This window comes from Cricetulus griseus, chromosome 7, assembly GCF_003668045.3.
Source record: "Cricetulus griseus strain 17A/GY chromosome 7, alternate assembly CriGri-PICRH-1.0, whole genome shotgun sequence".
In the NCBI taxonomy this organism is placed as follows: domain Eukaryota; kingdom Metazoa; phylum Chordata; class Mammalia; order Rodentia; family Cricetidae; genus Cricetulus; species Cricetulus griseus.
The window spans coordinates 96,977,759-97,049,435 of NC_048600.1; the positions used below are offsets into that span (position 1 = coordinate 96,977,759).

At 45.0% G+C, this 71,677-nt stretch overlaps 2 protein-coding genes across 2 annotated transcripts; both read left to right on the top strand.

Moving 5' to 3' along the window:
• The first annotated feature begins 15,148 nt into the window (after positions 1-15,148).
• LOC100771328 (protein Wfdc21) lies at positions 15,149-17,637 on the top strand. The gene is made up of 2 exons (XM_035448337.1): positions 15,149-15,245; positions 17,543-17,637. The coding sequence occupies exons 1-2, from the start codon at positions 15,149-15,151 to the stop codon at positions 17,635-17,637; spliced, it is 192 nt and encodes a 63-aa protein (XP_035304228.1).
• Positions 17,638-20,414: 2,777 nt separating this feature from the next.
• Heatr6 (HEAT repeat containing 6) lies at positions 20,415-49,092 on the top strand. Its single transcript, XM_027426446.2, has 20 exons — positions 20,415-20,630; positions 22,195-22,302; positions 23,757-23,897; positions 24,713-24,828; positions 25,691-25,805; positions 26,863-26,964; positions 28,154-28,291; positions 30,560-30,852; positions 31,582-31,759; positions 33,494-33,700; positions 34,255-34,354; positions 37,265-37,620; positions 39,148-39,270; positions 39,728-39,814; positions 42,642-42,776; positions 43,516-43,638; positions 44,212-44,336; positions 44,885-44,981; positions 45,429-45,633; positions 47,193-49,092. Exons 1-20 carry the CDS (start codon positions 20,415-20,417, stop codon positions 47,762-47,764), a joined length of 3,537 nt encoding a protein of 1,178 aa, XP_027282247.1. The 3' UTR covers positions 47,765-49,092.
• The last annotated feature ends 22,585 nt before the right edge of the window (positions 49,093-71,677 follow it).

A 71,677-nucleotide genomic window follows, 5' to 3' on the forward strand; every position in this document is an offset into this window, starting at 1 on the left:
ACCTAGGGCAGTATATAATCGCCTGTAACTCCAGGTCCAGGGGATCTGATGCCCCCTGCCCGTCTCTGTGAGTACATGCACTCACATGCACATACCCACACAGAGACACAGCACAATTTAAAATTTTGAAAAACAATATATTTTTTTATAAAACATATTCTCATTTCATAGGGATCTCATGACAAATGAAAGAACCTCGATGTGAAACATTTATCTGGAAATGGCACGATAATGTTTGGAAAATGATAAGGAAACCCACAGGAAAATGAAAGTGAGAGTTGCCTGTCTCCATCAAGAGGAGTATTACTCATGTGTGAAGAGAACCCTCCATGTCTTGTGTTCTGTATATCAAGTGAAATCCCAGCAAGCCCACAGCCCTCTCCTCTTGCTACAGGCTTAGATAGCATCTCTTCCCCACCCCCCAAAGACACATATGATTCTTAGTACCCGGTGTGATAGTATTGGCATGGGAAAGGGAATTCATGGACTTTAGCTAGGCCATTAGAGTACCATCCTCATCACATCTGTCTCTTACAGGGGTGGGTTGACTCTTGCAGGGGAGGGTTGACTCTGACTCTTGCAGGGGTGGGCTGACTCTTGCAGGGGAGGGTTGACTCTTGCAGGGGTAGGTTAGAATCATCTAGAATGGGTTCTTATACGTATGTGTGCCTGAGTTTTCCTGAGCTCCCCCTTCCTGAATTACCATGTGATCTTTCCCTTCTACTGCCACCAGTGCCACCCACTGTTTTGATAATGAGAAGGTGCTCACCAGTAGCTGATTAGACAAGCTCACACCTAATCTTGAGCTTCTGCTTCTAAAATTATAGCCATTTAAAGAAAGAGAGTCACCCAGCTTCAGGTATTTTGCTTTAGCAACAGAAAACAGACTAATACAAGGCTCATTGACAATCCTCCATGCAAATCAATGGCACCATGACCCTGTACACATTTGTGAGTTTTAATACATTTTAAAACTCATAGGACCTTTTATAATGTGAGAAGTGTTAGGAAACCCACACAGTACACTATCCCAATGACCCAGTGATACTGTTCAAATGCAAATAATTTTACTGTCTACAACAGGTTTGAGCAACAGTAGTGTGAAGTTGCTCTGTTCTATTTGGTGTTTATAAGGGATACACAACCTCATGCAATAAACTATTTTCCCTGGAAGACAGGGGTCATCATAGGAAGACTCAGCAAGATTGTTTGTTTGTTTGAAACAGGGTCTCATTCTGTAGCTCAGGCTGGCCCAGAACTCACTAAGCAGCCCCAGCTAGTCTCAAAATTGAAACAATCCCCCTTCCTTCACTTCCCAGGTGCTGGGATTATTGGCATGAGCCACCACACTTGGCTCACCATTGAGCCAAGTGTGGTGGCTCACATCTTAGACCATTGAGGTCTAAGATTATAGTGCTAGGTGTTTTCTGATTATTGCTTTTAAACCTCAGTGTTTCTCTACAATGTCTCCAATGCAATTATTTATTTATTTATGTTTTGGATTTTGTTGTTTTGTTTTTTCAAGAAAGGGTTTCTCTGTGTAACAGCCCTGGCTGTCCTGGAGCTTTGTAAATCACACTGGCCTCAAACTCACAAAGATCTACCTGCTTCGGACTCCCAAGTGCTGGCATTAAAAGTGTGCACCATCATACCCTATGCTGATGCCATTATTTTACAAGTGAAGGAACAGAGACAATAGATAATGAATAAGAAAGACAAGCCCTCCACTGTTGTCTTCACTCGCATAAATTAATGCGAACTCTGTAGTCTACTATATCCTATCATGTGTAACATTTTATAGCCAAGATATTTCTGTGTCAACATTAAGTAAGTTGTTTTTTGTTGTTGTTGTTGTTGTTTTGTTTTGTGTTCTTGAGAAATGGTTTCTCTGTGTAGACCTGGCTGTACCAGAACTCACTCTATAGAACAGGTTTGCCTGGAACTCAGAGATCTGCCTGCCTCTGCCTCCCAAGTGCTGGGATCAAAGGAGTGAGCATTTCAGTAGCTTGACATGCATTTCTCTTTTTTATTTATTTTTATATATTTGAATTACAAACAAGATTGAATTACATAACTATCCCAGTTCCCTTCTCTCCCCTCTTCCTCCTCTACCACCCCCTCAACTAAAATCCTACCTGTCATATGTCCTTTCTTCTAATCTACACCTGACTCAAAATTTCTGCTTCCTCATGACCTCTGCATCCTTCCTTTTCTTCCCTTCTCACTCCCTCTCCCTCTTCCCATGTTCTCAATTTGCTCAGGGGATGGTGACCATCTCCCCTTCTCCAGGGGACAAAGTTTGTCTGTTTCAGGGTCTTCCTTGTTTGCTAGTATCTCTGGCAGTGGGGATTGTAGGATGGTAATCCCTTACTCTATGTCTAAAATCCACATATGAGTGCGTACATATCATGTTTGTCTTTTTGTGATTGGGTTACCTCACTCAGAATGGTTTCTTCGAGTTCCATCCATTTTCCTGTAAATTTCTTTGGGAAAGAGCATTATAGGCTGGTAATCCTTTGCTCTATGTCTAAAATTCATATATCAGTGAGTACATACCATGTTTGTCTTTTTGTGACTGGGTTACCTTACTCAGGATGGTTTCCTCTAGTTCCATCCATTTGCCTGCGAATTTCAAGATTCCATTGCTTTTTTCTGCTGAGTAGTACTCCATTGTATAAATGTATCACATTTTCTCAATCCATTCTTCAGTTGAGGGGCATCTAGGTTGCTTCCAGGTTCTGGCTATTACAAACAATGCTGCTATGAACATGGCTGAACATATGTCCTTGTTGTATGAACATGCACTATTTGGGTATATACCCAAGAGAGGAATGGCTGGATCTTGAGGTAGACTGATTCCCATTTTTCTGAGCAACCGCCATACTGATTTCCAGAGTGGTCTTACAAGTTTGCACTCCCACCAGCAATGGAGGAGTGTTCCTTTTTCTCCACATCCTCTCCAGCATAGATTGTCATTGGTATTTTTTATTTTAGCCATTCTGACAGGCGTGAGGTGGTATCTCAGAGTTGTTTTGAGTTGCATTTCTCTGATGGCCAATGATTTTGAGCACTTTCTTAAGTGTCTTTCAGCCATTTCAGATTCCTCTGTTGAGAATTCTCTATTTAGTTCTGCACCCCACTTTTTAATTTCATTGCTTGGTGTTTTGGTGGCTAGCTTCTTGAGCTCCTTATATATTTTGGAAATCAGTCCTCTGAAAAACACAATCTTAAACAAATGCCACCATCAAAAGAGAGCCACCCTTATCTTGTTGGGCCATGTGCTTCTTATTTTCTTTCCTGTTGCACAGAATAATCACGTGTTACAGGATGTGATCTTCCTAGATTATTTTTTAACTAGTATATAGTGAACCATTTTCTCAGACCTACAATGTACGCTGACATTATTTCCAAATAGTATATTAGTAAATGTAGGTGCGTGCACACACGCACACACTTGCAGACATGTTCACTGTTATAGTACTGTGTTTTACTTTCCACCACGGAAATTTTAAGTTTTTCTAGTATTCTCTATTTATACCAAGACTCAGTACAGAGAACGTTTCCACGAAGAGTCAGAGTTGAGACGTTAAATTGTGTAAGCCATACATTTCTTCTGCAACCGCTCAGGCTCGTGGCAGGGGATGTCAGAGGATTTATAAATGAAACTTTCAGGTGACTCTGTTCCAGTAGCTCAATAGCTCCACCCTCTTCCTTGCTAGCTGGAAGTTCTTCCGCTTTCCCTGGAATGAAAGCTCTATCACATCCTGTATCCTCTCTGTGCTTTGACTCAGAAAACTCTTGTGCTTCCCAAGTTTTAAAAATCCTTTCTTTCTCAATAAGGCCTGCTGATGTCTGACTCAACCAAGACTAATCTGAAATTCCCTGCTGAGCCCTAGACCCCTTTATTCCAGGCTATGGCATACCCTTAGTAGCTGCCACTGAGTAGAGGAACCAGAGTAAGAACAAAAAGCCCATTGGACTTCAACCTCAGAATATTCTCCCCAGTGAAAATATTCTGTGCATTGTGAATGTGTTACCAAACTGGGCTTGCTTTGTCCCCACTACACAAACCACTGAAATGAAGGGATTTACAAAAGAGAAAGGAGGAGATGGCCAAGGATGGAAACAGGTAAGAGAGCATCTTGTCAGTCTAGAGGATAAGTGTGTGCAGGGTGAAACCATCATTTAGCCACAGGCCTGAATTCAGAAAACTTGGGCCTCATCCCTTTAGACACAGAAGCCTCATAACCAGGCCACTGGGTGGGGTGGGGGAACTGTGTGCACTATGGCCTGGTTTCCCAACACCATGAGGATGCCAGTCTCTCTACTGATAGACTAAGTGCTCTCTACTCCTGCAGGCCACCAGGATAATATTTCTTGGCTCACCCTCTGATGCTGGGGCACAAAAGCATTGTCTACTCTGCACTTGATTCCATCCCCCTAGTCTCTCCTGCTTCCATCTCCCTAGCAACTTTTCTCCTTCATTCTCTGGACAGCTGGATCACAAAAATATCTGGGACATCTTATAAGCTACAGCCCCAAATTGTCACTCTCTATTGTCCACCAGCAATTCCTTAGATTTTCTTTCCTGCCCTATGTAGTTTCTTCATATCTAAATTGTTGTCAAAGTCTTTATCTTTTTTGGTGTTTTGTCATTGTTGTTTTGTTTTGTTTTGTTTTGTCTTGTTTTGAGACAGGGTTTCTCTGTGTAGCCTTGGCTGTCCTGAACTCACTCTGTAGACCAGGCTGGCCTCGAACTCAGAGATCTGCCTGCCTCTGCCCCCCAAGTGCTGGGATTAAAGGTGTGTACCACCAGTGCTTGGCTTTTTTTTTTTTGCAGGGGAGGGCATCTACTGACTATCTAGGTGGGTAATGAAAGGCTTGGTCCTGACATTTGACCCTCTTAAGTATTAGTAACAGAATCAGCCAAATACTAAAGCAAGGAAAGCTATTTCTTCAGGAAGATGTATGTGTGGCACAAAGGCCACTCCTTGGTCCCCTACCCTTGTTTCTCAAATGTCGCCCTTGGCACCCACTGTCAAGAAGAAAATCAGGCACTTCTACTGTTGTGATGATTAGGGACAGAGGCCTTGACCCTGTGACTTAAGTGTCTTCGCCCGACTCAGGTTTACAACTGTAGTGACACAAAGCAGCTTTTTCCCTTGTAAAGAACTGACAGGCACAAGAAAAAGCAATGCTCAGAGTCAACAGTCATCACAGAAATGCAAACCAAAACCATGAAAGACATCATCTCATCCCAGTTAGAATAGCTATTATACAAAACCCCAAAATAGCAAAGACTATTGAGACTGTGGAGAAAGGGGAACTCCCATTGGGGGAAATCTCAGTAGGAATGTAAATTAGTACAGCTATTACAGAAAACAGCACAAGAGTTCCTTAAAATGTGAAACAAGACTACCATCTGATTCAGCAATCCTACCGCTGGGTATGTACACAAAGGAAATGAAATCATTATAACAAAGGCATACCTACATTCCCTGATACAGCATATCTACAATGGCCAAGATATGGAATCAACCAAGGTGTCCATGGACGGATGAACAGATAAGTAAAATGGTGCATATATTGATGGTAGCATAGTATTTGGTCATGAAAAGAATGAGGTACTATTATCTGCAACAATATGGATGAAAGTCAAAAGACACTGTGTTAAGTGGCATAACCCAGGCTTAGGAAGGTAAATACTATGTGTTCTCACTCATTTATATAAATGAAAATGTTGTCACAGAATTAGAGAGTAGAACAATGCTTATCAGAGGATATATAGGAAAACTATAGAAGAGAAAGAGCTTGGATAGTGGCACCAAAAGTCAGTGGAGGAAGTGAGTCCTTGGTTCCATAGCATACCAGCTCATTCTGCAGCTTACATCAATTTCATATCCATTTCAGATACCTAGAAAAGATGGACAGTTCCCAAAACATAGAGCAGCCAATGTTTTAGGAGACACGAATGGTGATTATCCTGATTTGATCACTACATTTTGTATATGTAAACTGAACTTTCACACAGTACTCATAAGCATGTACACATGACACATGTTGATCTATAAATGTTATGCAAAGGCTAAAGAGTTAAAGAAATATAAGTCAAAAAACTGGCTCTGTCTATAAGTTCATCTCTTTGAAATAATCACCATTTATAGTTTGGTAGACATTGTACACATTTCTTCTATAGTACACCAGCAATTATGTTCCTTTATATACATCCTATTTCATACTCCATCGCAATATATAATACATACTGTCTACGAGTAGCCCCATTGCCCAATTGCCACCATGCTTCCAGAAACATGTCTCTGAGGTTTATCTGTGTTCATGGAGGCTTTTCTGTCTTGAGGAATCTATTCAGGCTGCTGCCAAGGGACCTGGGACTGTGGAATCATATATCAAGAAGGGACATGGTCCTGTCTGCTCTCCAGCCTGGAAATTGGGTAGAAGCATGAAGCCCCGCCCAGGTCCCCACCCCCACACAACCCAGTGAGACTGGCTGTGTCTGGCTCTGCCCTGACTTTCCTTACTTCAGTGATTAATGCCCAGGATCTCTGTTCTCAAGCCTGGCCACCTGGGGTGAAGAGAAGACCACAGATGCTTCTCCCAGCCTTTTTGAGCACAGAACACTCTGCTCTTACATTGTTATACAAGACATATGTGTTCACCGTGGAAAATTCATAAAGGCTATTATCCAGTCTTCTCATACAGAAAGCCACATTGACATCCTAAAGGAAAGCTTACACACACACACACACACACACACACACACACACACACACACACCCTATACCGTGTGTCCATGATTGGACACAGCCCTACCTGCTTGATGTCAAAACCAATGTCATAACCGTAAGCCCTGTCTGGACACTGGATGCAAAGAGAAAGAAGACAGCTACGGTCTCTGAGAATTAGGAAACATCATTTCTCAATGGTCAGAAGGCCATGAAGACACAGATGGATAATATCTTGCTTAGAAGTCTTTATAAACTTGAAAAAGCTGGGAATATTCTTAGTAAAAACAAATAGCGTTCTGCTATCAACTTATTCTCAACAAGAGCTGGAGGTTAGGGCAAACCTTGTTCCCTGACCCCCGTGTGAAACATGCAGGCTTTTCATTCATTCCGCCAACATTCCAGCACTCACACTGCCACCTGGTGGGTGCAGCTGTGTCACTGTACCTCTGTACCCCTCGCTTTCTTTACTGAAAGCCTAGGATTGATTGTTGCCACTGTAAATCTAGAAGGCACATCAGTATGGCCTGGGAGCTGAGCCGGGAGAGCAGAGACTGAATGTGTAACCCAAGACCAGCTTGCAAACACACATTTATTATCGCAAGATACGTGGGCGATGGGGACGGTATGCAAGGGATTCCTACTGCTGAAGGTGGTATCTCACAGCACCTACTAGATCCACCCAATGCTTTCACTTAATTATGTAAGTGTAATATCCAGCATGCGTCTTCCACACTGCTAACTTGATAGTAAGATGACTTTTAAGGGGTTGTTGTGCAGCAAAGGCATGCATAAGAATCATTGCTGGGGCAGGAGGGGAGGGTCTCATTAAACTCTGGGACTGCACCCCAAACCCAGGGTTTCTGCTTCAGTAGGTCTGGTGTGGAATCCAATCCTTGCATTTCTTCCAAGGGATCTGTGCAACGGGGGCCCACCACTCTGCTCTTATTGCAGGCTAACTGCAAAGCGTTTGTCAACCCTTCCCTTCTCTCTGGACTTCACAGTCTTGTTCTTATGCTGAAATCCTGGAGAATTATAATGCTATAACCCTCTTTTCCACCCACCATCCCACCCCTGCCTCACTAGCCTGAAAGTGCTATGGTTTTTGATAAATGTCCACCCAAAGACCCATATGATAAGGGCACGGCCTTAGCCTCTGGCACTATTCAGAGATGGTGGAGCCTTTTGGGGGTGCGATACCATTGGAGGAAGTTAGGGTATTGGAGGCATGAACTTGAAGCAGATATCGGGACCACTCGTGCTGCTCCCTGTCTTTCTGCCGGCTGCCTGCTCTGAGGTAGACAGTTTCCTCTGACATATGGTCCGTTGTGAAGTGCAGTTTTGCTCCAGGCCCCATAAGCAATGGAGCTCACTAACTATGGTTGAAAACTTGCAAAACCATGAGCCAGAATAAACCTTGCCTCTTTGTAAGTTGTTTACCTTAGATATGTGCCATCACAATCTCAGAAAATGATCTAACAGGCAGGCACGAAATTACAACAGAATTACAGTATAGGTTGGTGCTATTTAAACAGAGTAAGAATGTGGTATTCTCCAATGGCTGCCCCACCACTGTTACTTGGAAATAAAAATCTCTAAACCATCTGTTCCCCCCTAGGAGTGCAGTGTGGGGCACTGTTAGCATCTCATGTAGTTTAACCAAGTGAGGAATTCTAGGTGCATTGGACATGGAAACAAAGAGGACTCCAGTCCCTATCCCTAGGCTAAACTCTGTGCACTACCTTACTAAGATTTGGATCTAAAGCCAGGTGAATGCAAGGGGGAGCTATTCAAGTTACACAGAGGTCAGGTTTGTATATGCAGGTTCACAGAGGAGAGGTGTGCAGGAGAGAGCTTAGGGGCAGAAAGACAGGCAATTAGGAAGCGGAATTGGGCTAAAAAATGACTCAGTGGGAAAAAGCTCTTGCTGAACAAATATAAGTTCAAATCCCTCATCTACACTAAAAGGTGTGGCCATCCTTTGTGCCTATAAATTTAGGGCACTATATGTGGTGGAGACAGGAGGATCATGGGGATTTGCTGGCTGCCAGTATAGCCCTACTTCAGTGAGAAACCCTGTCTCGAGGGAGTAAGCCAGAGAGTGACAGAATGGGACATCTGCTGTCCTCTTTTGGCCTGATTACATGAGCACATAGGTGTGTGCACCTGCATATACACACATGCATACACAAATACATGCACAGCCCACAAACATGACGAGGGGGAGAAGGAAAAGGGAGAGGCAGAAACTGCAAAAACTGGGCTAGGTATGGCCATGTGTGAAATGGAGCTAGCCCGTGAGAATTTTTAATAACAAGGATAATGACATTATTAACATTAATAACATAACAACATTAATTATAGGGATAGAGCTGGGAGATACACACACACATCGTGTGTGTGTGTGTGTGTGTGTGTGTGTGTGTGTGTGTGTGTGTGTGTGTAAAATGTAGCATGTACAAGTGCCCAATATGTGTCAATTCCCTTTCTCCCCACCCCATTTCTCTCTGTCACTCAAAGTGGTTTCCATTCTTTAGTAGTGTCAATTATGAGGCTGAGAGGCTAGTTTCCTCCACTTGGCATGCTGGTATGAAAGTATGTCATTACTCAACACTAAGAAAAGATCTTTCATTCAGAAACATCAGATACCTATCAGGGTTAGGCTTCAAATGCCTGTCTTGAGCCAGGTTGCCCCTGCCAACCTGGCTCAGTGGGAGGGAGTGTGTCATCCTCTCTCTGTCTTGGACCATCTATCTATACTGTAACAAAGGAGACTTCACTCAGTAACATGATTCTGGAGTTCAAGAACATGTCCTCAATTGCACAGGTGTCTGCTAGGCTGGAGCTGGGGTCAAGTGCAGACCGTATGGTCTGGTTCTGAAGCCAGCAGACTCTTACACTACCTAGATCTGGTTCCAGATGAGAAGGTGTAGGCTGGAGAAAACACATGCTTCTCATTCTACTGGGGCGTGGACCTTTCACTGTGGTCCCCACCAGGTCTCACGCTCTAGTTTCCGAGCTCAGGGGGCAGGAGAGCTGGTATTTGGAACAGTTCAGTTCTCACTAATCAATAGTTAACAACAACTCCTTTGTCATGCAAGCTTCTTATTGAGAACAGAGGCACTTTGGGTGGTGACAGTCCCCTCTAGACAATGCTGTACTCTTTATTGTCTGTAACTTTTTTGACCTTTTTTATCATTTTTATTTGAATTAGAAACAAGATTGATTTGTCCCGAGGAATGACTCTTTATCAGAAATTGTACACATGCTACGATTCTTGACCGCCATATAGGAAGCATGAATCTATGTGTGATCACAGAGTTAATAACAATGCTAGATTAAGCCCTGGAGTCTCTTCATGGCTTAATTATAATGCCCAGGGGAATAAAACACGAATAGGTTCTGACCCCTTTTTATTTATTTACTTTGTAGTATTTCCTTAGTACCTGCATAAGTTGCCCACAAGTGACCTGTTCCAGAGACCAGAAAGACAAAACAATAATCCCTTTTTAGATGTTTATAGTACTGATAGCTGACAATTTAAAGGATGTTGTGCCAAGAGTATGAATACATAAATACAATATATATAATATGTATATATATACATATATATATATATGTATATATATATTCTCATCTCATATACCCAATAAAGCAGCAGGAAAAGCAGCCCAGAAATCACATCAGCAAGTTCCCTTCCCACTTAGAGACTTCCATTCAAGTAAAGCCAGATCTTTGACTCTATAGGAAAGAACTTCTGGATAAGCCAGAAGAGGGCAATATTAGTGAGTTTAAGTATTTAGACAGGAAGATGGACTGGGAAAGGAACGTACAATACAAAGACATGAGTGTGGGTTTCTCAAGGTAAGAGTCACACTTAGGTGTCTTTGCAACATCTATTGATATGGTTTTGTGATTTCTAAATTACATTATTCAAAGAATGTCATTTATAAAAGGGGTAAAAGATTAAGTAATGTTTTTAAACCAAGCAATTTTTTAAAAAAGTATTTTATGTGTGTGGATGTTTGGCCTGTTTGGTCTGTGTACCACATGTGTGCCTGGTACCCACAGAGACCAGAAAGGGGCATTAGAAGATCCCTTGGGAACTGGAGTTACAGACAGATGTGAGCCACCATGGTGGTGCTGGGACTCGAACCCAGGTCCTCTAAATCATCTCTCCAGCTCCCAACATTACAGTAAAACTATGTGTAAATGAAAAGATGTTTTGTGGAGTGTGTTGTTTAGATTTAGAGATGAAAAGGGAAGGCCACAAACACCGGCCCCCAATAAGCAGAATTTGTTCTTTTAAACATCCTTGACAATAGGAGATGCAAACTAGCTCCCGGGGTAATCAGCTCCTTTCCCTTCCTATGATGCTTTCATCTTTCTCCTCTTTCTAGCCTGCTTCATCCCACTACACAGATGAGACCACTGAGGCTTGGCAACTTTACCTCTACTATTGCTTGGAAAGATGTCTGACTAAAACTACACTGATCAAACTCTCACCTTCTGTATCCTGGTGATCACTCTCCCTCGAATGGTTCAAGGCAGAGGAAGGGGTTAGTGGAGGGTTGAAGTGACAGTGAAGCAGACATGGCTCTGACACATCCTCACACAAATTCTCCCTTCGGGCAATCAACACTGTAACTGACAAACCACCTTATTGCCTGTTGGAGCATTAAACACAGGAATGTCTGCAAGGATGTTGGTGAAGAGCTGGGTGGTGGTGGCGCACGCCTTTAATGCCAGCACTCAGGAGGCAGAGGCAGAGGCAGGCAGATCTCTGTGAGTTCGAGGCCAGGACAGCCAGAGAAGTTACACAGAGAAACCCTGTCTCAAAAAAATAAATAAATAAATAAACAAAAACAAACAAACAAACAAAAAATGTTGGAGAGACTTAGCCTGGAATGATGCAAGTGTTCAGCAAAATGCAGGTGAATAGTGACTCCTTTGGCTCAGGTCCAGGTCTTGTTGACTTCTTGGTCTCCACAAGAGAAAATGAAATTTCTTGAGGCACTATAGACTCAGAAAGTTTAAGTATATATTTAATTGGCAGCCTAAAATGATTTAGCACAAGTTAAATATAGCAAGGGCACTTGTGTACCGAGAGCTGGTGGAGAACCAAGCCAATTTTTGCAGGTGGCAAGCCCAGTTACTCATGCAAAATGCAAATAGAGTCACCCTTGGTAGTCCTGAGAAAGCAAAGGGACTTTTGGTTTCTACTTTTTATTTCTGTAAATAAAATACTCTCTGTCTTAGCTGGGTTTTCATGACCATAAACAACTCATGGAGGAAGGGTTATTTCAGCTTACAACTCTCAAGTTATGCTCAAGGAAGTTAGGGTAGGAAGTCAAACAGGGCAGGCACCTGGAGGCAGGAGCTGATGCAGAGGAATTACTGGCTTGCTCCTTTCGCAAGCTTACTCATCTTGCTTTCTTAAAGTACCCAGGACCACCAGCCCAGGGGTGGCACGCCCCACAGTGAGTTGGGCCTTCCCCCATGAATCACTAATTTTTAAAATGTCCTACAGACTTGTCTACAGGCAAATCTAGTTGGGGTGTTTTCTCAATTGTGGTTTTTCAATTGAGAGCTCCTCTTCCGAAATGACTCAAGCCTGTGTCAAGTTGACACTTGTCTTTGTTCTCAGTCAGCAGGGTTTCTCTAAATTTGCTTTCACCACAGGCTGTTTGCTGGTCTCTAACTCCCTCCCTTAAAGTGGAAGCTTCCTTAAGAATAAGCCCCATATCTTTTGCCTCTATAGCCCCTGCACTGAACACTGGCCGTGTTGCCCAGTAACAGACTCATAAGCAGTGTTCAAAATTAATATAGCTCTTTGTCACTAACATGGATTCTTATCTACGCTCAACTTTTCCTGCACAACATGATGGGATTGGAATGGGGTTTATTGAGCTCCAGTGCTGTCACTTCAGATGGAGCACCTTTCTGGAATTACCCAGTTTGACAAATTCAAGATCCCAGTATGGGTCCTACGTAGGCCCACTTTCAACTTCTTGTCCTCCTCCAAACTCTGCCATTCTCATTTTTCTCTCTAACTTTATCATTTGGTTAGAAAAATAAAATAAAATAATCACCCCACCCCCCAAAATCACTAAGGGCAATAAACACCTGTCATGGAGCACTGAAAACAAGCCCCCTCCTAGCTGTCAAGATCCTCCCAGGAGAGAAATGTAAGGCAGTGACAGTAGTAATTATGCATTATGTATTAACAGGGCTCAATAAGAACCAAGTCCAGAGACCCAGTTACTCCCCCAGGGGTTGGGCTTAGGAAAGTTCTGGAGGTGACACTTGAGCTAGGATGATTGGTAGATAAGGACTTGACTTTTGACAGACAAGAATGCCCACATTCTGAGAAGAAAGGGAAAGGAATTCCCTGTTCTAGGCACAGCCAAGCTGGGCAAGTTAAAAGTGGCTGTCCTCACCCATGTGCATGGAGCAGAGCAAGCAGGAGTGCCTGGATGGCAGAGACAAGTGGGGCCCAAGAGAAGAGATGAGGGGGCAGGATAGAACACATCATTCAAACTCGAAGTCCCCACTCAGCTCTGAGTGTCCCTCTGGACCCAATAATAAGCACATGTGTAGGCCACCAAAAATAAAATCAAAATGAGGCTATATGGAAAGAAATGAGAATGATTTTAACATACCTTTGACTTTTGTGCACTATTAGAAAATACTTTTATTTCGGGCCTCAGGATTGTGAGAATTATGGAACCATGTGGAAACAAGCTGTGTAACGTTTCCAGTGCTTAGGATCTCTAAAATCTTCCCTGGGTGTCACGGATCGAGCATGAAATGATCCCACCATGGGCTTAGGTTTGAACCACTTGATTCTGTAACTGGTGGTGCTGCCTGGGGAGGACTCGGAAACTTGAGAAGCTAGAATTTACGGGGGGGAAGTAGGGTACTGGGGGTGGGGTTTAGGTGGTGTGTGTGTGTATGTGTCTGTCTGTCTGTCTCTCTCTCTCTCCCCTCATCTGAAAATCTGTGACAAATCCCAGTCGTACATCTCCATCATGATCACAATACCCTCAAACAGTGAACCAGAGTAAATCCTTCTTCCTTCCAGTTGCGTTAGCCAGGTATTTTATCACAGTGACGAGAAGTCAGTGGTGTGCCAGGCTTTAGACCTGCTGCAGAAATTGTATACCCCAGATCTGCCTTTGGGCTAGGCAGAGTGGGGGTTAAAGCAGCTTGCAAAAATGCTTTCTGCGTGGCCCATCCCTCTACCTTTTAACCCCCTTGGGAGAGCTAGCAGTGTTTATCCAAAGGGCCTCCAACTTGTGGCATTTAAGAGTGTGACAAGTGAAATGAAGAGACAATTCCTGCAACCCCAGAATTAGGAACCAGAGTCCTTGTGAAACATCAGGTTTCTCTCCCTCCCACTGTCTCCCCCAACCCCTCTCTCTGTGCTCTTAGGAATTGAACTTAGGGCCTCATGCCCTCTACCATTAAGCTATAGTCCCAGCCCAAGTACTTGACTCACTAAAGTGAAATTAGCCATCTTCCCAGGGACCTACCAAAGGACAACAAACTGACCCTGATACCCCTCAATCCCAATTGTGCCACCTGCTTCCACCTCATCTCATGATAAGTATTTTATGAGACTCGGTGTTCATAACCAAACATTAAGTTCGCCCCTCCCCCACACCAGGGGAAAAAGAGGGTATATCGCCTGGCACTCAAACCAAGGGTAGTCTGAGGTCCACAATCGCTCATCTATATTGGTAGGCATGTCCACAAGGAGGAGGAAATGAAAGCTCCCACGGCAGTGACGCAGCCAGGGAGGCAGCCTGGGAGGGTTTAACATGGTATTGCTGGCTAGCGCTCCCCAAAACGAAGGCTCCAAGCAGCAGAGAGAATCACATCAAGGCAGAGGAAAGCTACAGTGGCAGTACTGTCTCATCATCACACCCCACTAGCTCTCCCACTGCCTCTCCTTGTCCTCAGTCACAAGAACGGTTGTCCTCGAGCAGGGAGGGCCGAAGTGGAAAAGCGGATGATGTCCTTCCTACCGACACCCAGCTCTTGGATTGTAATTCCCTGAGGACACATTCCTTATCCCAGCATGGTCCTGGCCCAGAGCTGGCCTCTAATACTTTGTTGAAGATGACAGCCCCTCAGGCACCCCAGCTTCCCAGCTTTAGGTGTCCGGTTTGTGGGACAGAGGAGGGTGCTCTTGGCATAGATCCTGGCTTGGGTAACATGGCATTACCCAGGACACACGTGGTGTGGGTTTCCCAGCAATGCTAGTTTCCGGGCGGGGTTTTGGCTTCCATGGTGTGCGGATCCACCCCTGACTTTGCATTCTAGCTCAGTGGGTGGAAAGGTTTAAATTCTAGCAGCTCTCAACCCCCGCTGCATGTTGGCTAAAATCCTGCACCAGCGGCATGAAGCTGGGAGCCTTCCTTCTCATGGTGTCCCTCATCGCCTTCAGCCTGGAGGTGCAGGAGCTTCAGGCCGCAGTGAGACCACTGCAACTTTTAGGTAAGTCCAGGCAAAGGTAGCGTTGTTCTGCCTCGAGTGAAGGTGTCAGAGGTAGGACATCCAGAACCAGTGCGCATGGGCACAGGAAGTGGACACCCCCCCACACCCCAGAAAATTGTCTTTTTTAGAATCTTCCTTGATGGTCACTTCTTAGAACAGAATTCCTCTTCCGCCTCTTTCTTCTCTCTCTCTGCATTTGCTGGGTCACCTACCTGGACCCTCCCCGCTCCTCCGCCCCTCCGCCCCTCTGCTCCTCCACTCAGCAGCCATTCCCCACCTCTCCGCATCTCCCTCTCCACCAGCTTCTTCCTGCCTACAGAAAATACCTCTCTAATTATGTTAAACTTAGGTCAGTCTCAATCTCCTCTACCAATAATATTCTCAAAAAGGGGTTTGTTGATATGGGGTTTTTGTTGTTGTTTGTTTGTTTGAGACAGTCTCAGATTATAGACCAAGCTGGCCACGAACTTACTGTGTAGCCCAGGCTGACCTCAAACTTAATGGCAATCTTCCTGCCTCATCCTGATGCTGGATACAACAAGCAGGATCTACCTGACCTCCTGTAGCCTCCAAGGAGTATTCTTAATTCTCTGTTCACTTTCCCCTTAACCCTTTGGTGACCACGGCCTCAAGTCCTGCCCCATTAAACTCTGGATACATTCATCTCGGGTCCTCCGGATGAGTCTCCTGACCCTTCTCAGAAGTAAAGTTCCTCTGGATGAGTCTCCTGACCCTTCTCAGAAGTAAAGTCTCACCTTTGTAGCCCTGATGCTTTCCCCCCAAACCCCACCCCCTCACCGCTGGTCCTGCAGCCTTCTCTTTCCTGGTTTAACTTTTACTGAGCTGCATTGTTCAGAAATGTCTTTAGATCCAGCTTAGGCCTCTCTTCTTTACTCTCTTCCCCACTCCATCAACTTCCTGTTTGTGAAACACTGCATCTCTTCCGGCCTTTGCCCTCTGCTGCCTGTGTCCAGCCCTGATTACTCCAAGGCTCTGCTATTGCCATAGTCCCCCCCACCCCACCCCCAGCTCATCCTAGCCCTCTCTTCCTTCTTCAGTGTGTTGACTAGTTAAATCCTGGTTCTGTCTATGCTTTCAAGCAGATAATCTTCCCAAGTGACAGCAGTCTCCACATTCTCTCCCCTGTCAAGTGGAATCCCAAATCCACAGGTCCTGATTACCCGCTTGCCCTTGACAGTGTTTGCTTCTCCTGCCTTACTTCCAGCCACTCCCAAACTTGCTCTGCCCTCCCCTTGCCACTGCCCCTGGCTCCCCCCCCCCCCGTATTCCAGGGAACACAGAGGGGCAAGTGGTATGTCTATGCGACAAGACTTGAAGAGTCAGTCTAGAGTTGAGGGAGTGCCTCTGCAGCTCCTGTGTCCTAGGCAGCACACTGGCCTCTCAGAAGCCCTGCCCTATTACAGTTTCCCCTTGTGAATCCTTGCATCTTACATCCGCTCCCCCACACATACACGCTCTCTTTGAGAATATTCCTGCACTTTAAGGCTTACTTTTACTGATGAACAAGAAATAGTGCCTTATCTCCTCTGAGCCCTGGAGTCCTCTGGATCCACCTTGTAGGACACCTGTGAAACACTGCTTTGTTTTCGGAACCTTAAATATAAGTTAAGTCTTACCTACACTGGAAGGCTCCAAGGGGCCTGCCTGTCTTATGCCTCTGTGCTTTCTGAATGCTTCATATATAGCAAAAGCTCAACCCAAATACTTAAAGATTGACCAAACTATGTGAATAGGGTCAAGGGGTCATCAACTTTCTCATCTCAGAGGAGCAGCAGCACCAGAAATACTTGGGGATCGTGCTATGAAGCCAAGCGAAGGAGACTAACCTCATAGAATGACCGCAAGGCAAGCAGCAAGTCAGAGTGTCCGCTGCTCTGCTCCATGTCCTGTGGTGTGGGGAAGTGATTTCATTTAATCAACCTTCTTCCTTCCTTTTCACAAATACACCCCTGCTATCCACATCTCTAAAGTGGGCTCGCTTAAATGAGATTATGTGTGTGTGCCTAGTTTTTAGCAGAAATAAATGCCAACAGCTTACAAATTATACTCTGCCTTGAGCTAAAAGAAACCAGTAAAACTTACTCCTTAACCGAGGACTGTCATCTCCAGAACTTGAACCTAAAGCACAGTGGTTTTCACCGTCTGTTTGTCTGTTTGTGAGAGGGTAAATTCATTGAGTAGCCCAGGTTGGCCTTTAGCTGATCATCTGCCTGCCTCGGCTGGAATTACAGGTTTATCCCACCTTCCTGGCTTTCAAATGGTCTTTTCTGATTTAGGCACCTGCGCTGAGCTCTGCAGAGGTGACTGGGACTGTGGCGAAGGGGAGCAATGTGTCAGCACTGGGTGCAGTAACATCTGTACTACAAGTTAGGAACAGGTAAGACCATCTGGCCCTTACTGTTACCCCACATCCTGCCCAGACCAGACAGGTTATACATTTGACACCCGTGGGACTTTCCAGAAGTTGGCAGGCTAGAATCCTATGTGTCTCCCTATAGTGTCTCCATATTTTCTCCATGAAGAAGATACACCTACCACAAGATGGTGCTTTCCAAACCTTTAGAATCATTTCGCAACCCAGTCTACTCAGAAAAAAAATCAGACAATATTTGAGCAAGAAGATAAAATCACTCATTATATATCACCCCAAAATGATGTCTGGTTATGACTGTGATACATATTTAACTATGTGCAAATATGAAAAATATCATTTAAAAACAAGAATCTTATGGCTTTGGGGTTTTTTGTTTGTTTGTTTGTTTAAGACAGGAGTTCTCTATATAGCTCTGGCTGTCCTGGAACTACCTCTGTAGACCAGGCTGGTCTCGAACTCACAGAGATCTAACTACCTCTGCCTCCCAAGTACTGGGATTAAAGGCATGCGCCACCACCATCTTTTTGATTCCTTAGCTAGTTAATTTAAAAATAGTTAATCAACAATTTTAGTATCAGTAGTTATCCTCAGTCCCACACCACCATCTTTGCCTCCTCTGTAGTCCTTTGTAAATGCTCTTCTACAAGCAACGTCTGTAAATGTACATTTAAGATATTTATTTTATAATACTAACATGACAGTAATGACTATTAAAATATGCACACCCCTATTAATTCCTTTGGGATACAACCTGACATATAATCAATGACCAAAAAGTATTCTCATATTAAGTCTTTGATGCACATCGCCATATTGACCTAAGCAGATACTTCTTCTGTAAAATATTTGATGGGATTCATATCATTGTATAAGTTTCCCTTTTTAATTGTCAGTACCCATTAATTGAAAAAAGGATAATAAAAAGCTACCATAATTAAGTTGTATTAATACGGCTAAATGGTATTAGATTTAGCATGTGCTCTAAACAACAAACTGTTCAGGCCAACAGACTGATCAATGGGTAGAGGCCCCTGCTGCCAAGACTAGCGATCTGAGTTTGGTCCCTAGAATCCACATAGCAGAAGGAGAGACTGACTCTCAAAGTCTGTCCTCTGTCCTCTTACATGTATGCCAGGGCATGCACATAACTGCACATACACAAACATAAACATTCACACAAATAATACTAATAAATTAAATGAAAACAAACCTAAATTGCTCATGTTCAAAACATTATATTTGTCCTGTGCATCAGTAGTGCTTGCTGGCTTCTTTACAGTGCTATGGATGTCCAGAATCAAGAACTGCTATTTCTCATTGCGTTCTGGGTAGCCAGGTACCCCCAAACAGCAGGTCTCAAGTATAATTTTTATATTTATTTCTCCAACAATGAATTGTCTCAAGGGGCATCTTCTTTAATAATCATTCCTTTTTTTTTAATAGCTTCTACCTGGAAAAAATATGCCTATTTGGAGCTCCATGCCCAAGAAAGCAGTTGAAAATGGAGGCCATGGATGGAGATTACAAGGAGCACAGTGGGGAGGAACAAAGAGGTGTTTCTTTTAATAAATCATCATTGTAAAAGTATTCATGACACATGAATTATTTGATTGGTTGCTGTTTTGGTTTGAATATGACACGTCTCCCACAGACTCATGTTGAGGGCAACTAGTCCATAGCTGATGGCACTGTTTAGAGAGCAGGGGCATTACTAAAGGAGGTAATTTACTGGGGTATTCTGTCCTGGGCCCACCTAGTTTCTTGCCACTTCCTGGTTGCTTTAGGTGAGCAGCCTCAACCAAACACACCTGTTGTCATGATAATTCTCCTTAACTGCAGAGCAAAGCAGGAGAGCCAGGCAAGCACAGCCTTAAACCCCAGAAATACTGAGCCAAAAATAAGCCCTCCTTCCTTTAAACTGTTCCTCTCAGGTATTTAATCCTACCAGTGGAAAAGCTACTAATGCCCAAATGTTGAGATCTGATAGCATATAACATGGGTCCACCAAGAAAATGAACATAGCTATTCTGTGGTCATCACCAACTGAAGGAAAAAATTACACACAGAGTTCCCAGGGAAGCCTTTGAAGACTTCTTGCATTGACTTGAGTTACATGGTAGCAGCCCCTACACACCAAACTCCTTCCCTGAGACTGTGGACACTCACAGCTTAGCAACAGTGCACTCTATAATACCAAGGTCATTCGGTCTTGAATAACACTTTATGTGGACCATCCATGTTGCTAAACCCAGTCTCTTCATACCTCTATTGTGGTAAGAATGAGGCCCTACATCCTTCTCAGCTCAGTGCAGTATTTGAACGTGTCTTAAGCACTGCTTTAGACACTCTTGGTGTCCAGCAAAGAGAACCTTTACTATAACAACCAATTTATCTCGCTGGGTGGGGGTATTTCTGCACCTGGGGATAAGGATTCTGAAAGGCTTAAGAGTGGAAGGATCTCACCTAGCATTTCTGTCACTGCCATCAACAAGCGTGCTCTACAACTCCAGCCAGAATCTTGAAACTCTAGTAATGTCAGCCCTGCCCAGGGACAAACTTTCTGAGAGGATAAGGAGGTGTGGCGTGGATGGCGACGTTTCCAAGCCAAATTCTGCCACCTTTTACAAGATAACAGGATGAAGGAGTGATAATCTAATCACAACACAATTTACAACCTGCAGTACAACGAAGACTTCCCGGAACTAGAGCACACAGCGAGGCCCTGCCCCAAGCGGTGGCCCGGAAGTATTTCCCAGCTATTTCACGTAGGAAAAATGGCGGCGGTGCAGGTCGCCTCCTCGCTTCCTTGTGGGCAGCCGCGAGCGGCCCCGCGGGAGCAGTCGTCCGAGGATGATGGGTTCCGCCGCTTATCTGCCAGGCTCCGCGCGCTGCAGCCGGATGACAGCACCGTGTCCCGAATGGAGATCCACCTGCTTTTCGACCAGCTCATCTCCGAGAACTACAGCGAGGGCGGCGGCGTGGCCCCCGAGGTAGGCGGCGCGCCTCACCCCTCCCAGGACGACGTCTGGTTCCTCCCTCCCGCCCCTCCGGCTGTCACCGGTTCACGGGCTGGCTTTCTCTCTCCGTCTCTGCCCTCCATCTGAAAGTTTGCACGCTAGCATCTTTCAAAGCTGAGTTGTAACGCGCTCAGCTGCCATCCCTGGTGAACGACTCCAGGAAGGTCGAGGATAATGTTTAGTTGGTTTGGTTGATGAAGCTCACAAAGAGCCAGCGGCACGGTTTGGGCAAATGGCAAAGCTAGAATTGGAGCCTGATTGCCTTAGTGCCTGTGTTTTCTGTTTTGTTCCCGTACTAGCTCCTCCTCGTTTGCCTCACTTCTACCGTCAGAGTAATCTTACTCATACACATCAGATCTTGTTTATAACTAATTCCCTGAATCCTTAAGCCAGTCCTCCCGTGGCCCACAAGCATCTCCAACTTGATAGCTCTCAAAGGTGAATACTTTGTCTCCTACACTCCCATCCTCAATTCATTCTGCCCAACCCCACCCCTAATACACACAAGGCGCACGCACACTCTGCTTCCTTCCTTTGTCCTGCAGCCTGTCGGATTAAAATTCATCAGAATCTGCCTCAAACATGTTTCCCAGGTCACTTTCTCTTCTTTATTCCCATTGTGCTTTAGGCAAAATAATTCTTGCCTAGACGATTCCCCTGGTCTGTCACTGCTCTTTCTCCAGTCTAGCCCTTTTCCAGACTGTTCTTTGCCTGAATCTACTATTTGGTTAAAAAAAAATAAAAATAAAAAAACTAGAACAAACAAAAAACCCAAAAAGTGTAAACCTCATCAGAGATTTTCAATGTATATTGGCAAATGGCAGAAGCAAGATGCTTAATAAAACAATCTGTACAGGGATAAGAATTTTAATAAATAAGTGTACATTTACATACTAAAGAAAAAATTCAAAAGAGCTCACCATGGATAAGGGGACAGAGTGGAATTAAGAGTGAAGCTAAGGGAACTTTTATTTATATACTTTGATATTTTATGCAGCAACAACAACAACAAAAATAATGTGTGCCTTTCCGCTTTTCTCTCCTATTTCTCCTCTTGGACCCTGGTGCAGTCATTTGGAGCTTGCTGCTGTTCAAGCACCTGAGGGCTTTTCACATCTCCAAGACTCAGAGCCTTTTTATTTAGCAAACATCAGTAGATGGTGTCATTTGTGGATAGCATCTTTTTTTTTCTTTGTAATTTTTCTAATTTTATATAAGAATCATAGAAGTGTTGTTTCTGATTTGCCCATTAGCATTGAATGTCTGGCTCACTCAGCATTTTTAGCTGTAGCTTGTGTGCTTGTCTGTGCTGGAAGCCCTTCTTTTGTTGTTTAATTGTACTGTATAGTAAAAGTTCTTTTGCTTTTTAGTACTTCCTAATTTTTGTTATTTCATTCCCCCAACCCTTATTTTCTTCCTCAACTTTCTCTTGGATTCTTTCCCTCACTGAGTGTGGAACATCCAGTGTACTTGTCCCATTTGACTGCGTTTTGGGGTGTTCGCTTGGCTAACCGGTGCATTTGTCTTTTTTAAATAGGATGTCGGTTCTCTTCTTGTGAGGGCATGTCAGTTGGTGCCTCTCAATCAGAATCACCTTGTCAGCAAAGTGTCTCAGCTGATCCATCATTTACTTAACAGATTACAGGTAATCATATATAGAACTTTAGGGCTCTGCTTGGGAATGCAGCTATGTATGGTAGGCTCATTGTTGTGTTTTGTTTGGAGACAGGATCTTAGTTCAGGTTGGCCCAAGAAAGGCCTTGGCCTTCTGATCTTTTTGTTCATGTTTAAAGTGTTGGGATTACAGATGTTTGTGACCATGCCCAGGTCAGTTGTCCAATCTTTTGAAAAGCTTGGGAAAGCAAAATGCCTTAAGCTGGGAATATAACTCAGTGGTGGAGCCTGGCAAGGCCTGCCACACATGAGGCCAAGGGTTCAATCCCTGCATCAGTACCACACAAAAAAAGCCATGCTTATTAAGAGTATATCATTAAAACCAAGTAGAACTCTGACCAAATGTATTTTCTGAGAAATTCTAGACTTTTGCTTATGAGAATATTTTTTTGTGTTTGGTTCAGTAATCCAACATCATTCATGCCATCCTAGGCTTTTTTTTTTTTTTTTTTTTGGTGGAAAAATAGAATTGACCAAGGTATATCCCAGAATATAATTACATGATCCCCTATTTCTTTCCTACCAGTATTTTTTGCTTTTCCTGAAACTATTTTTGTGATCTCCATAAAACCCCACGAGTATCTTGGGAACAGAGAGCCCCAGGGTAAAAAGTCCACAGTTATTTCTGTTAAGGTCTGTTCTGCGGTTTTCTATCTGTAAAGTGAATCCATGAGTAGATGAGTATACAAATATCAGTTAGCATTGTGTCAACCAGAATCCTTCAGACTGCAAGAGAGGAAGGCATCCAAATAAAACTAGACCCCTGCGGCCGGGCAAGGGGATTGATACTGGTGTGTAACCAGCTGTGTGTGTTAAATGAGATGAGACTGCTTCCAGATTTAGAATGTCACAGATGGGTGTGGGCTGGCTTCTGAATTTTTACTACTGTCATGTGCTGTATATGTGCTTCATCTCTGTCCCTGGCAGCTGGAAAACTTCCCATCACCTGTGGTATCCACAGCCCATAACCAACTTTCTAGCATTTGATGACACTAAATATGGACTTAAATGTCCATAAATTGGGTTTTAGTTAGCCCATTCTTTCTCAAGAAGCTTATACTCTAGGGGACAAGGATGTGCCATATCTTCTTGGTGTATTCCTCACAGTGTGACAGATACATAGTTAGCAGATATGTTTGTTTGCTGTGTATTAGTTGAAAAATTACTATGTATTAAGTCAATTTTGGTGCATTGGATCTTGTGTCTCTATTTATAACTGTCAGTTTCTGATTAGTTCCAGGCAAAGTTACAAGGACTACCAGGTTCTAGTTTGGAGATATCAAAGGGGCAAAAGTGATCTAGACCCTGTAGCAAGGAGAAGGTCTCCCCCTGTCTTTATCAAACAGAGAGCCAGTGCTTTGGTACAAAAAGATGAATGTGTATTGTCTTACGTTAGATCATCTCTATTTTTTCCTTTCTTGTTAGGTGGTTGTAGATGAGCAGAACTTGGATTTCCTGTTGACCTATACAATCTCAGCTATTCATCAGTGTTGCTCTTGGACACACATGGAAATTCTTCAAGCTCTGGCAACTCTGGTTTACTGCAATGGTTCAAAATGTCAAAAGGTAGTGTCTTAGATTATGTTCTGTTGCTGTGATAAACACCATGACCAAAAGCAGCTAGAGGAAGAAAGGGTTAACTTCGTTTTACAGCTTACATCCCATCATCCAGAGGAGCCAGGGTAGGAACTGTAGCAGAAACCATGGAGAGGCGCTGCTTATTAGCCTGCCTCCTCTGGCTTGCTCGCTGTCTTTTATACAGCACAGGCCCAGCTGCCTAGGGATGGTACCACCCACAGTGGGCTGGAACCTTCCACATCAGTTAGCAATTAAGGAAATGCCCTACAAATGTTTCCCCAGGCCAGTCTAATGGAGGCAATTCCCCAGTTGAGGTTCTCCCCATCCCTTCCCAGGTGGCTCTAGTTTGTCAGGTTGACCAATGAAGTTAACTATGACAGGTAATTTAAACTGTTATGTCTTTACTTTGGAAGGCTAGTAGCACAGACTTGAGAGCCAAGATACCTGTGTTCAAGTATCCATCCTGCCACTAATTGCATGTATAGCCCTCCTGAATCTCTTGGAGCCTTGTTTGTTCATGCGTAAGATACTGCTCTGAGGGTGAAGTGAAACAGTGCTTGACATTCTCTAACTGTTGACCTTTATCATCATCATCAACCTCTGTCCTTATGTCCAAGGCTAAAGAGCCCCAGCAGTCACCTAGTAATGATTCTTACTACTGATTCCTGGCATATGTTTGATTTACCTAATAGCTAATTTTTTTTTTGATACTTAACTGCCCTTTAGTTAGGAAAATATTGTCTAACAAGTACAGTCTTCCTAGAAGCTGTTCTTATACCCTCACTGCTGATATTTTGTTTCAGCATCTCCCAGACTTGCTAGGCAAGAGCGGCCTCTTGATGAAGTTGAGTGACTCAAGTCACCCTGATCCTGAGGTCAGGCGAGCTGCAGTGCATTGTATGGCGAACTTATGTCTCAGGTATGTGGATCTAACCAGGTTTCCCACTAGCAGAAGGTAGGACCTCTCCTGGGCCCTTCGTAGATTGTGCTATCTGCCTGAAGCCAGAGCCAACTTAGAAAAATAACCTAGCTAAGCTATACCTAGTGATACAAGCCTATGAACCCAGCACTCAGGAGACTGAGGCAAGCAGATCGTTAGCTTGAGGCTATCCTACATAGCAAGTTCCAGGCTAGCTTGGGCAACAGGTGAGACAGTGTCTCAAACAAAAAGAGAAAGAACCTAGTTTACATTTCCTATGCCATTTAACAAGGCTATCTTATATTGAAGGGAGAAATGCATACTAGAAGTGATAGGTGTGCAATGTGCCAGTGTTATTTTCTGTTAGTGTAAATATTAACCAATTTGGGCTTTTGTGAAAGTTTCTCTTAAGTCCAGTTTCTTCTTTAAGAAGATGAGTTGGTCTGTAGTATACAGTAACAAACGGACAGCACAAACTTGATCTTGTCTCTGGGTAGCACTGTGTTGTCCAGTGCCTGGGAATGCAGACTTAGTAATGTTCTCACACGGCCAGCATCTGTCTGCCTTATTTCCCTCCTATGACTGAATGGCAGAACCAAAAAGAGATTGCTTCTTCTCCACACCTCCTCTACTATACTTCTGTGCCATTTTTCTATAGAAACTTCTCTTCCCCTTCATGTGTGGTCAAGCCTGTGCTAGTCCAATAGTAACTAATCAGCCAAAATGCCATTTCTGGAGTACAATAGTATTCAGGCATGTATTTCAGACTTAGCAGTCTGTGTTGCTGTCATTAATGCTTTTCTATCCATAAATACCATTTCAAAGGAGCCTGCTTGAATTGTTTTCCCCATGTGTATTCTAGTGTGCCAGGACAGCCGTGCTTGGAGGAGTCCTACCAGAACATCTGCTTCCAAGCTTTCTTGACCATATTACGGTCTCCAAAATCTCCTGATATGGATGATATAACATTTTGCATGGTAGGTGGCTGCTGTTAACATCTGAATGTTGAAGGCATAGAACAGAGGCTAGAGAATCTGACTACACTATTGGTTTGGTTTGGGCAGATTACTTAAGTTTCTGGTGCCTCCATGTTCTGCCCTCAAGTTGGACTGACAACACCATATTATGGGGCTGATACATGGTACACGAGATAAAGCATTTAAAGATTTAAAGTACGTGATAAAATCATGTCATTGTTGCTGGCATTCACGCTTAGCAACGTTAGCTTCTAATGTAATTGTTGCAGCCATAATCCATGAAAATCAACTTTTCCCACTATTTCAACAAGTCTGCAGTTCACCTCCTCCCCTGTGGGCGGTCTTGATCAGAACTGCCCTCCTACCTATGCCTTGGCCTTTCGGAGCGTTCAGGGTGTTTATTACAATGTATGGTAGAGCTCCTCACATCTTCTTTCTGCTCCTTTTAAAAAAAGTTTGTTTTGCCTTACAAGACAGGGTTTCTCTGTGTAACACAGTCCTGTCTGTCCTGGAACTCACTTTCTAGACCAGGCTGACTTTGAACTCACAGAGATCCACCTGACTCTGCCTCCCAAGTGCTGGGATTAAAAGTGTGCGCCACCACTGCCCAGCTAAAAAAAAATTTTTAAATGACACTTTATGTTATGGGTATGTGTGCATATGGGCATGCCATAGCACTTGTGTGGCGCTCAGAGGACATATTGGAGAAGTTGGTCCTCTCCTCCCACTGAGTGGGTCCTGGGAACTGAGCTCAGGTCGTCAGGCTTGGCGGCAGGGGGCTGTACCTGCTGAGTGGTCTCATCTGCCCCCTTTCTTGCCCATCAGTTACACATGCTGGTGTGTAAGTGTACAGAAAGAGAACTCTTCTAGAAAGCTGCCCAGAGTGGCCATCAGCTGTGTTCTCTGGGCCCCTTCTTTGCTGTGCATGCTTCATAAAGTGTCTGTCCTCCATCTAGGAGCCTTTTTTCTCCTCCATCCTAACTGCTCCAGAGCTAGTCCATGAGGAACCAGGTCTTCTTCTGCCTTCTAACTTGCCTCTCTGCCTCCCCACCCTCAGTTGTTACAGAATGCACTGAAAGGCACACAGTCTCTTCTTAATGGTGGGAAGATGAGAATGACGCAAACTGAGCACCTGGGAGCGCTCCTCGCCGTGCTAAAGGTGAGGGAGTCTCCGAAGTTTCACGCCCGAGGGTGGGGTGCGGGGGCTGTCCAGTACCCTCTCACCTCTCTGTGCCTAGTTGTAAGACATTAGAAGTTCTTGTATGGATTATAAGAGCAGAATGTTCACATTCAGTCATACTCAGTTAAAATTAAGAGCAGAGGACAACCGCAATCAGGGTATCAAAGTTTTAAGAATTACTTTGGAATCTCAGAAAGGAATCAGTGGTGAGATATGATCTGTAGATAATTTAATTATAGATTATCTTGAACCCTCCTTCACCTTTTTGTACTTATGGAGCAGTAGGCTGCCATTACTATCTTCTGAGCCTGCACACAATGGGAAAGTTTGGTCACCCTCTGAGACCCAGCGCCCTTCAGTTCAGCCAGGATGAGTGAGAGGCTCGGTGTGGCCTCAGGTCAAAGCCATCTGTGACAGTCTAGCTTGGTGACCAATATTTTATTTATTTTCTCTTAATCCCTAAATAGGGGCAAACAGATAGGGAAATAGTTGGGTAAATAAATATGATAAATTAGGGGCTAGAGAGATAGCTTGGTGGTTAAGAGCACTTATTCCCGTTCACAGAGGACCCGGCACATAGTTGGTGGCTCACAAACATTCACAACTCCAGTTCCAGGAGACCCGAACCCCCTCTTCTGACCTCCACAGGCACATACCTAAAGCAAAACCTGCACATAAATAAATCTAATTTAAAAAAATAATTGGGGTTTAAAAAAATAACAAATTAAGCATTTTGTGATCATAAAATAATGGGATGAAATTGAGTTAATAAACAAAAATAATAGATGCACTGAAACTAAGCCTAATCTGGTGTGGCCAGTGCAGATCCAGCTGCATGTAGACAAGATTAAGCTCTTTAAAGGCCCATCCCCAGACTTGCCACGCCCAATCCTGCAGACTTCCGAAATCATATGAGATCTGGAGCATTCAGCGGGGTGTGGACATAGATGAGATCAGGTGTGGACATATATGGGATCAGATGAGATCAGGAGCATTGGGGGGGGGCATGGATCAAGCACTTCATTGGGCACTAACCTTAAGATATCTCCTTTGTCTCCTTTTTATTCTGTAGTAGTTTTTAAGCATTGTCTCTGCTTCGTCGATGAGAAGGAGCTGATTCTGTTTATGATTTATGTGGCATTTGTTTCTCCTCACTTTTCACTGTTAGAAAGTCATGTTTCACGGACTCCCTGGATTAAACATAGAGATGCCTGCGGTGCTATACCCAACTCCACTTCCTCAGTATGATGGGCGATCACCTGCTAAACCACAGCAACCAGAACCCAGTGCTGCTCGACCATCTGCGGTACATCTCTGTCCACTGAGATTTCAGCTGTGGACTGTCTGAGTGCTTGCTGTGTTGCTGTGTGTGCTCTCTATGATTTGCTTCTCGGCTGCTTCAAAAGGCTACTGTAAACTTGCTTTCGAGTTAGTGTAGTTAATACAGAAATGTAAAATTGATCAGAATGCTGGGAATACCAGTTAGAGCATCCTGTACTTCTGAGAGGCCTAGGCAGTGTAACCACTACAAACAAGCGTTTGCTTTACATCCACTGCTGGGAAGGCTCATTCCTGGGCCTCTCAAAACCAAGAAGAGTCAATACACTTCTTTTGTAAAGGACTGGCTATCACAGGTACCAGAGTGCAAAAGCAACCAGAGATTCTCTGTGGAAGCAGATGGGCTGCAATCCAATAGAAGCTTAGTCATAGAAGCAGACTACGGGCTGGGCTGTGTTTAGCCTGTGGGTCATAATGTGGCAGTTCTTCTCTAGAGCCATTGGAGCCCATCTGCTTGTCAGGTTACTGTTTCCACAATGCCGCACTCACATTTCCCAGCCTTTCTAGATAGCTGTTTTCTCCCTCCATTCCCTCAGAGACTCTGGAGCATACAGATGTGTGGCCAAGATTTATATCTAGAAATGTGCCAGCAGACAAAGAATGCTTAAATTGGAAATCTGTTTATTTATTTATTTATTTATTTATTTATTCAACATTTATTAAATATGTACTATACCAAGACATTGGGGAAAGCATGAAGAATGCAGGTACTAGGGGCTGGAGAGTTGGCTCAGTAGGTAAAGTATCATTTGCACAAACTTGAGTTTGTATAGCTGCCACCTATATTTAAAAAAAAAAAAAAAAAAACTTGGTGTCACACTTTTGTAACCCCAGCACTGCAAAGTGTGGAGACAAGTGGATCCTGAGGGCTCACCAGCCAGCCAGTCTGGCTGTTCAGTGAGTTCCAGGTTCACTGAGAACCTGTCTCCAAAAAATGAGGTGGAGAGGGTTAAACAAAGACACACAAACCTCTGGCCTCCATATACCCATGCCTGGGTGTATACATGTTACACACACACACACACACACACACACACACACACACACACACACACAGAAAGAGAGAGAGAGAGAGAGAGAGAGAGAGAGAGAGAGAGAAAGGAGAGAGAGAGAAAGGGAGAGAGAGAGAGGAGGAGGGAGGGAGGAGGGAGGGGGAGGGAGGGAGGGAGGGAGGGAGGGAGAGATTGATTCTGCCTACCCTTGGGAATTTTGGGTAAAGATGGATAAACCATTATAGTCCTGTAATTTCTTTCACCAAAACACCCACAAAGTACTCTGAGATCACATTCAGAGCACACAGTCCAAATGGAGGAGAAAGAGGTTTGCTAAAGATGATGTCTAAATGGAGACTCCAGGATGAATAACAGGGTGGCGATGAGGGAAGCAGAGCTGCATGCTCACATGGAGTAAGAGTGTGTGCGGCTCATGTTGCCGGCAGAGCGGCATTGCAGTGTGTGGAAGAGTCTTACACAGAGTGTTACAAAGTCAGGGGTTCATCTTGTAGGTGATGAAAAAGTCATATAGCAAAATGACATGGTCAGATTTGTGACTGAGAAAACCCACTTTTTGCAATTTTTTTGCAAATAGAAAGTCTAGGTCAAGAGCACTTTAAGTAGTAGACAAAGGGAAGGAACAGATCCCAAAGATACTTGGATGCCAGATGAGAAGAACAGAAAGAAAGTGCCTTTACTTCATATTTTTACTTCCCAACGTAAGGGCCTGGAACAGGCATCCTGTGCAGCGGCTGCCACCTCCTGTACTCTGTCTAGAGGGACACTTGCTGCACCTGGGTGGCAGGTACTGTGCTCCTGTTCCACGGGCTTTCAAGCTCTGGCAGACGCACTCTGGAGAAGGCCAGTTTCTCTACAGCTTTGCTTGGTGCTTGTAGGTGAGGGAGGTGATGCTCTGAGAAGTGATTCCAGAGTCACTTGGGGGACACCCAGACTACACAGTTGCTGTGTCCTTGAACCTTACTCCTTGAAGTAGGAGTTCAGAGCTGTGCGTCATGTGTCATGCCTGGCACATTTTGCCACTCTTTGCTTTTGTCCTTTTTTCTCCTTTCTTCAAACTGCATGTTGGGAACATCTTCCAGTCACTTTCAAATGAAAAACTACCAATGATTTCAGTTAAAAAAGTAGTTTGGGAATGACTATCATAATATATGTGTAAATATATATAAGTATGTATATGTGTGTATATGTGTATGTATATATTATGTCTTTGCTCCTAAAATCAGAATAAAAAGAAAAAACACAAAGTAAAACCAAAGAAACCCCAAGGAGAGAAGGAGGAGGAGGACGAATCCAGTGAAGTGGAAGTGGCCCCAGGTCTCAGCACGAGCAGGGTAAACACGTGTGGCGAGATCGCCTGGTGCTCCTCCCCCTGGGGCTCTCAGAGTTTGCCTGTGGATGGAAGCAGAGCCGCAGGAAGAGAACAGGCCTCCTGGCCCTTCGCCTCCAGCTGGAAAAGAGTCAGCAGCAGTGAGTCAGACTATTCCGATTCGGAAGGAGGCATGCAGGGTAAAACGAGGTAGTAGTATTTTGTTATAACATTCTACCTGGTCTTTGTAGCTGCATATGACTTAAGAGCCTGTCTGCCATGTGGTGTTGACCTTGAAGGTCTCCTTCACATGGGGCCTTTGCATCACTTTGACCCATGGCTACTTGCTGGATCTGCTGTAGTGACTCTTTGCTTCTCTTTGGGTGTTTCATCTTGTTAACCTCTTCAAAATGAGCTCACAAGTCATAGTTTCTGGAAAACTTTTCCAACACCTCCATTCTGACTTAAGTTCTCTGTTACATGACCCTGTCATTTACCTTTGCCCTAGTGTCATGTCAAGTGTGTTACAGTTCTTTCTTGAACCATCTGTCACTTCCACTAAAATGCATGTCAGGGGCAGGGGCTGTGTGTGGGGGTGTGGGTGGGTGGGTGGGTGGGTGTGTGGCCACCTCAAGCACTGTGGCCTACATAAGGTCATTAAGGGGTAATCCACTGAGTAGATGCATGGATACTCTGCACTGTTTCTTGTCTAACTGGGTTTCCTAACCAAAATGTTAGTCCCTTATTCTCTGCTTGGTTTTTAATCAGCTTTAATATTAATAGCTTGTAGCAAAATTACCTAACATGTTTTGATCATACTTTGAAAGGGATGGTAACATCTTTAGGGGTACTTAGAATAAGCATTTGGGCTGGTTGGAATACATAGCCTTTCTGTTTGCATTTTTAAAAACTTATTAAACTTTCTTCTCACTATGAAAGGTCGTACCAAGCCAAGGTTCGCCAAGGGGCATTAGCTTGTTTTCTTTCTACAATCAAATCGATAGAAAAAAAAGTTCTGTATGGCTACTGGTCGGCCTTTGTTCCTGACACACCTGAGCTGGGAAGCCCACAGTCTGTTTCTTTGATGACTCTCACATTAAAGGACCCATCTCCAAAGGCAAGACACATTTTATGTCCTTTTGCCCTTTGCCCTATCTGATCTTCTCTGAATATTGCTCTCACTCATACCATCCCAGGTCCTGACTTGAGAACCTTAATAGGTAGGAAATGAGGAGGGGACAGGCTTCTGCAAACCATGAATTAAGATTATACCCCACCCCCCACCCCCAGGCTTTGCTTGAAGTCAGAGCACACTGTGCTATAACTTTTGTGTCTCCTGAGCCCCACTGAAGCTATGGTGTTAGGAACAACTCAGTGGCTTAACTCAGGGCAATGTAGTATATATACATGGTGTAAAGGCTAACTCAGTGCAATATGGTATTCATGGTTGTAGAGTCTAACTCAGTGCAATGTAGTATTCATGGTTGTAGAGGCTAACTAAAGCTTAGAAAAGTGCCTATATTGTTTTGTGGAAAGCATAAGATAGTACTATAAATAAAATACGGTCCTAACAATTTGCCAGTATCTTTAAAAAATCAAGAATGATTTACATATTTTAATGAGAAAAAAGCAATTTCAGGAAAGAAAAAAAAAAAAAAAAACAATGGGTTGGCAGTCTGGATAGCATCAGCAACTACCCCGTGGCAGGTGGAGCAGGTGCCTGTGTTTAGATAAGTCCACCTCTCTCTGGAAACTAGCTCTTAACCATGGAAGGAAAGGAGTCTGTTCTCAGCCTCACAGCAATGGGTATTGAGAAGTCACACTTGAGGAGCACCAGGCTCTCCTTAGGTAGCCCACATACTCACCGAAAGTGAGTATTTTAATTAGCCCTAGTGCATATTTTACCTCTTTTTAAGTTTCTCTCTAAAAGGAGAGAGTAATCCACAGTAGATCAGAATACGCCATAATCATTTGAGTAGCTGATGTGTAAGTAGTGTAAGATGGGGGCTGGCGAGATGGCTCATCGTTTAAGAGCACTGACTGCTCTTCCAGAGGGCCCAGGGTCAATTTCCAGCACCCACATGGGAAGCTCACAGTCACCTGTAACTGTCTTCCTGAAATAAACAGCACTCCATGACTAAGATGGTTTTTCCCCCTTTCCACCCATAAGATTGTATTTAGGGTCCGTGAGATGGCTCAGTGTTTAAAGAGCTTGCTCTGCAAGCATGAGGACATGAGTTCAGATCCCCAGCATACCCATAAAGAAGCTGAGTAGTGGAGACAGGGTTTGCAGGCTCGCCAGTCTAGCCAAATCAGTGAGTTCCAGGTTCAGTGAGAGGCCTTGTCTCAAAAAATAGAGAGCAACTGAGGAAGACACCTGGCATCAGCTTCTACATACATGCACACACATGTGCACACACATAAACATATACGTATACAACTTCCATTCTTTATCAGATACACCCACTGCAAACAATGTTATTTCCTTCACCCAAGCATTTCTAAACATTCCATTACCATTGTCAATATGCACAAACACATACTCAGATGCTTCAGAGTCGAATGTAAGAAGATACTCTCAGGAGCTGTTAAGTTCTCTTTCCATCGGCCTTATGCTTAGGTGTGTAGGTCTCCAATCATTCCCACAGAGGACTTCAGATCCGAGTGCTGCCTCACTGTTGTCCCATGGTAGCCTTCTGTGTAGTGCAAGTGGCCTACCTTGTAGCTGCCCTCAGCACCTGATGGGTCCTCCCCTTGCCTTCTGAATACTTGGAGAATTGAGTCTCTATGGAAAGAAGGGAACTTGGATCCCAACCTCTGACTGATCCATGGAATCATGTTGAAATTCCAGACTCGTGCCTGTGCCTTGCAAGTTTTGTCTGCAATCTTGGAAGGCTCCAAGCAGTTTCTTTCTGTTGCTGAAGACACCACTGATCACAGAATGGCTTTCACCCCCTTCTCGGTAACGATTGCATCCAGCATTAGAGAGTTGCACAGATGTCTTTTGTTAGCGTTGGTGGCAGAGTCATCATCCCAGACCATTACTCAGATAATTAAGGTAAGTCTCAAGTTCAGCTTCAGAGAGACTTCAGTTTGTGTGTTTCATATCATATCACCTCAAAAGTAATTTGACCTAAGAGGGTAAGTAATAATTAATATTAAAGACACCTGTTCGGAAGTCTGTACCTATTTAGCTAATCTAACTATAGACATGAAAAAGACTGGTTTTCAGCCAGGCAGTGATGGTGCACACCTTTAAATCCCAGCACTTGGGAGGCAGAGGCAGACGGATCTCTGTGAGTTCGAGGCCAGCCTGGTCTACAAAGCGACACAGAGAAACCCTGTCTCAAAAAACTAAAAAAAAAAAAAAAAGACTGGTTTTCTTTTAGTAAATAGACCTTTAAAATTGGGCATCGGAGGGCGGTGGAATGGCTCCATGGGTAAAAGCTCTGCCACCAAGACAAGTTTGATCCCCAGAATCCATGTGGTAGAAGAAGAGAACAGATTCCCACAGTTGCCCTCTTACCTCTACATACACATACATGCTGACAAAAATAAATATAAAAATATTATTAGTTGTGTGTGTGAACATATGTTTCTGTTCTGTCACAGTGCCTTGCAAATCTAGTATCAAATGCCCCCTACAACCGCCTGAAACTCAGCTTGCTGACCAAAGTCTGGAACCACATAAAGCCTTACATCCGCCATAAAGGTTGGTAGTGCAAATTGCTTCTTTATATCTATCAATTGTAGACTGTCGGTGTTTTAAAGAGAGAGAAGTATTGAGAGTGTTTCCCCAGCTCTAAGCTCTTTGCTTAGTGTCAGCTTGTCAAGGGTACCAGATGGCCATTTGGGGGAAGGGAAGAAGCTGGAGAGCTGACTGTGAGTTGGGTGCTGCTTTGACTTTCTCAAGACAGTGAACAAACTTCATCTTAAAGAGGCCTTTAGAATGTTCCTTTTTGTTTGTTTACAAGATTGCAGATCAGGCTCCCTTTTACGTCTGAGTTTTCAGTCGGAGTTGCAGAGGTTTTTCTGGAATGTGCGGTGTTTTCTGGAATGCTATGGGAGGGACACTGGCCCTGGAGTCAGTCTGAGAATCTACATCTCACTCCCACTTCTTGCATTCTCACAGCTATGACCCATCCAGAACCCCAATTTCCTCAGGACAGGAAGACTTGCACCTGTCCCGTAAGATTTTCATGAGAAGCCAGGTTCAACCCACTCCTTATACCAGTCTGTAAATCAGGACACAGAAAGCTAAGTCCTATCTGAGGCTTCTCATCACAGGGATAGCAGAAGTACAAGGTAGAGCCCAAGGCTCCTGGTGTAGTGTAAGAACATGCACCTGGATGACTCTGCCCCCTAAGACAGGCGGGGCACACACAGGAAAACATGCTACGTCATCACATGTCACCCGGACTCTGCACGTGTGTGAAACCTCAGTGCGCATGCGCAATCTTCCCTTTAAAAGGTCCAACTCCCCCCCCCCACCTTCTCTCTCTCTCTCTGTCTCCTCTTGGGTTGGCTGACAATCCAACCCCATCCTCCCCGCTCTTCCTGTAAATAAACTCCACGTGGGTTGTTCATCTGTAGTTTCCTTTGTTTACACCCGCAGCTGCAGCATAAAAGAATAACAGGAAGTGGCTGCTTGTCTAACTCTAGCTGTTTCCCTTTAATTACATCTTCAGAGATGGAGAATGGACACATCTCAACAGTCCCTGTCAAATGTTTGACTTTGTACTTGAACGTTTTCACTGTTAAAATGTTCAAATTTAACATGCTTAGGAGGGAATCTAACAATTTTTTTTTTCGAGACGGTTTCTCTGTATAACTTTGGAGCCTATTCTGGAACTAGCTCTTGTAGACCAGGCTGGCCTCAAACTCACAGAAATCCACCTGCCTCTGCCTCCCAAGTGCTGGGATTAAAGGTGTGTGCCACCAATGCCCGGCTCTAACAAAATTTATAGAAGGTTCATATGCACACTAGAAAGTGATGGATGCAATGGAAGAGACCTTGTTCATGGATAGGGTTCAGTGTCAGTTCTTCCAAACTCCATCTAAAGTTTAGTGTAATCCCAATCAAAAGCCCAGCGGGTCATTGTTTATAACATTGGCCGATAGCTTCTCATGTTTATCAGCCAAAAGACCTGGAATAGGAAACCTAGTGCTGACAGAGAAGAAGTTAGGCTGGAGGACGAGCTCAGTAGTTGAGCACTTGCCTAGAACGTGCAAGGCTCCAGGTTCGAGCCCCAGCATTTTCTGGGAGGGAGAAAAATAAAGATCTGAGAGTGTCAACACACCTCAAAACCTACTATAAAACTACAGTAAAGACTGTGTAGAATATAGATCAGTAGAAGAAAGTAGAGAGCCTAGTAGCGTACCCACATTCATCAGCATCAGCTGATAACTCTTCAGCAAATGGTGCTGTGGCTGACAGCCACATGCGGAAAACGGAATGCTGACCAAACTTTCAACTTCTTCTCATTTGTTATGTATGTGCGGTGTGAGTGCATGTGTATACGGGCTTTTATGTATGTGAGCACACACATGTGAAGACCCAAGGCTGGCATCATGAACGACCTTCAGTCTTTCTACTTAATTCATTGAACAGTGTTTCTCAGCCGCACCCGGATCTCTGGCTAGACACTTTCCTCCTGGGATGCCTCGTCTTGTCTTCTGAGCACTGGAATTATTATATTAATATATAATTAATTGATATGTTTAATTTATTTAATTAATGTAATATTAATTAATTTAAATAATTAATTTAATTTAACATGTAATTAATATAATTAATTACATTAATATATAAATATTATATGTGGGCCACCATACCCACTTAGCATTTGTATGGGTTCTGGGGATCTGAACCCCAGTCCTCATGTTTATGGGCAATTGCCCCAATCACTGAGATACCTCCCCCAACCCTGTTTTTTTGTTTTGTTTTGTTTTGTTTTTAATAGCTTTTTTTCTTTTAAATCCTGGGATCATTCAAGTTCAAGGATTAATAACATTTTGTTACCATGTGTACCTCTGTAGTGTTTCTGCTTATTTTGTTTTTGAAATGAGATCCCTCTATGTAGCCCAGGCTGGCCTCAAATGTCCCCCTACCTCAGCTTCCAGAGTGCTAGGATTGTAAAGATGCATTGTTTTTATTTTTGTGGCTAAGTACATGCACGTGTATGTGGGTACCTAGGAGGTCAGAAGAGGGCACAGAATCCCCAGGAACTGGAGTTACAGGCAGTTGTGAGCTGCACCGTGTGGAGCACAGCAAGTGCTCTTACCAACTGAGCCATCTCTCCTGCCCCCAAGTGCTAGGCTTTCAGGTATACAGCTCCATACCTGGGTTCTGTGGTCTTTTTAAATCAAGAAGCATCAACCCCTATTTCGATTTTTTTCTAGTATTCTCATTTGGATATGCTAGTCAGTTGTCTTGCAGAATAGTGTTCTTGATTTCTCATACTGTTGTTTCATGATATTGTCCCATATTGTCTATGAACTGCAGTTAGGAGTTTAATTATACCTAACGAAAGAAAAATCTAGCTGTTTTTAATTGCCATCAGGGATAACTGCAGCACTTCCGACAGTGGTTTAGTGATATGCTCTGACTTTCTTTGGACAGATGTTAACGTTCGAGTGTCAAGTCTCACACTCTTAGGAGCTATAGTGTCCACTCATGCCCCTTTGCCAGAAGTCCAGCTGCTCCTGCAGCAGCCCTGCTCCTCTGGGCTCAGCAGCAGCAATTCAGCAACTCCTCACCTCAGCACTCCTGACTGCTGGGACAGAGTCCCTGGGGGATCCTCTCTGGAGGAAGTGTCAGTCAGCTCGCCAAAGGCATCTGCAGAGCCCTGCTGGCTCATCCGACTCTGCATCTCCACTGTGGTGCTGCCCAAGGAGGATTCCTGCTCGGGTAGCGATGCTGGCTCTGCCGTGGGAAGCACCTATGAACCATGCCCCATGCGACTGGAGGCTCTTCAGGTAGGAAGCGCCATGTCCTCTTGTCTGCAAGGAAGGGCCCATTCCTTCTCAGGAGGGGGACTGAGGGGCAGGTGTATCAAGTACCTCACCTTTAGGTGTGTGACCTTTGCTCTGTTGTTTTGTTTGGGGCGGTCCTTGTAATTGTTGAGTATATTCCTTTCTGTTCTTTGGTTCCAGACTGTTGGAGCCACATCCAAGTATCCTATGACAGGTGGATGTAATGGTTAAGTTTGACTTCGGCAACTTAAAGTTAATTTTCTATAAATTCTTTGTTGTCATCTTGTATCTATTTATTGAAAAAAAAAAAGATTGCTCTTTGGAAGGAAGAAGATCCCCCCTTTCAGAGCGTGTTGGCCTGTATATTTAATTCCAACACTTGGGAGCAGAGGCAAGCAGATCTGTGTGAGTTCAAGGCCAGTCTGGTTTTCATAGCAAGTACCAGACCAGCCAGGTTTACACAGTAAGAACCCATCACAAAGTAAATAAATAAACAAACATTTTGAAAAGGAAAGAAAAGAAAATACTCAGGTGTAGTCTAAGACATAGGCTTGAAGTATAGTTAGGGGTCTCTAGAGCAGTTTCTCAACCTGTGGTAAGTGACCCTTTTGGGGCGGGGTCACATATCAGATATCCTGCATATCAGATATCCTGCATATCAGGTATTTACATTACAATTCATAACAGTAGCAAAATTACAGTTATGGTAGCAATGAAATAATTTTATGGTTGAGGGTCACCACAACATGAGGAACTGTATTAAAGGGTCACAGCATTAGGAAGGTTGAGAACCGCTGCTTGAGAGCAACAGAACTAATAGAATGAATATATATATGGGATTTATTAGAATGACTTACAAACTGTGGTCCAGCTATCCCAACAATGGCTGCTTACCAACAGAAGGTCCAAGAATTTAGTAGTTGTTCAGTCCATGAGGCTGGATGTCTCAGCTGGTCTTCAGCATACACCAGAATCCCAAAGGAGTAGGCTCCAATGCCAGTGAAGGAATGGACTTGCTAGGGAAAGTGAGAGCAAAAGCTTCCTTCTTCCATGTCTTTCATCTAGGCTGCCAGCGGAAGGAGTGGCCCAGATTAAAGGTGGATCTTCCCACCTCAAAAGATCCTGATTAAAATCAAATGATTAAGAAAAATACCCTCACAGGAGTGCCCAGCCACTTGGGTTTTAGTTAACTCCAGGTGTGTCAAGGTGACAGGGAAGAACAGCCATCACAGCTGAGTTCCGTGACTCAGCTCAGGACACTGAGCACACCCTTTACCCTTCCGCCTTGGTCCTCTCAGCTATAAAATCCATAAAAATGTACATCAAAGGATTACCCTGAGGCTTGAGTGAGATGCCACAAGCCAGCAGAGCATCACGGACGAAAGCCAGCAGTAGCTAGATTATGACTGTTTCTCTCTTCTCCGATGCTAGACGTAAGGTCTGTGTTAGGTGTGAATGGCTGCTGAAATAGTGAAACATTGTGCAGCCTTGCCCGCTTTCAGATGAGCTAATTGACCGTTCTCCGCGTAGGTTTTGGCTCACCTGGCAAGGGGCTATTTTTCAATGGCTCAGCTGTACTTGATGGAGCTTGGCGAGGTGATCTGTAAGTGCATGGGTGAAGCAAACCCGTCCATTCAACTCCACAGCGTGAAGGTAAACACATTATAAGTGACTTGTTTTCTTCTGTGGCTTCTCAGGTTTCAGGTGAGGAGGGGATGTGTTCCTCTCCTGGTTCTTATGTGCAGGGTTGGCTAACTGTGCATAGGTGTTGGTTTTATTCCTTCAAAGAATACCTCTGTCATAGTTGCTGAGAAGAGAAAAACCAGTTAGAAATGACTGTTCTTAAGTTGTGTACACACCTTTAGCCCCACATGAGGGAGGCAGAGGCAGGTGGATCTCTAACTTTGAGGCCAGCCAGGGATACATGATGAGACGCTGTCTCAAAGGAAAAAATATATAAAAATAATTTTTAAAAAAAGGAAAGAAAGAGAAATAGCTTTTCCTGTTGATTTGAGATGTCTCCAAACTGAAAGGCATGTTATTTGTGACCTCCATAGTGCTAATGCTCTGCTCTGACAGATCGTTTCTTGTATTTCTCATTTTTGGGCAGCTTCTGGAAGAACTGGGTACAGGCTTGATACAGCAGTACAAGCCAGATTCCAACATGGCTCCCGAGCAGAGAGTACCCATCTACATGGTAAGCGCTCCTCCTTTGCCAGGGTCCTCTCCCAAGTGCTCTAGTGTGCTTTTCATGGGCGGCTCGGTAAAAAAGTGGAGCAGATAGTATCATTTCTTCCACTGTCGAAACCATGATTTACCAACAAAATGGCGCCATGGATAGAGGTGTTTGCTGCCGAAGGATGCAAACCTGACAGCTCTAGTGTGATCCTTGGAACCCACATAAAGAACCAAAGTTTTCCTCTGACATCCCCATGAGCACTGTGACAGATATGCCCACATTCATGTGTCATTCATGTGCACACTAATAATACTAATAAATACAATTCACAACAAATCCATGGTGTTCCTGATGTGGAATAGGATGACAGAAATTCTTAATTTTTAATGTTTTCATTAAATTATTTATTATTACTGGGTATGGTATCTGTGCCAGTGCCCACATGTGGAGGTTAGAAGATAATTTGTGGAGTTGGTTCTCTACTTCCATATTCATGTGGCTTCCAGAGATTGAACTCCGGTCACCAGGCTTGCATAGCAAGTACCTTTACTGGCTGAGCATCTCACACAGCCCTAGGGCTTCTTATTCCTTATATCTAATCAACAGGTAACCTGCTACCTGTTGATGAACCCTAGTAGGCACCCTCTACTCTCAACTCCTGTGAGATTCACTTGTACGGGCTCCAGGAATCCAAGATACTGTGTGATACTTATATTTCCATGCCTGGCATATTTCACTTAATATAATTAAGTGAAATTCATGATGCAGTCAATGACAGGGTTTCATTCTTTTTTGAGGCTGTACTTATGTGATTGTATACATGTGCCACATTTTATTTTATCAGTTGATGGACACTTAGGTTGTTTCCATGTCTTGGCTATTGTGAAGCATACTTCAATAGATGCGTGTCCACTAATGTTTCTTTAAAAGGAACCTAATGTATAATCTAGCCTGACATGAAACTCACCAGAATAGGTTTTATTTAGAATTCACTATGGAGCAGGATTAATTATACAACTAACCAGCAATGATAAACCCAGTTGTTTGCTTGCAGAAAGCTTAATTTAGTTGTTCTGCCTGCTCAAGAAACAAACTAGGATTGTGGAAAGAGGCAGGGAGTTTGAGACAGAAGGCACGGAACCAGGTCTGAGCATGTGTTTATGAGCTTATTTGCTATTGTAAACAGAAATAATAGTCTGAAATCACGACTGATTCTTTTTAAAAGAGGAGTAAAATGGGAAGATGCTAGCACATGGTGGGTGCTCAGTGAACATGAACCCACTCACTTCTCTCTGTGTGGTTCCTGTGAAACCTTCTGATCAAGAGAGGGAGAGCTTGCCAGGCAGTGGTGGCGCATGCCTTTAATCCCAGCGCTCAGGAGGCAGAGGCAGGCAGATCTCTGTGAGTTCGAGGCCAGCCTGCTCTCCAGAGCGAGTGCCAGGATAGGCACCAAAGCTACAGAAACAGAGAAACCCTGTCTCGAAAAACCAAAGAGAGACACATAGAGGGAGAAAAAGAACTCACTGGCAAAGTGCTTGTTCAGATCCCCAGGATCAAAAAAGATCCTGGGCATGGTGGCAGATGCTCATCCCCGTGCTGGGAGGCAGAGCCAGGAGGACCCCTGGGGCTCACTGGCCAGACAGTCTAGCCTAACTGGGTCACTTCAAGCCAGTAGGAAACTATCTCAAAGGAGCTGGACATTGTTCCTAAAGATGACACCCAAGTTTGTCCTCTGCCCTTAAGACATATGTATATAGTTTAAAAAAGAATCTATCGGGCAGTGTTGGCACACGCCTTTAATTCCCAGCACTCTGGAGGCAGAGAAAGGCAGATCTCTGTGAGTTCAAGGCCAGCCTGGTCTACAAAATGAGTTCCAGGACAAGCTCCAAAGCTACACAGAGAACTCCTGTCTTGAAAAACCAAACTAACCAAGTAAAACTATGATCAGGCTGTTTCTAGGAGCTAAGGTAGGATGTGGGCAAAAACAGTACATAGCAAAGCCCAGGACCGAGTCTATTGGACAAAAACTAGAAAAACCAAAACACAAATTCTGAAATTAATTGGAAATCCAGGGATTTTTATAAAGGATGAGAAGAACACCTCAGACACATGCCTGGGGGTGGGGGGTTATGATAAGATGAGTCTTCAAAGTGCCTACAGCGAGCCTGCCTCTCAAGTTGAAAGCTAGCATGCCCTAGTGCTGGCACTCAGCACACAGTGTCACATCTTATTATAGACTTCAAGATTGAAGAGGAGCCAAAGCTTACATAGATTAAGTCACCAGGCAATGCTACAGACAGGAGGGGACAGAAACCACTCCAGCTCTCTCTCTAAACCCGCTGACTGGTGTGCACAGCCTCCAGTGCCCAAATAGGGTCACATTGAAAGAGTCCAGCAGGATGGTGGTGCATCCAGGTTCTCAGTGACCCGGATGTTATAATGTATTTAGTGCCTCTGTTTTCTTGATAGAAATTGTGGTAGTGGAGTAGATTTGGTTTAGTTGTGCTGAGAATTTAAATGAGTTGATTATGACAGTCACTTAGAACAATGGCTGGCCTATGATAAAGCCTTCAAAAACCAGCTGCTTCCTCTGTTACTGCCACCATCATCATATCGTCTTCATCACTGTCGCTGTCACCTCGATTACACTGTATATCCTACTGGGTCTGGCTAGTTATTTCAGAAGTTGTTTCCATCCCTGTGGAAGATGACCAGTGAAAACACTTTTAAAAAGCTACTGCTTCAGCAAAACGTCTCATCTCCAAAGCTGCATCTGATGGGCAAGGCATTCAACGGGTTCCACTGTGAGTATTGTGCTGGGGTTCTAACTGTGCCTCCGTTCCAGGTGGTGATGTTCTGGACTGCGATGTTGAATGGTCCTTTGCCCCGAGCCCTGCAGAGTTCAGAGCACCCAACTCTCCAGGCGAGCGCCTGTGACGCCCTGTCCTCCATCTTGCCAGAGGCCTTCAGCAGTCTGCCGGTAACCTAGCCACATGTCCTGGGCAGCAGGGCTCCAATGTGACTCTTTGTTTTGAGATCGTTCAGCCTCTTCTCTAGAAAAAAGGAACCATTTCTGTTGAGTTTGCAGTGAGGGCAGTGACGTCTGCTCCCCCAGGAAAGCCTTGCTTCCTGGGCCTTAGAAGGCAGGTATGGGAGTGAGTGGCACAGCTCCGAAGACAGACTTGAGAAACACTGCGTGTCCTGAGTTGAAAAGTCTTGGGTCCGCATCCTAGCCATTCCACCCCAGCTCTTTGACTCCTTGAATTTCTTTAAAGCTATGTACTATCCACTTAACAGAGGAGTCACATGAGAAGCAACAGCGTATGACATACTTGGTATATGGCCTCCACATGGGCTATTCGCTTAGCCTGTCGCCTCCTAATCCCATCTCTTGGGTGAGGATTTTGTGTCGGATTTGGGGTACACCAGCATGTTCATTCTGCTCCTGTTCTTTATTCCTCAGTAGCTTTTGAGCTGTCCTTAGCTGAGTAAGTTAGCTTTTATAAAGGAGCAACCCTGATAAAGCAGAAAGATGAGAAAGATCTTGTTATATAGTTGAAAGTGGCAATGTGATGAGGTGCTGTGTGTGCCTTGCCCAAAATCATGCCTCACATACTGCCCCGGTGTCCAGGCACCAGAGGTCACAGTGGTCAGTTGCTTGTGGAAGACTTTGGCACACAGTGATTCCATCTCACTTCTCTTGTGGACCTTCTCTGCAGAATGACAAGCAGATTCTATGCATCACAATGTTGCTTGGCCTGAATGACAACAAGAACCATTTAGTGAAAGCTGCGACCTCCAGGGCCCTTGGCGTCTATGTGCTTTTCCCCTGTCTCAGACAGGTGAGAGTAAGCCTGTCTTGCCCTCCTCTGTTTCCCGGGAGCCTTTACACTGGTGGATTTGTGGGCATAGAGCTTCGGCATTGACAGTGAGGGAAGGAAAGTAACCTGCTGTGTAATCAGATTTCCTTAATTGCTGTTACAGTGTGCAGTACCCATGCTTCATTTGTTAACTGTTTGACACACTGCCTGGGACTGTTGTGTGCAGCCAAATGTTTAATTAGTGAATGATTAACTAAAGATGAAAAAGAGGGCATTACCTTGTGGAAGTAATGATTGAGAAAGCTGATGTCCATTTTTCTAAGAAGGCGGTGAAGTTTTCCTTTATTCTTACGTGTGACGTCCATCTCTAAGAAGGGTGTGTGGTGCAAAGAGTGTGGCTTGGAGGTGGAAATCAACCCAAGCACAGAACAAAATGTTAACTGTCACAGGCTCATGTCGAGTCCATAGATGAATTTGATTTCTAAATCAAAATTATCATCAAGGTTTATTTATAGCTTTCTGGGACCGTGAACTGTGAAGTTCAGCGGCAGCGGTGTGAGCTCCCTGAGTAACATAGCCTGGTTTGTTGTACAGGACGTCATATTTGTTGCAGACACAGCAAATGCCATATTGATGTCACTCCAAGATAAGTCACTAAACGTGCGTGCCAAAGCAGCCTGGTCCCTGGGCAACCTAACAGATACTCTAATCGTCAACATGTAAGTGATTCAGCCTGCTTACCCTGGGAGCATCTGTTCCAGAACTCCTAAAGGTGTCTTTCCTACTTACTTTGAAGGAATTAGCAAGAATTCCCCGTATTATACAGACACCTTTACTACTTTGTTTGAATATTTCCTTAAGCAATAAACCTAGTAGGTTCTTACTATGTATTCAAATACATATTATTGTATAACAGTATACATGTTCAGAAATACCTTGTTCTGATGTAAACACTCACCTACATTGTAGAAAATATCTTAGAAGGAATGTGAACCCTTAGTAATAGCTGCCCTGCTCTTAGGATACAGACGGTTTTTATTTGTTTGTCTATTAAACATTTTTATATACAATGTATTTTAATCATATTTTGCCCTAGTCTAACTCCTCCCAGATCTCCCCCACATCCATATCCACACAACTCCATGTATAACCTGGAAAGATCTGTCAAACTTGTTTCCTGAACGTTTTACTTGGTGATGGTATTGTTGTGTGCACATATTTAAGTTGTGTTTTTTTTTTATCCCGCCGTGTGCCTTGGGTGGGACAGGGACACACCAGACCCAAGTTTCCAGGATGAGTTCTCTGGGCTCCTGCTCTTGAAAATGTTGCAGTCTGCGATTCATGCCTCCACGGACAAAGACAAGGTACACATAAGATGATGAGGGCACCCTCGAAGCAGCGCGGCTCCAGCAGGGTGGTCTGTCAGTCATAAACCATCCCGTGTTCACAGGCACTCAGAGAGGAGAGCTGCCCACTCCGTCCTTTTACAGTTTATGCTGCTGCCTCGGGTCCTACAGAGAGTACTGGCATTCCCTCGTTGTCATATTGCATGCTACATTCATGCTTATCTGTTATTTAAACAGAAAGAAAGAGAAATAAGACAGATAGGGAGCTTGCATGTGCCCGTTACATGGTACGTTTAAAAAGCATTGGGTCAGCTGAGCATGCGTAGTTCCTAGGACTCACACCCTCATGGGGTTCATGTCTCATTGATTCTCTTGCTTTAAGACATGGAGGGTCTTTTTAAAAGTGGAATTTCTACTTTCTGAAACATCTCTGGCAAAATAACTCTCAGGCCTTTTATGTTTTAGGTCAAAAGCAATGCAGTCCGGGCCCTTGGGAATTTGCTTCATTTTCTCCAACCCACTCACATAGAAAGACCCAGGTTTGCTGAAATCATTGAGGAGTCTATCCAGGCTCTGATTTCTACTGTTGTAAACGAGGCTGCTATGAAAGTCCGATGGAATGCTTGCTATGCAATAGGAAATGTTTTTAAAAACCCCGCTCTTCCACTTGGTAAGATGTTTTCCCTCGCTTTGCCTGTCAACATCCTCTTAGGAAGGCTATACCAGTCTGTGCTGTTGTTGTTACAAGTGTTTGTGACAATGGTTTTTGTCAAACGAGTAGAAGACAGCAGGAACCAAGTTTAGTGGAACGATAAAATAAGTCAGAGTGTGTGTGTGTGTGTGTGTGTGTGTGTGTGTGTGTGTGTGTGTGTGATGGGGTGTTTTATTGCCATTTTGAAAGTATATTTACAAATACCTTTTTTATAATCTGAGAAAATACTCTATATGTTAAGCAAACTAAAACAGAGTATTAGCTCGTTTCTACAATGCCATCTCATTAAATACTTAGGGCAAAAGACAGGAAGGAAATTGGCCAAGTCCACAGTGTCACCTCTGGCACAGAGGGCATAGGTTCAAATTGCACAAGTTCTTGGTTCAGAAATAGATGCTCAGGACTTCTGTCCCCATCATACTGTCCCGAATACCATGAGCCTTGCTTGACACGTCATCTTGGGCTAGTAGTTTCTTCTGTGCACAGACCCCAGCCACTAGGAATGGCAGCAGTGGTCCTACATCTCTGCCTCTGACAGGATTGGAGAGCTAAGGGTGTGTCCCTTGGAGGAGAAAACCACATGGGCCAGCAGAGCAGGCACCATGTGAGGGGAGGGGAGGCTGGCCCACTATCCTTACCTCTTGGAATGTCCAGGCAGAGCAGAGCCTGGGAGACAGCGGCACAGAAATGGGAAAAAGACCATGCAAGCCTCTTATTCTTGACATTAGAAGTGTTATTATTTCTTAACAGTGAAATGTACAATGTGCTGTGGCAAGTCTGAGAAGGGAATACTCTTTTTGCTAACAGAAATAGGGCTGTTGCATGCGGTGCACAGCCATGCACCTCCAGGAGCAGGTTGGGTACCGTTCCATCCTTGTGTCTTCCACCAAGCTTTGCCCCTTTGGACAGATCAAATCCTATTTGGGCAGGAGAGGCTTTGATCATGCTGCAAGCTTGACTAGGGAAAGAGGGAAGCCAGAGATCAGTAGTTAGTCCCTTCCCTGGGATCCCATAGGTTGGCTTTTGCTGCCCTGCTCTTAAGAGGAGTCTTAGTCTCTGTTCTATTGCTGTGAAGAGACACCATGACCAAAGCAATTCTTATAAAGAAAAGCATTTGACTGGGGGCTTGCTTACAGTTTCAGAAGTTTAGTCCATTATCATTATGGGGGGATCATGGTGGCACTCGTGGAGCTGGAGCAGTAGCTGAAAGCTACATCCTGATCCATACACAGAGAGAGGCTTAGCCGGACATAAGCTTTTGAAACTTCAAAGCCTATATCCCGAGTGATGCTTTGTCCAGCAAGGCCAAACCTCCTAATCCTTCTCAAACAGTACTGCTCCCTGATGACTAAGCATTGAAATATATAAGCCAATGGAGCCATTTTTACTCAAACCACCACATGGGGTTATGATGAGAGTGGAGTAAACACAAAATGCATGCTTCCGCCACTCCTCTCCTGCTCACCCTGCCTATCTGTAAACCTTCACTGGTGTCAGTGACTATGAATTCTTCCTAGGGTCAGCTCCATGGACCTCCCAGGCCTACAAGGCCCTGACATCGGTTGTGATGTCATGCAAGAACTTCAAAGTGCGCATCAGATCTGCCGCAGCCCTTTCCATCCCAGGCAAGAGAGCACAGTACGGGTCTCTAGAACAGTTCGCTCAGATCTGGAATGCGTTGGTCACTGCCTTGCAGAAGAGTGAGGACACCACAGACTTCCTGGAATTCAAGTACTGTGCCAGCCTAAGGACCCACATCTGCCAGGCGCTGCTCCACCTCTTGAGCCTCGCCAGTGCCTCTGACTTCCCCTGCATACAAGACTCTCTTGAGCGGAATGGGGATATGATCCAGTTCTACATCCTACAGTTCTTAAAATCAGGAGTAGAGGGAGATGATCCTGGAGCAGTCCACACCCCACAGGAAAGGGACCAGATGGTCAGAGTGGCCCTGAAGCACATACACAGTGTGCAGGCGCTGCCTGGAGACACAGCCAAAAGGGTCATCGTGATCTTCTTAGAAGATACCCTGGCTATTCATTGTGACTCCTCAGGAGGACAAGTGGCACTCCTTGGCTCATCAGATCAGTGACTTTTCCCACCCTCCCTTCCGCAGTCATAAATGGGAATCCGAGGCCAAGCTTGTCCATTTGAACATGGAGTGCAATTCTAGGGCAGGCGCGTCCTGTCGGGGTTTACTTAGAATGGGTTACTGGCTTACTTAACTCTTTCTCAAAGGGCTCAGCCACTTTGGAGAGTGGTTCCATTACCGGCCATTCTGACCCTGACAACCAAGGCATGAGGAATCAGGGTGCATGCAGTGTGGGCACAGACAACTGGAGGTCTTGAGGTGTTTAGTCTCAGAAAGAAAGAAGATAGACTTAGAAAATAGGATCTACTAGAATTTGTATTTTCAAGACTAGTTTTAATAAATGGATTCCAAAAAACAACAGAAAAAAAAGTAACAATAAGCAGAGCAGGTACCCATGCAGTATCTGCTGGCACAGCTGCAGAACCCCTGCAAGAGTGCCCCTTGATGAGTGTGCAGCTGTTCACCCAGCAGCTACACGCACCCCAAGGCTCCTTCCACGTACCTCATGGTCTAGGAGCCTAAGCCACAGCACCAACTTTTGTCTAAATTCACAAATGACCTTCAGAATAACGTCCTGTACACTAAAAATGACTGTTTGACCAGCCACCTTTTAATTTGTATCTTCAAAGAAGGTTATTTGTGTAGTTTTGATGGTTTCAAAGACTTTTTAAAATTGTATTTATTAATGTCAAGCATTTGTTAATTTCTTGATGAATACATATTTAAGGGCATGCTTTTTTTCCTTTGCCCCAAAGTTGCTCTCTCTCTCTCTCTCTCTCTCTCTCTCTCTCTCTCTCTCTCTCTCTCTCTCTCTCTCTCTTTCTCTCCCTCCCTCCCCCTTCTCTCTCTCTCCCTCCCCCCCTCTCTTCCTATCAAGGTGGTTCAGAAACTGCTGTGTAGACAGTGATTGGGGAACAGAGCATTCAAACTAAGTCTTCATGCTCCGTTGGTTGGTAGAGGGCTAGCCTCTCTAAAGGGGCCACCTTCACGGGAGGTGCCCACATAGAGCATCCTGTGACCTTGCATTCCTGCAGAGGTGATTCTGAACTGGATTGCCGCAGAGGGATCCAGGGGTCCAGCTGAACCTGCCCTGACCCTGCATGACTCTTCCCATCCTTGGTACTTCTCCTCCTCCGTGCATTCTCAGCAACAGCTTCTTTAACATATTTTCATAAGAGTGAGAATGTGATGGATTCCCGGATCATTGAGCTTTCACCCATGTGTTGCTTGGTGAAAATATTTGTGAAACAGGATCTAATGGGTTCATTTGATGATCTGCTCCTATCCTTAGCTTATCTTGAATAAAGTTTCATCACGTTTCTTGTAAACCCTTTGGTTCCTGGGTTTGTGGAATGAGTGTCAGTTTTCTCCTAAAGGGGGAAATGCAGACACATCTCTAGGTATTTCAGGTGTCTGGGTCTCCACTTGTGTCTTCAGGGAACAGATCCTCACTTAGCCATCCTGGGCCTGTGGCACAAGGAAGTGCTTTTCCCAGCTCACCTGGTACAGGAGCAGTGGGTACAGCCCGGTACAGAAACGATGGTACAGCACATGGTGGGTAAAGGAGCGGTGGGCACAGCACACGGCCACACAGACTGCATCATTACAACTTGCTGAAATACAGAAACAGCGTAACAGTGGTGGATTCAGAGTGGTACTAAACTTTAGACTCCAGTGTAGCTCAGTGCTTATCTACCCTATGTGAGGCCCTAGGTTTGAGCCCCAGTACCACCCTGTCACCTTGCCACTTGGAGCAGGTCTGTGAGGAGAGGTCCAGGGAGAATTAACCCAGGCCCCTCCCACAGACGGGGCAGCACCTTCCAGGAGAACCAGGTACAGAGAGCTGAGGGGAAATTGGTGCTGCCTGCCTGCCTGCCTGCTTAGTGAGTCTGACTGTCTCCACCTCCTCTTCTCCCTCTCCCTCCCACCCGATCACCCCTCCTCCTTGTTCTTCCCCAGCCTCCTCCTGGGCTCCTGCCACTCCTTGCTGGTATCAAGACTTCAGCTTCTTCAGCCTCCTAGACTGTACTGAAGACCACAGCTCTCCAGGAATCTTCCAGGCCTTCTGCTTCATGGAGCGAGCAGATGCCTGTTCTCAACCTGTCTGCTGTGACGGTGGCCACTGACCACCTATTCTCTTCTGTATAAGCCATTCTAGTATTTTTATGACATATACATTCTTTGACTCTAGAGAACACTGCCTAATACAACAAAGAAAAAGAAAAGAAAAAAAGACCACCAGCCTCTAGACTCTTAGTATTTAATAGTTAGAGGCCGGGGCTAGAGAGATGACTCAACAGTTAGAGAACCCGGTTTGAGTCCCAGCCCCCACATAGCAGCTCACAACCATTTGTAGCTCCAGTCCCAGGGGACCCAAAGCTTTCCTCTGGTCTCTGCAAGCACCAGGCACACACATAGAAAATAAAAATATATCTTTTAAAAAAAAAATGAAAGTAAAAGAGGCACAGTAGCTTCCATTCGCTAGACTAACAGTGTGACCTAGCTTTTCAGCCTCTCCTTCGTCCAAGGGACCTGCTAACTCTGCCCACTTGTAGAACCTCAAAGGCACTCACGTGTAACCTGAGCAGTGTTAGTGAATGGGAAAACTGTGCCCTATGGGATGGAGTGGATGGAAATCTGTGGCATACTGAGGAAGGAACTGTGGATTTTTGATATTTTGACCAGCCACATCTCCCCATCTTCGTAGGTAAAAGCTTAGTGAATGACCCAGACGGTTGGTACAGTTCAGTGAGTGGAAACCCTCCTGTTCCTGTGAGCTCTATCAGGCAGGTGTTTAACCTCTCCTCTCTCAGTCCCCCATCTGTAAGACAGGAACAGCCCTGACCTCATAAGGGTGCTGCAATGGCAGCTAGTCAATACCAGGCAAGTCCTCCTGAACAAATACCTACGTCCTTGCACTTGCAGAGCACTGGACAGAAACACTGTCAGCATGCCATGGGCCTTCATGGTGACAAACACCAGCTTCCCCCTCAGTGTCATTTCACTGGGCTGTTAGCTGAAAGCCCAGACCTGGATCCAGCAGTGGAAAGACAGCCACCACAGGACAGGCCTCTGGCCTGCTCCAGGTTCCTCAGAAGGAAGGAAGGAACTTGAAGCAGAAGAGCCAGGCATTCTAGCCAGGGGCAGAAGTCCTTTCCCAAGTTCTGGGCCCATCCCACCTGCCAGTCCTCAGAAACCACAGCTCAGTTTTAAATCCAGAAGTCACGGGGCCTTTGAGGGACAGCTCTGCTACATAACTACTGTGCCCTCAGGAAAATTACTTGTCCACTTAGATATAAAGTTGGGACATTTGGGGAAACTTTGAGGAGGTGTTGAGGGACAGGTCATGTGAAATAGGTCTAACAGAGAGCAGGCACTCAGTAATAAATAGTGCCTCGGCTCATTTCCTTTGACTTCCTCCTTGTACCTGAATATCTTCAGCCATGGACACCAGATCCTAGGAAAGAAAGTCTGTCTGCCCCTGGTCCTCTAGTCCTGCCAGTCCTCCAATCCTCCAGTCCTCCAATCCTCCAGTCCTCCTAGTCCTCCGGTCCTCCCTCCAGTCTGCCCTCCATTCCTTCCAGTCACCCAGTCTCGATAAAGAGAACCTCAGCTTGAGTAGACAAGGCCTGACACTAGGGTTAGTTGGGGCCGAGTCTCTCCTAAAGAAGGCTCATGTGTTTGCCATCTCTGTTCACACAGCCAAGGACCACATCATGGCCATCAGTGACAATGGCCCCTAGGAGGGGTAAGGAGGGGGCCAGTGGCATGACACATCTCTGGGGCAGAGTCATGTGAACTCCTGCTCTAGTCTAAGCCATGGCAATAGGTGTTACTGTGGGAATGCAGACGAGTCCTATCAGTTAATACTATCACATGAGCATGTCAAGTAGGAGAACCCAAACGCTCAACTTTGTGGATGATAAGACAGTAAAACACCATGTCCTTTTCCACCCAGAATTCCTCTAAAGATAGAGAGGAGGGGTTGAGGAGACGACTTAGTAGTGGAATGCTGTATGTTCTTGTAGAAGGCATGAGTTCGGTTACCAGTACCCACAACTGACAGTTTGCCACCTGCTGCAACTCCAGCTCCAGGAGATGAAACCAATACTCTCTTCTGGTTCTGTGAGCACTCACTCTTGCACACAAACCCACACTCACACACACATATACATGTAATTTAGAAAATTTTGTTGGAATCTATTTTTAGTATATGTAAACATAGAAAGAAATAAAAGGTAGTGCATTAGCTGGGTGTAGTGGTGCTTTAAATCCCAGCAGTCGGGAGGCAGATCTCTGTAAGTTTGAAGCCAGTCTGGTCTACAGAGTGAGTTCCAGGACAGCCAGGGCTACATTGTGAGACCCTGTCTCCAAAAACAAAAACAAAACAAAAGGTAGCCATTAACATACTAAAATGTTTCCCAAGCCAGCCCGATTCCGTGCTGTCAGTTGACATTGTACAAGAATTAATGGCCAATGTGATTAAAACAAAATAACATTTAAAAAACATTTTACAAAAGACTCTAAATGACTATTTCTTGTATAAAGCCAGTCTGAGATACAAGATATGCAGATACCAAGAAAATAATAGAATACCAGAAAATAATAGAATACCAGAAAAATAATAGAATGTATAAGAGCTCATAAGGCAGCTGGCTGAAAAGTAAATATGCCCAATTCGGTAGCCTTTCTATATATCAGCAATAATCAATTTTATTTTTATGTTAATATTCACAGTGGCAACATGGATAATAAAATACCCAGAAATAAATGCAGTGAGAGTTCCTGTACATATTTTATGATGGAAATAAAAAATATTACTAAAGGTCATAAAAGAAGACATAGGAAGAGAAAATACTTCATGTTCCCAGGCTGAAGGACTCAATAGTATAAAATAAATCTATAAATTTATATTTTTTATCAGGATCAAAATTAGTTTTGTGTGTGCATATGTTTGTGCCATGTGTTTGTGTGTTGTGGTGGTGTGTGTGGCGGTTGTGTATATGTGTGGTAAGTGTGTGTGTGTGTGTGTGTGGTAGCCAGCAAGCCTGCAGTGATCCACCCTCCTCGTTTCCACCGCTCACATGCACTTGATTATGGGTGTTGGGGATCTGAACTCAGATCCTTAAGCTTACAATGCAAGTGCTCTCACTCCCCAGAACCCAAACTAGATCCCCCCACATTTTGTTTTGTATATGTGTGGGTGTTTTGCCTGCTTATAAGCCTGTGCAAAGAATTGCAGTACCTGCAGCAGCCAGAAGAGAGCAACAGATTTCCCCCCAGAACAGAAAGTACAAGAATTTGGGGCTGAGAACTAAACCTGGGCCTCCGCAAGAGCAACTGCTTTTAACCACTAAGCCATCTCTCTAGCCCCAAGACCTGTATTCACCACCACCTCTCACCACTAAGTACCCATATGCAACACTATATCAAGCAAAATCGGACTAAATATACTTTGAATACATTAAAACATTTCACTGAAAAGGAATCGCTGGCATCCAACAGAGGGAGAATAACTTATGCTTGGTTATAATTGACACTTACTGGTTGCCTTTTACTTTACAAATATTCCCCCAGACTCTTACATGCTCTATACTAATATATTTTAAAATTTAGACAACCTCATTATATGAAAGGATATAATTTGTACATGTTTTTATTACTTAAGTTTTTTTACTGTGGTTCTTTTTTCTTTTTCTTTTTATCCATTTAGCAAACCTTCTTTCTCTTCTTCTTTCTTCTTCTTCTTCTTCTTCTTCTTCTTCTTCTTCTTCTTCTTCTTCTTCTTCTTCTTCTTCTTCTTCTTCTTCTTCTTCTTCTTCTTCTTCTTCTTCTTCTTCTTCTTCTTCTTCTTCTTCTTCTTCTTCTTCTTCTTCTTCTTCTTCTTCTTCTTCTTCTTCTTCTTCTTCTTCTTCTTCTTCTTCTTCTTCTTCTTCTTCTTCTTCTTCTTCTTCTTCTTCTTCTTCTTCTTCTTCTTCTTCAGTACAAATAGCAGTCAGGCAGTAGTGGTGCACACCTTTAATTCCAGCACTCAGGAGTCAGAAGCAGGCAGATCTCTGAGTGCAAAGCCAGCCTGGTATACAAAGAGAGTCCCAGGACAGACAGACAGGCCTACATAGAGAAATCCTGTCTCGAAACTCATGCCCCACCCCACCCCCGAAAAAAAGTACAGGTAGCAAATATACACAGAATATATACAAATAGCACAGTTGAATGCCTGCAGTTTGGCATAATGGCCAGCAGATGGAGACAGAGAACGCAAAGTCATTTAGACCGGGCCTGCGTGTGGGGATGGGGTGGGGGTGGGGGTGGGTATCAGTTTGCTCTCCTTAGAAACAATGGCGCAGCTGAACTTTACATTTAAATCACCTGGGACAATTTTCAATAACTTACGACAGTCCACAGATTCTGAGTTCAGTGGTCTGAGGTAGGGGGGTTGTTTTGTTTGTTTGTTTGTTTGTTTGTTTTAAATAGGTTGTATCTACTTCCAGCAAAGTCTAAGACTTCAGAACATGCAACAATGTCGGGTCTCAAGTTAGTGTGTTGCAGTATCTTCTGGAGGACTTAGGAAACCCTGACTGTTGTAGTCTTTGTTCTCGAAAATCAGTATATTCTAAGATGATAATATAGTAAACCTGAGTTAATAACATAATCAGGCTGAGTCCGTGGCTCATGCTTTCAGCATTCAGAAGGCAGAGGCAGGCATATTTCTGAATTCAAGGCCAGTCGGTTCTCCATAGCAAGTTCCAGACCAGTCAGGTCTATATATTGAGACGATGGGTATAAATAAATAAGAATTTTCATTAACAAGAAAAAAAAAAACCTAAAGAGAGAAAGAAACAATATAGTTAGTACTGGTCTCATTCTGACATGAGATTCCTATATAGTACAGTGACTATGGGAGTCATATGTTTACACATTTTCCCTGTGGTGCTGAGAATGGAAGCCAGGTTCTCACACATGCTAGGGAAATCTTCCATTGAATGGTCTCTCCAGTTCTTGACAATGTCACATAGGAAATTTTCAATAGAGAAAAAGTTCCAGCAGCTTTACTTTTCCCCTGGAAATGAAGGTATGAGTAGTCCGGCCACCCTGGACCACCTCATGTCACCTGAGTGTCAGAGCTGTCCTCTGAGAGTTTGTCACCCTGTGAAGGGGTGTTAGGGGAAGCCAGACAGCTCAGCCCAGTACACTCCCAGTCTTCATGGGCTCTGCTCTCCAGTGCTGGTCTTCACTTCCTTGTAAGAAAGTGCGGGTATTATTTTTATATTATAGTCATTATAACTTAATTTCTAAATAGCATTTCAAAAGTAATAGCATTTTGTCTTGTGGAAAAGACAAAATCAGAAGGCTGTAGGTAAAAATGACATTACCATGCTGAGGTCGTTTTGATGCATTCCATTACAGACTTTTTTGAGGGTATGTGTGCGTATGTGATTCTGTGCTATACATGTGGACTCGTAGCACGAATAATAAAAACCCAGAGACAGATACTGGGGTTCAAGCTGAAGATCAGAGAAGCAAAGCGGCCAGCCGCTAGAGAGTTCTCACCTCTGCCAATGCATAGACCAAAGAGGCGATCCACCAAACCTCAGACTGATCCTAACTATACTGCTCCTCAGACTCACTCAGACTGCACTGAGCTCCTGTCTCCTCCCGTTTTATATTCCTCTCTAGTGCTGGGATTAAAGGCATAGGATCCCAAGTGCTGAGATCTCCTTTGTGTGAGCTCTGTTTCTTTTAGACTGGATCAGTTTCCTGTAGCTCAGGGTGGCCTTGAACTAACAGAGATCTGTCTGCCTCTGTCTCCCTAGGGTTGGGATCAAAGGCGTGTGCCACCGTTGCCTGGCCTCTATGGCTGACTAGTGTGGCTAGCTTTGCACTCTGATCTTCAGGCAAGCTTTATTTGTTAGATCATAAACAAAATATCACCACAAACTGGTAGTCCAAACTCATGTGTGCATGTGCATGTGATCTTGTCCACTCTGTGGATAACTAAGGCCCACAACTGGGGCTTCACAATATATGATTTACAGTGGGACGTTTTGCTTACCAGGAAGTGAGCATCGGTGATTCCTCTAAAACATGGCCTGCAATCTGCTGCTCTGATACACAATCATTTAACCGGATTCTTACGGTGGGATGCCATTTTCCAACCTTGAAGTGATTTACACATTACTCTAGTTTGTTGTTATTTGTGGGGAGAATTTTTGTTAGTGTTGTTTCTCTTGTTTTTTAGCCATCATTTAAAAACACTGATTTGCCTGTTTATTTTACGTGTGTGTGTGTGTGTGTGTGTGTGTGTGTGTGTGTGTGTGTGTGTGTACATGCATGTAGACACCTGAAGAGGCCAGAAGAGGGTACCAGATCCCCTGATATTAAAATTACAGGCATGGGGAGCCACCTGATTTGGGTCCTGGGAACCAAACCGAGGTCCTCTGCAAGAACAGCAGGTGCTCTTAACTGCTGAGCCTCCTCTCCAGCCCCCTGCTTTGGTTTTTTTTGGGGGGGAGGGGGTTGTTTCTTGTTTTGAGATGGGTTGTCATCATGTGCACAGGTTGGTCTTAAGTTCAGGATTCTCCTGCCATAACCTCCCCAGTACTGGGGTCACAGGCTGAACACCCGGCCATACAACTCTTCAGTAGGTGGATCTTTCCATACACTGATCTGAGGTAGAAAGGTAACCGAGTTTCTAAGCACCTCACTTAAATACTGTACCACTGGTCTAGTATTTAAGCCATCCTTTTGGAACACCCCTTGCTCCAGGTCACATCCTTACCTTCCCAGAGCCTTTTCTGCTTGGGAACATCCACTGAGGTAGTTGTCACTGAACAGTCAGTGTTGGCTTACAAAGTCACCCTTCCCAACTGAGGGGGAAACTTACTCTCCTTGCCACCCCCAGTTCCCATCTTTAAGAGCATCCTTTACTACCCTGGTGTGTTTATTCATCTGTTGTCTCCCTGCTGGATATAAGGTCACTTCATGTCTTGGTGGCTTTTATTGCATGGCCAGCCCAGCCAGGCACTAACAGGTTCTGGCATGAGTCTGTTGAGTAAATTGGAAAGGTATCAAACATCCCCTGTACAGATGAACCCTGAGGCCTCAGAGGAGGAAAATGGCGGCCCCCATGACCAGGCTCACCAAGGGGACAGGAAGAATAGAATTCAGATCTCATACAAAACTCTGCTACCACACATGTGTGAAACCCAGATATGAGGGGATTAGACATATAAAGAATACCATTTCCAAGCTTGGGCTTTTATTTTTGTTTTTACCACATCTGGCTACAGTCTTCCCAAACACGGCTTTTCTGAATCCTCGGGACCTGAGATAAAAAGCTATTGTAAAGGTTAGTGTTGAAATAAAGCCAGTGAAGTTGAGTGCAGCCTCCTGGGCCATCCCTGTCTCCCCAGCTTCTTTCACCACAAAACAAACCTTGAGGGACACACACACACACACACACACACACACACACACACACACACACACTATGTGTATGGGTGTTTTGCCCGCTGTGTGACTGTACATGTGTACAGTGCATGCAGTGGCCAGAAAAGGGCATTGGATCTCCTGGACCTGGAGTTACAGACAGTTGTGAGCTGCCATGTGGGTGCTGGGAATTGAACCTGGGTCCTCTGGAAGAGCAGCCAGTGCTCCTAACTCCTGTGCCATCTCTCCTTTGGCAAGAGGAGGGCATTGCCTTTTCAAGCTTAGAGATTGAAGGTGAAGGAGGGCCAAGGAGCCTTCCACTCATCTCTAGCCCTTTGAATGTAGATTTGTGGCCTGTGTTTTCAGGTTGAGGCTTTAGCCTTGAACTTCAAGAACTGTCCTATCCTGCCTCTGCAGCACTTGCTTGGCACTTGTACTCATAGCTAGAGCAGTGACACATACCAGCCACACACCTGAGCCCAGGAAAATGCAGGCGGGTGTCCTTGTGGCATTGAAATATGTGGAACTCCCAGCCAAGGGAGTGTCTGCCCCACCCTGATAAAATCATCGGGACTTGGGGCAGCTGGCAGGATTGCCTTGATGGCCCCTCTCCTACCTAAGCAGCAGACACTCCACCTTCTTTAACCTTTCTTTCATTTGTCACTTCCCCCAAACTCACAGCCAGAGAAACCGACGTAAAACCAGACAGATGCATGCTTTCTCAGATTCAAAGGTGAATGTTAAGCCAGTTCAAGGCAAGAGGCACTCCCAGGTGAGGGCGGTGAGGGCTGGACAGAGGCCAGCACAGGACTGAGGAGGAGAGCCAGTCAGGCAGTTCTTCCTGCTTGGGGGTGGAAGGGAAGGAGGAGGGAGTGGCCTACCCCAAGGCAGGGAGGTGTGACCTAGCAGATGGGCTCTGCTGGGTTAGTGTGTGGCGCTCCACCTGGGAGAGGGTGGAAGAGGTCATGGCGGTGTTGAGGAGGCTTTCTGGAAGTACCTTGGACGGATTAGTTTTAGGAAACACCCAGGTAGCAGTGGAGCATAGACAGAAGAGAGGAGGGGAGGGCTCCTACCTGAGGCTGCACTTTAGTCACTCAAGTGTGAGGAAGCTCCCTTGCTGGTCCCACCTGAAGGGAGTGGCTTTCACCTGCTGCAGGTGTGGCCGGGGCCCTGGGATATTGAAACTCCCTCCCTCGTGACTGAGGTGTCGGTTATAGAGGAATCTCCCAGGTGGGAACTACAGAAGAGGTTAGGTAGAGCCAAAGGCAACATGGACCGTAGAAGCCCAGCCCCTGGCTGGATGTGGATTCCTAAAGCTAGGAAGAAAGTGTAGCTGGTAGTACCCCCAAAGTTTCCACACAGTCACCATGTGACTTAGCAACTCCAGATGACACCCCCAAGAAACAAGGATGTGAGCAAGTACAGACCTGCCCACAGCAGCATCATGTGGGGTAGCCCCAAGCTAGAAACAGCTGGCCAGCTGATGATTGTAGAACGACATGGTGCGTGGCTACTCAATGGAATATTATTAGGCTGTAGAAAAGGCAAAATACTAACATAGTCCACATCATGGGTGAGCCTTGAAATGCTATGCTAAGTCAAAGAAGCCAGTCGCATTACATTGTAGGTTTTCATTTACATGAGAAGTCCAGAATTTGGCAAACCCCACAGGCGGAACAGATAATCGGTTGCCTGAGCCTAGGGGAAACAGGTGTTGGGGATGAAAGGGGAAAGTACCTGAATTGGGTTCCCAGCACCCATGTACAGGGGCTCAAAGCCACCTGTCACTCCAGCTCCAGGGGATCCAGTGCCCTCTTCTGGACTCTGAGGGTAACTGTACTCGTGACACTTAGGTGTCAGACCACCACGATTTCATAAAGAAACATTATCAAAGGAACAGCTTGGGAACAGTATGATTTCATTCATTAATTCACTGGAGAAGATAGTGGAAGAATTTAGCAAATATATTGTGAGAACCAGGCAGGAGAAAATATCGGGGAACAAGACAGAAAAAAAAAAAATCCTTCCCTGTAGATGTCCCTCTTCAGCAAGACAATAAAATAACATAATCAATGAACTGGGGTCCCGGGACCAGAGCCATGGAAAAACAGTTGGAGGCAGGGTGGAAAGCTCTGGGCAGACCGTAGCTCGGCTAAGTGTCAGGGAAGGCCTCCCTGGAAAGGTGACCTTTGAGCAGAGACGGGCAGGAGGTGAACTTGGGGGTACCCAAGAGTGGTACAGGCAGGTGACGGCATGGGGCATGTTAGGGGGACAGCAGACAGATGAGCAGAAGAGCAGATGGGGAGGAGGACCAAGGAGAGGATGACCTTGACAACTGGGGTGTGGGACCCTCCTGGCCTTGTCCCCCACCGTGAAGAGGAGGAATGTAGGAGCCATGGGCTGTGAGCAGAACTTTGCCATGAAGAAACCCCTCCCCATGGAAGGCCCTCTAAGTTGAGGTTTTCAGCCACAGCACTGTTGACACCTGGGACAGGTTAGTTCCTTGTGAGGCACTGGGGGATGCTTGGCAACTGCTCAGACCTCTTACCTACCAGATGCAGATAAGAACCCCTACCCCTGCTGTGACAACCCAAAGTTGTCCCACACTTTGCCAGATGTCCTCTGGATGGCTAAGACACCCACAGTCAAGAATCCTTCCTCTAGGTTATATGGGCCATGGGCCCAGAGAGCTCTGGTTCAAAAGGCTGGATTTGAGGTGGCCACGAGAACTGTAGAACAAGATGTCTCTGGAGCAGTGAGACAGAGTCAGCATGAGTATCACAGGAAAAAGGGGAAACGGCAAAGGTTTGGTTAAGCTTAATTTCTTGAACAAGGATTGTGTGCAAGGTGCTGGAGAAGGTGCCGTAAGAGCTTTTGGCCCCACCTCCCAAGCATAGAAGACAACAGGATGGGGAAGGGAGGCCAGAGAAAAGGGAGAGTCAGTCCCAGTCATCTGGGAAGGAGGCTCATGGATTACTGGGACATTTTGTGAGTATCTTCTATACGTGAGGCAGTTCCACTAACATGGTGTTGTCCTGAAAACAAAATTTAGCAGTGAGGGCAAAGAGTGCGCTTCCTCTTCCGTGACTCAGATGAGGAAACTTCTGAGTAACATTTTCAGATCACTGTCGGCATGCATGCTCCCTAATGCCAATGCCCTAGGCTGGCTCCTTGAAGTTCCAAGTGTGGTTTATGCTTAGCATTGAAGGCTGTGCAGGTGGAAGCCGGGCTGGGAAATGGAACAGAGGACACAGCTGCTTGGATGGAACTTGGATGAAGATTACATTACAGGGACTTGGGGTGGGGCGATTTCTTAAATCATAGAGCTTGTTAATATCAATTTTACTTGGTCTGGGGGGTGGGGGGCAAACGCCACAGAATGCATAAGCAGGTTGGAGGACAAACGCATAGGAGATGGCTCTCTCCTTCTAGCATGTGAATCTGAATCATACCCACAATCTTTCCCAGGCAACTCTGTGTGTGTGTGTGTGTGTGTGTGTGTGTGTGTGTGTGTGTGTCTGTCTGTCTGTCTGTCTGTCTGTCTGCCTGCCTGCCTGCCTGCCTGTCTCTTTCTCTCCCTGTCTCTCTGTGTGTCTCTGTTTCACCTCTGTGTCTCTGTCTCTCTCTGAGATGTCTAATTCGTGTCCTGAGTACTAGTCCTCACTGTAACACAGGGCAGGGAAGCTGCTTGGGGACTGATCCGCCACTAAGCATGGTGCGGTTGGCACAGCTCCAGCCCCTGACACGTGTTCAGCGGGCATCCGCTAGTGTGAGCTCTTTCTGAACTTTCCCCCTGGAACAGGAGGCTTTTCCTCGCCCGGCCCCCAGCTGACACCAAAGCATCTTGGGTCATGGCAGGCTCTTTTCTAGAAGATTCTTTTGGCCCTTTTACATGAAGGGAAAGTTTCCCGGGGTGTGGCTGATGACATATACACTTTCCAGCTGTGATAGGAGACTCAGGCACATGAGCAGTGAGTACATCCACTCTAGGACTTCTAGGAAGGGGACGGTTAGTTTTGTACCAACAGGAGATAGTGAAGGTAATGAACTGGCCAAAGCCACAGGGTCTGAGCCATTTTTCAGCACCAGCCCCACCTGTACACAGACCTTCAGGTCTGAGGGGCCTCAGGCCCCATACTTCTGAGAAAAGCCTGCAGCATGCATCCCAGTGCTTAAAACTAAATCTTCCCACCCAGAAACACTTCTTCCAGCATCTTCCAGAAATGAAGACTTCATGATGTTTAAATGGATGAAATTGAAAGACAGTCCAACAGCTGAGGTTAAGCTTGTTATGAGGTTCTCTACTTTAAATATACTAAAACTATTCAGGAAAAAAAACTTTTAAATTGCCAGGCATGGTAGTGCATGCCTTAAATCCCAGCATTCTGGAGGACCTCTATGAATTCAAGAGCAGCTTAGGCTATATAGTGAGTGAATCCCAGGCCAGCCTGGGCTACACAGTAAATTCCAGGACAATCAGGGATACATAGAAAGACCCTGTCTCAAAATAAACAAACAAACTTAAGAAAATAATGTGGAGTATGCTTGGACTACAGTGTTAAGGAAATAGAACATGCTACAATCACACAAACACACACATACACACACACACACAACACACACACACACACACACACACACACACACACACACACACACACACACACGTGCATATAACAACTGGTTTGACACAGAGCTTTTTCCCAATGCATTAGAAGTGGTTATTTCTGAGAGCAGAGACAATGGGTGATTTTTACCTTTCTTTTTAAATTTTATGTGTATGAGTGTTTGCCTGCATGTGTATATATGCACTGTGTGCAAGCCCATGAAATCCAGAAGAGGGCATCAGAGCCCCTGGGACTGGAGCTACAGGTGGTCACAAGCCATCCTGTGGATGCTGGGTCCTCCACAAAAAGAGCATCCAATGCTCTTTTTGGTCTGTTTGTTTTTTTAAGACAGGATCGCATTATGTAGGACAGGTTGGCTCACAGAGATCCACCTGTGTCTCCCTCCCAAGTGCTGGGATTAAATGTGTGCACCGCTATGCCTGATTTAATTTAGTGCTTTTAGCCACTGAGCCAGTCTCTGTTTTTGTCTTTCTAATCTACATATTTTTCTAAATTTTCTCCATATGCTATGGCTTTTTCTGAATTCTTAAGCGATAAAGAAAAGGTAATTATCTTAAAAGATCGAGACCTGAGTTACTAGGAAGTGTCAGGACCCAGTGGACCTAACTGACTGGTCTTCCCATGTTAGGGAGTGCCATTACTAGTGTCTTCCAAAATCCAGGAAGCATTTGCCAGATGTTATATCGGTGCAGAACCTACATTATTAACATTTTTATAGAGAGACTTTGTTTTTTGCATGTTTGTTGTTTGTTTGTTTGTTTTTGAGACAGGGTTTCTCTGTATAGTCCTGGCTGTCCTGGAACTCACTCTATAGACCAGGCTGGCCTTAAACTCAGATCCACCTGCCTCTGCCTCCCGAGTACTGGGATTAAAGGTGTGTGCCACCACCCAGCAAGACTTTGTCTTTTTTAAAAACTTGAATGTATATTTAAAAAGACTTTTTAAAACTATTCTAAATGGAATAAAAAGATAATGTTCCTTGTCCACTAAATAGAAGTAGCCACAAAAACTCCACAACACAAAGTGATATTACAAGATGGTAAAGTGTGAGGCTCTTGTGCAGATGCCCATTTCCTCCCTCTGGCAGAAGGCATGCCTGTGTTTGCCAAGAGGAGGAGACCAGTGAGTAAGGATGCAAGAGTCACCAAAACATTTCATTCCAGCACCAAACACCTCAGAGCTTCAGAAAGTCTGAGCTCCTCACTGAAGATTTGGACTTTGCTTTTTTGTTTTGTTTTCTTTTTTCGATTTTTATTTGTTTGTTTGTTTGTTTTGTTTTGTTTGATTTTTCGAGACAGGGTTTCTCTGTGTAGCTTTGTAGCCTATCCTGGCATTCTCTCTGGAGAACAGACTGGCCTCGAACTCACAGAGATCCGCCTGCCTCTGCCTCCCAAGTGCTGGGATTAAAGGCGTGCACCACTAACGCCTGGCTTGGGGTTATTTTTTTTTAAAGATGTGCCCACCAGCCGTGCAAATGTCACATCCTGGAGAGTGCTGGTCACTATTCCTAGCACCTGTGAGTTTCACTGTCTCTGGTCACTTGCCCACCTGGTTTCAAACTTTCGAACAGGTGTTTCTACTGTCCGTCCACACCTTTCCTTTCCATCCCTCTTACAGCCCCAAAGAGTTCCCCCCCCCCATGTCCAAGAACTAGGTGCTTGTCTTCGATCATTTTCAGTGTCTTCACCAAGTATTTACATTTCAGGGTCTGTAAACCCATAAAGTTGTCAGGGCTGTGCCAGTCCTGAGTCTAAAACAGGCTAGGCAAGTTAAAGAGGACAAAAGGAGGCCACCAGTCCAGGGAAACAGGGGAAAACAAACCAAAGAGGAGGGCCAACAAAATGGCACAGCAGGTAAAGGTGCTTGTGGTTAAGCCTGATGACCAGAGTTCGATCCCCAGTACCCACATCAGGGAAAGACAGAACTTGCAAAAGTTATTCTTAGACATCTACATACCTGACCTCCCCCACATATACACACAGCTTACACAAGTAATTTTTTTAAAAAAAAATGGTTATTTAAAAAAGTTGAGAGGCTAGAGAGTTGTGCAGTGATTAAGAGCACTTACTGATGTTTCAGAGGACCCAGACCCAGGTTTGGTTCCCAGAACCGACATGGTGGCTCACAACCATCTTTAACTCCAATTTCAGGGTTCCAATGCTCCTTCTGACATCTGCAAATTTTTGCACATGTGATTCACATACATACACTCAGGTATATGCTCACAGATACATAAAATAAAACATACATACACTCAGGCACATGCTCACATAAAATAAGTATTTTTAAAAAAAAATGAGTAAGTTTGCATCCACCTAGCACACAGATGAGTAAACTGAGGACTGAAAGAGAAGATTAGGGACCCTGGTTGTGTTAGAACTTGGGTCTAACTCCTGGTCTGATGTCTTCCTTCTTCTTCAGCCAGTTGAGAAGTCCTTTTTACACTTTTCTTGCTCCTTCCTGACTGCCTTCCTTCCTGCCTGCCTTCCTGCCTCCCTGCCTCAGTGTTTCTGAACAAGATCTGTGCTGGCAGCTCTCACTTTCAATTCACAGCCTTGGGCCCTTGTGCCAGCACACTGCTCATCCCTAGACAGCTCACATTGCCATGCCCACCCAGTGCTGTTGACTGAACAAATAGTTTTATAGTCAGGATCCTGTCCATGCTTGTGTTCTGCTTGTCTAGGTTTTTTAGATTCTATTTTATTTATTTATTTAGTGTTTTGGGGGGAGGGGCAAGTATTACTCCAATGACAACCTGGGGGAGTCAGTTCTCTTCTTCTGCCATGTAGGACCCAGGGGTTGAACTTAGGTTGTTAGGCTTGACAGCAAGCACCTTTACCCACTGAGCCATCTTGGCTGTCCCTGACCCACCCCCCATTTTGTTTTGTTTCCTGAGACAGGGTTTTTGTGTGTAACATCCCTGGCTGTCCTGGAATTCAATTTGTGGACCAGCCTGGTCTTGAACTCACAGAGGTCTACCTTGCCTCCGAATTCTGAGTGCTGGGATGAAAGGCCTGCTCCATCACTGCCCAACTTATTTATTTATTTATTTATTTATTTATTTATTTATTTATTTAATAATGTTTTGCCTGCGTGTGTATTTGTGTAAGTGCATGGTGGTGTCCTGAGAGGCCAGAAGAGGGCACTGGATCTCCTGGAACTGGAGTTAGAGACCTTTGTGAGCCACCATGTGGGGGCTGGGAATTGAACCTGGATCCTCTGGAAGAGCAACCAGTGCTCCTAACCTCTGAGCCAACTCTCCAGCCCCCTTGTCCAGTTTCTAGCATGTCACAAAATGAATTTTGAAGCCGTATTTATAGTGGCCTCTACTTTGCCTGGGCTGCTTCAGACTGGTAATTTTGTAGCTTTACATGCCCTCAAATGTACTTATCACCTGTGTAAAAAAAAAAAACTGTCTTCCTGGTATTTGCTAGGCCACTTCCACTTAACTTGTTGTTGGGCCAGCACTCAACCTGAGTCCAACATTCTCCTGCCTCTGAAAACATATCTAGGGTCAGTCCAAAGCTCAGGAGCCATGGCTCCGCTTATACAGCCTTTTTATAGCATTCTGTAAGCGTAAGTAAATAGCTGGCTTCCTATTTGGAGGAAATATGTGTTTGTTCTCAAAGCTGCCTTGAGTCCTGCTCACCCTCTAGGATGGCGGAAAGCACACCTCTGCTTTCCTGCTAGGGTTTCAAAATAGCCAGGGCCATTTGCAACCTTTAACCATGAAAGGTAATTGCAGGTGGGGTTGTGATTCATGCCACACTGCTTCCCCAGCCTTGGCCCCCATCAGAATTGTCCTTCTTTCTGCTCATTGTGGGTCCTATGCTGGGGACACACATTCCTTGCTTTTTGGTGATGTAGAAACACTCTAGCCCATTCAATAGCTCACTTCTCCCTACAGCTCACCACTGAGAACACAAGTACCTTGCACCTGCCAGCATTTTCCCAACAACTGGAGTACAGGAGAGGTGACACAGTAGACAGTAAGTCCTTCTGATTGGGATCATGCTACTGCCGTGTCATATGAAATGTCTACCTCCTCCCTAACCTGTGCCTATCCTTGGAAAAGCCTAGACCAGGTAGCTATGAACTTGAAGATACAATATGTACAATGGGCCAGTGGCATGGCTCAGTGAGTAAAGGCACTTGCTACCAAACCATAGGACCTGAGTTTGATCCTCAGGATCCACATGGTAGAAGGTAAGAACTGACCCCCACAAGTTGTCTTCTGACCTCCACATGAGTGCTGTGTGATGAACTCTTTATGTGCGTAAGTCATAATTCAAAAGAAAAACATGAAGGCAGAACCAAGGCCATATTCTGAGCAAGGCAAGATTTGGGTTAGGTCACGCAAGAAACCTGTGACAACTCTAAAATCCCAACTGTTTGGAGAACACCAAGAGAGTAAAGAGTAGTTGACATTTGTTGTTTGGAAAGAGGGGAGAAAAAAAAAAACAGAACAATAAGAGTGAAAGCACCCCACCCCTACACCCCTACCCTAACATTCTCTATCCTTCCAAGAGATTAAAAAAAAAAAAGTCCGGAAAATTCCCGGCAGGAATGCCTTCCCAGATAAGACAGACATCGAAGACAACTGAACTTTTAAAGTAAGCATTTTGATCTTCATGCAAACATAGAGTTAATCCCGGACAGCTAAGCACAATTGCACAGATGAATTCATTGTGCGGAATGGTCACTGAGCGCAGAGAATGCCAGTGCCGTCCAGAGTCCACGCTCTGTAGGGGTCATACCTCAACCTGCTGAGTGAGGCACATGGAAACAACCTCTGTGCATTCAGCCTTGACGAGTCTTTTTAAATCTATTTCACAGTTGCTCACCTGGTGGCTTCAGGAAATGCAAATCAAGTGTCCAGAGTGGTATTCGAATATGTGAGTTAAACTGAAACTGCAAATCAAACTCTTGGTTGGCTAGGCTACATTTCTGTCATCCTTTGTCCCTCCAGCCAGATTTGGTTTATGCAGAGAAGCAATCACAGGCAGGGGACACAGGACATGGTAGGTGTTGACTTCAGGTCTGTCTCACACACTCCTGAATTTTGAGGGCCTCTTTCCTTAACTCTGCCTCCAGGTTGGTCAACTGAGGAGAAGGAACATCTGGTGGATTGGGCCAACTCTCCAGGGCAGGGGCACTGTCTCTGCATCTGCAGGGTTTGACTTGAAATAAATGGAAGATACTGTTACGGTGTAAAATGTTTGTGACTCTGCACAATCAGCCTACCCCAGGCTCAGGGCCATGGCTAGGAAAAAGTCATTGTTTTATATGCTTTATTCCAATCAAAAAAAAAAAAAAAGATTCTAAGGCTGGCATAATGGCAGACGCCTTTAATCCCATGAGGGAAACATAGGCAAGTGGAGTTCAAGGCTAATCTGGTCTACAAAGCAAGTTCTGGGGTATACAGGGCACATAGTGAGACCCTGCCCCAAAACAAACAAAAACAAATAAACAAACAAAAATTAATAGGGGATGTATGAAACTTGGTATCACAAAGGAACTAGATTATTGAAAAGATTCTGTCAGTGTTTATAATCTATATTTGTACAAGGATCCTTAGCAGGCATTCAGGACCAGAGAAGTTATGCAACTTGCTGAATCAAGCCCACACTGCAGATCTCTTCCCTCTGAGGCTGCAGTGCTCCTAGCTGCACCCTTCAGTGTTAAACCTCTGCACTGGTCTGCCTGTGTCTACATGCACACTTAACTGACTGGAAATACTGCATGCTGGGCTTTAGAGTTAACTGGTGAAATGGCCTTGCCTCTTCTATCAGACATCTTTACTGAAGAAATTCTAGTGGTCTTCACTTGAAATCATCCCTCCCTGGGACATACAATAACCAGGAGACAAGGGAAGGAAGAAACCAGCTACAAAGGACAGTGTCATTTACCAACAGGAAGTAGGGAAGACTGTGCTGACTGTGTGTGGTCCTGGACATTGGACCCAGGGCCCTGGCAATGTAGACAAGAACTCTACCACTGAGCCACTCCCTTAGTCCCTACACTGACTTCATGACCCAGAAAGGGTCCTAGCTCACGAATGGGGCACAGGCCTATGAAAACAGGGTGGTCTTGGTGTAAAATAAATGCATTCCTGGACGCTGTCCTGCAATGCTCCTGGACCTCACAGCTTTAAGAGAGGGACTCCCTTGTCCAGCATTCTTAAATATGGAGCCACCTAGGCAATTGTCTCCCTGGATCACCCTTTTATTCAACTGCATGTTGGTCCTCTGGGGAGTGGAAAACAGAAGTTCAGTCTAAAATGACACTGGCCTGGCCCTAAAGAAACGGCCCAGAACCAGGAGAGGCAGGTTGACTTTAGACAGGGGCTACACTCTGTCTCCTCCCCTGTGAGATATGAGAAATAATACCTTTTAAAGCACCATTGAGAGAATTATTTTATGCAGCTCCCCTCCTTTCCCTTTTCCTTAACAGGGTCTATGGAGAGAGGCTATTGTTTACCAAGCACCTCTTGGCACCAGGTGCCTGTACATCACTGAAGATGCTTCTCCAGATGTCCAATACAGAAATGAATAGTACCCAAAGACAAGTGCCATCATGACTCTCTCAACCCTCCAACACCCCAGAATCAGTTATTCCAGTCCCTTGGGAAATGGAGATGGTTGTAGAGTGTAACTCTCAGATGCTTTGTGAGCATAGCCTCTGTCTTTCTCTCCCTCCCTCCCACTGGCCACTCTGTCCCTGATGCTACACTGAGACCAACAAACCATTGCTCCCTCAGCTCCCACCACCCTCACGGTGGGCACGTGACCTCTCTCTTCTCTCTCTCTCTCTCTCTCTCTCTCTCTCTCTCTCTCTCTCTCTCTCTCTCTCTCTCTGAGGAAGCTTTCAGCACCACGATCAGGTGTAGAAGCAAGCACCTGCTAGGTTCTACCACTCACCCTGTGACCTAAGCCAAACCCTTCCTCTCTGAACCACAGTTTCTCCACCATTAGATGGATGGATCTGGAAGAGGTGTCTCTTGAGGGCCACTCCAGTGAAGCCCCAGATTTAGTGACCATATGAAGAGTGTTGTCTTTCTCCAGACAATGTTTCTTTGTCCAGCTTTCCAGAACAGCAACGCCTTCTCTATGCTTTCTATGTACTTTGTTTGGGGTTCTCTTGTACAAGATCTGGTTTTACCAGATCTCCGACCCCCACCTACCACCGAGACCAAATTGGTCCCAATGCCAGTGACTAAAAGAATCCCCCTTCCTCATCTGAACTCAATTTCTGCTTTGAACCTCCTGCCAAGTCTAAGGCTTATCGGCCAGCAGTGCATAAATTACCATATGAAAGAACTTAGCTGGCCCCTATTTAGAAGAATCATCATTTCAACTTAGTTAAGAAAAACTAGTTCTTGTGAAAAATACACATAAATGCCTCTCTAAATAGCCAAACCAATTTATGCCCATAGAAGATACACCTATGTCCTTGTAAATTAAAGCAACTCTCTGGCAGCAGGGAAGGGCCAAGAGACAACCGCATCTGCTTAGGAGGCTCCTCAGCAGAGCCACTGCAGAAGCTGTCTACATTGTTCACTGCACTGGGGTGGCCCTGCAGAGGGGAGCTGAGGGAGAACACAAGTAGGGACTGGAATCCACTGGCCAAGTTCTATGCCTTGTTCTGTCTGTTCAGGTGGAGGCACAGGTGGAACTCATCAGGGGCACCTGTGTGTGCTAACAGGTTGCTCTGGCATGGAGAAATGAGTCTTTGCTTATTTCTATACATCCATGCTGTTTCCCAGAGGCAGAGATGGGGAGGTGGAGGGTACCGGGAGATGCTGTTTTAAAAAATGGTCTTGGCTGCCTTGAGGGACTCGCTCTTCCCTCAATGCCTTTTGGGCTCCCTCTCAAGGCTCAGCCTGACAGCCTGACCTGGGCCCTCATTACAGGTTCAAGCTTGACTTAAAAATCCCAAGCCCACCAGGTGTGTGGGTGAACTCCTCCTTTAATCCCAGCACTCAGAAGGCAGACAGAGGCAGGTGGGTCTGGGAATTTGAAGCCAGGCAGACCTGAACATTGAGTGAATCTGAGATGGATGCAGCTGGCAGTGTGGTAGTTGCCGTCCCTGACACCCACAGCCACACAGCTCCAGTGTGGCAGGAAGAGTCGTTTTATTCAATATGAGAGCAGGCCACAGATGGACCCGCACATCTGTTCTCACTTCTGTCTTTGGGGAAGCCAGAATAAGACAGCTGAGGCAGGGAGCAGCAGAAAGGAGGCCTGTGGGGTGGGGATGCGTGTCCTCAGAGACCTGCTTCCCTGGGGAATCTGCAAGCCGTCTGCCTCCCGTTCCTCCCTCCACACCCTCTAGTCACCTTCTTGCTTCCCACACCTCCAGGCCCATACTAGTGGCCGCCAGGCCTGGCTAGGCTAGCATGTCAACCTAACAGTCCTGACTATTGCCTGGACAGGTTTTTAAGACAAACAGTTACACTGGGGAGAGGAAGGGAGAGGCCTCACAGGTGCCTGTGAGGGAACAGCACGGATCTGGGAGTTCCCAGCCTCAGCACCGGGCTGCACACCCAGGTGTCTTCTGAGCCATGCCCCGCCACAGTTCAGTGCCGCCCGCTGAGACCTGAACTATCTTGTCTGCTGTCCAGTTATAAATTAATCTCTTGTCATCAGTGATTAACTTATTGGAGCCACAGGAGCTGCTGAACCAAAACCGTTCCTTGGGGTGAAAGAGTCTCCACTGTGGTGCCCTGCGTGCGTGGATCTGTCTGTGACCCTCATCACCCTGGCCTTTGTGCTGTGTCAGCAGGGGTGTGGAGACAGCCAAGACAGGACGCTAATCTGGGTGCCGCCACCCTGGGATGCTCACTGGGTCCCTGGAGGTGGGGAGCCACATTGTGATATTCCGGGGCTTGTTTTCTTTGTGAAGCAAGATTGGGGTAGAGAGTGTGTCACCTGAACACAATAGCCTGGGTTGATATGGAAGGAAAGGGAACCCAGGCTGTGGCAGTCACTGGACACATAGGGAGCTGGGATCATTTATGCTGAGTGCATAAGCTGCCCAGTGGGAAGGGGAACAGGCCTAACTATGCCTTGAGCCAAGCCTCCCAATTCTATAGAGGCCAAGAGAGAGGGCTGGAGTGGCCGGACATCACCTCAATGAGGAGAACAAGGATGAATGTCAAGTCACTTTTATATGTCTAATAAAGACTCATTTATTCGTTTGTGCACAGCCGGGACTGCATAGAGAGACCCTTCCCCGCAGGAGTGGGGGATGTATAGAAACCACCCTAACTGATGTTGGCCAAGTAAGAGAGTCAGTATGCTATGGGCATATTTCTCATCATTATCAAAATTATAAAGGCACTTTGTAAGTTTGGATCATTTAAAAATAAATCCCCGTGCTGGGCATGGTGGTATACTCCTACTGGAGAATCGTGAATTCAAGACCAGCCTGGGCTACAAAGAGAGTTCTAGGTCAGTCTCAGCCATGTAGGAAAATATTGTCTCAAATCACAAATCCAATATAAAAATTAATCTTTGTCAAAGAAAACCCTCCCTGGGGCTGTCGAGATGGCTCAGTGGGCAAGGGCGCTTGCTGCCAAGCCTGACAACCTGAGTTTAATCGCCAGGGCCCTCATGGCAGAAGGAGAGAACAGCTCTCCCAGGTGTCCTCTGATCTCCACCAGCACGATACCACATGCGTGCCTCACACATACACACAAACTAAAAGAAAGCATAATAAAAATTTAAGCCTTCTCTAATTTATTATAAAACCTACTCATAGAAAAAGATGAAGATTATTTAAAATCCTGGACTAAGTGGTAAATGGAGTTTCTGGACTGTTTTGTACTGAGTGTAAGAAAAAACTAAAACTCTAA

Coding starts and splice junctions, on each gene's coding strand:
- Heatr6 (XM_027426446.2), top strand. CDS start 20,415: ATGGCGGCGGTGCAGGTCGCCTCCTCGCTTCCTTGTGGGCAGCCGCGA. Junction 20,631..22,194: donor GCGGCGGCGTGGCCCCCGAG/GTAGGCGGCGCG, acceptor TTTTTTAAATAG/GATGTCGGTTCTCTTCTTGT. Junction 25,806..26,862: donor ATGATATAACATTTTGCATG/GTAGGTGGCTGC, acceptor CCCCACCCTCAG/TTGTTACAGAATGCACTGAA.
- LOC100771328 (XM_035448337.1), top strand. CDS start 15,149: ATGAAGCTGGGAGCCTTCCTTCTCATGGTGTCCCTCATCGCCTTCAGC. Junction 15,246..17,542: donor GAGACCACTGCAACTTTTAG/GTAAGTCCAGGC, acceptor TTTCTGATTTAG/GCACCTGCGCTGAGCTCTGC.